The sequence below is a fragment of the Lepidochelys kempii genome, chromosome 13 (assembly GCF_965140285.1).
Source record: "Lepidochelys kempii isolate rLepKem1 chromosome 13, rLepKem1.hap1, whole genome shotgun sequence".
Lineage (NCBI taxonomy): Eukaryota > Metazoa > Chordata > Testudines > Cheloniidae > Lepidochelys > Lepidochelys kempii.
The window spans coordinates 40,806,138-40,878,226 of record NC_136392.1 but is presented as its reverse complement, the minus strand read 5'-3'; the positions used below and the strand labels follow the sequence as shown (position 1 = coordinate 40,878,226).

Below are 72,089 nucleotides of genomic sequence, written 5' to 3'. Positions count from 1 at the left end.
GGGACAGTTTGACTGTGTGCTTGATTGGTGGTATGAAAAGTGTGAATTGGGAGTGCTTTGTTCCAGGTGAGCCTTGAGTGGGCCTGACTGTTATAAAAAGCCAGTCAGCTGCGAACCAGCTGAGCGGCGAACAGCAGAGCGGCTAACAGAGGGAGTTTGCCTGGGGAGAGCCCACTGCGGCTTACATCTTGCTGGCTTCTCTGAGTGGTTACTACAACTCCTGAGGAAGCTCGTAGAAGGAAGGTAATATGGATGGGGGGTGTTCAACTGTTGTGACCTGCACTGGATGTGCCATGTTTGTCTTTCTTCCACAGGACAGAAGCGACTTTGTCTGTACAAAGTGCAAGCTGGCCTCCATATTGGAAGAGAAGGTTCAAGGTCTGGAGCAACAGGTATCAACCCTGCACTGAATAAGAGAAACTGAAGATTTCCTGGCCAGACGTCAGGATATGGTTCTACGGACACAAGGTTCTGAAGATTCAGAGCAGGCTGCACTGCGGGGACAGGAGGATGGTGAAGAAATTTGGCAGCATGTGACCTCCAGAAGAAGAAAGGGGAGCGTCCATGTACCAGCAGCGCAGATACAGGTAAGTAACCATTTTCATGCTCTCTCCACAGGTACTAATGTGGAGAGTGGACCAGATGATAGGTCTGAGGGAAGGGAGCAGAAGGAGACTCCGCCGATTGGAAGGCATGAGATGCACTGTCCTCGGGATGGGGGTTCCACAACCACTGCTCCCAAGAGGAGGAGGCGGGTGGTGGTGGTCGGGGACTCTCTCCTCAGGGGGACTGAGTCATCTATCTGCCACCCCGACCGGGAAAACTGAGAAGCCTGCTGCTTGCCAGGAGCTAAGATTCGCGATGTGACGGAGAGACTGCCAAGACTCATCAAGCCCTCGGATCGCTACCCCTTCCTGCTTCTCCACGTAGGCACCAATGATACTGTCAAGAATGACCTTGAGTGGATCACTGCGGACTACGTGGCTCTGGGAAGAAGGATAAAGGAGTTTGAGGTGCAAGTGGTGTTCTCGTCCATCCTCCCCGTGGAAGGAAAAGGCCTGGGTAGGGACTGTCGAATTGTGGAAGTCAACGAATGTCTATGCAGGTGGTGTCGGAGAGAAGGCTTTGGATTCTCTGACCATGGGATGGTGTTCCATGAAGGAGGAGTGCTGGGCAGAGACGGGCTCCACCTAACGAAGAGAGGGAAGAGCATCTTCGCAAGAAGGCTGGCTAACCTAGTGAGGAGGGCTTTAAACTAGGTTCACCGGGGGAAGGAGACCAAAGCCCTGAGGTAAGTGGGGAAGTGGGATACCGGGAGGAAGCACGAGCAGGAGCGCGCGAGAGGGCAGGGCTCCTGCCTCATACTGAGAAAGAGGGGCGATCAGCGGGTTATCTCAAGTGCCTATATACAAATGCACAAAGCCTGGGAAACAAGCAGGGAGAACTGAAGGTCCTGGCAAAGTCAGGGAATTATGATGTGATTGGAATAACGAAGACTTGGTGGGATAACTCGCATGACTGGAGTACTGTCATGGATGGATATAAACTGTTCAGGAAGGACAGACAGGGCAGAAAAGGTGGGGGAGTTGCATTGTATGTAAGGGAGCAGTATGACTACTCAGAGCTCCGGTACGAAACTGCAGAAAAACCTGAGAGTCTCTGGATTAAGTTTAGAAGTGTGAGCAACAAGGGTGATGTCGTGGTGGGAGTCTGCTATAGACCACCGGATCAGGGGGATGAGGTGGACGAGACTTTCTTCTGGCAACTAATGGAAGTTACTAGATCGCAGACCCTGGTTCTCATGGGAGACTTCAATCACCCTGTTATCTGCTGGGAGAGCAATGCAGTGGTGCACAGACAATCCAGGAAGTTTTTGGAAAGTGTAGGGGACAATTTCCTGGTGCAAGTGCTGGAGGAACCAACTAGGGGCAGAGCTCTTCTTGACCTGCTGCTCACAAACCGGGAAGAATTAGTAGGGGAAGCAAAAGTGGATGGGAATCTGGGATGCAGTGACCATGAGATGGTTGAGTTCAGGATCCTGACACAAAGAAGAAAGGAGAGCAGCAGAATACAGACCCTGGACTTCAGAAAAGCAGACTTTGACTCCCTCCGGGAACTGATGGGCAGGATCCCCTGGGGGAATAACATGAGGGGGAAAGGAGTCCAGGAGAGCTGGCTGTATTTTAAAGAATCCTTATTGTGGTTACAGGGACAAACCATCCCGATGTGTAGAAAGAATAGTAAATATGGCAGGCGACCAGCTTGGCTTAACAGTGAAATCCTTGCTGATCTTAAACACAAAAAAGAAGCTTACAAGAAGTGGAAGATTGGACAAATGACCAGGGAAGAGTGAAATCAGGAAGGCCAAATCACAGCTGGAGTTGCAGCTAGCAAGAGATGTTAAGAGTAACAAGAAGGGTTTCTTCAGGTATGTTGGCAACAAGAAGAAAGCCAAGGAAAGTGTGGGCCCCTTACTGAATGAGGGAGGCAACCTAGTGACAGAGGATGTGGAAAAAGCTAATGTACTCAATGCTTTTTTTGCCTCTGTCTTCACGAACAAGGTCAGCTCCCAGACTACTGCACTGGGCAGCACAGCACGGGGAGGATGTGACCAACCCTCTGTGGAGAAAGAAGTGGTTCGGGACTATTTAGAAAAGCTGGACGAGCACAAGTCCATGGGACCGGATGCGCTGCATCCGAGAGTGCTAAAGGAGTTGGCGGATGTGACTGCAGAGCCATTGGCCATTATCTTTGAAAACTCATGGCGATCGGGGGAGGTCCCGGACGACTGGAAAAAGGCTAATGTAGTGCCCATCTTTAAAAAAGGGAAAAAGGAGGATCCTGGGAACTACAGGCCACTCAGCTTCACCTCAGTCCCTGGAAAAATCACGGAGCAGGTCTTCAGGGAAACCACTCAGCCTCACCTCAGTCCCTGGAAAAATCATGGAGCAGGTCCTCAAGGAATCAATTCTGAAGCACTTAGAGGAGAGGAAAGTGATCAGGAACAGTCAGCATGGATTCACCAAGGGCAAGTCATGCCTGACTAATCTAATTGCCTTCTATGTCGAGAACTGGCTCTGTGGATGAGGGGAAAGTGGTGGACGTGTTATTCCTTGACTTTAGCAAAGCTTTTGACATGGTCTCCCACAGTACTCTTGCCAGCAAGTTAAAGAAGTATGGGCTGGATGAATGGACTATAAGCTGGATAGAAAGCTGGCTAGATTGTCAGGCTCAATGGGTAGTGATCAATGGCTCCATGTCTAGCTGGCAGCCGGTATCAAGTGGAGTTCCCCAAGGGTCAGTCCTCAGGCCAGTTTTGTTCAATATCTTCATAAATGATCTGGATAGTGTGGATTGCACCCTCAACAAGTTTGAAGATGACACTAAACTGGGAGGAGTGGTAGATGCGCTGGAGGGTAGGGATAGGATACAGAGGGACCTAGACAAATTAGATGATTGGGCCAAAAGAAATCTGATGAGGTTCAACAAGGACAAGTGCAGAGTCCTGCATTTAGGATGGAAGAATCCCATGCACCGCTACAGACTAGGGACCGAATGGTTCGGCAGCAGTTCTGCAGAAAAGGACCTAGGGGTGACAGTGGACGAGAAGCTGGATATGAGTCAACAGTGTGCCCTTGTTGCCAAGAAGGCCAATGGCATTTTGGGATGTATAAGTAGGAGCATTGCCAGCAGATAGAGGGACGTGATCGTTCCCCTCTATTCGACATTGGTGAGGCCTCATCTGGAGTACTGTGTACAGGTTTGGGCCCCACACTACAAGAAGGATGTGGAAAAAAAGCAAGTGTCCTGCTGCTTTTATCCCACTCTGCTTCTGAAGGCGATGAGTGTTTATGCAAAGTCTGTGGGGAGTTTCCTGTTTAAAAAGCCAACCACTTTTCCCCTCTAGAATAACCACATCGAAACGACAAAGCTGCCACCTGCTTTTCCAGCTCAGAATATCGGTGTTTGGTTTGGCAGCAGAGGATAATAAATATGAGGCATATTTTAATTTATCTTTGCTTGGTGGCAGCTCATCCAGGTAATTTGAGAACATGGGAAATTCACAGGATGCTAGGATAATGGTAATAAATCTGCTGTTCCAATATTCATTATATGCCTTCCCTACAGGTGTCCAATCCGAGGTTCAGCTGGTCCAATCTGGGGCAGAAATGAAGAAGCCCGGAGAGTCTGTGAAAATATCCTGTAAAACCTCAGGCTTCACTCTCACTGACTACTATATGCATTGGATCAGGCAGACTCCTGGAAAAGGACTGGTTTGGATTGGAAGAATTGACCCTGAAGATGGTGCTACTAGCTATGCCGAGTCCATGAAAAACAGAGTCACCATCTCGACAGAAAACTCCATCAGCACCATGTATCTGCAACTCCGCAGCCTGAGAGCGGAAGACACGGCTGTGTATTACTGTGCTAGACACACAGTGAGAAGAAACCTAGTTCTAGCCCTGCAAAAACTCTCAGTGTGAAGGCAGCATATGTTGGATCATATTAAAGAAGTTCTGTATTAAAATCACCAATGAGTTTGATTTAAATTCCAGGGTATTACTAATCCAGAGTTTAAATTCCAGGGTATTACTAATTAAGAGGTCTCTTGATTTTTGGTGCTGTTTCTCTCCCTCTATGTGTGAAACTTGCAAGCTGCTAATTGCGTTAGTACATTCTAAGACAGAGTCTGTTCTCAAAGCAATTCTTTGTAAGAACAACTATTCACACAGAGAGAGACTCAAAGCAATACTCTGTAACAACAGAAACAGCACCCAGAGACTCCCCGCCCTTTTGTTGTATTAACAATTGTGATTAAAATAGAGATAGAGGATGTACGTGGATGGATGCTTGGTGTGGATAATAACTGAATGATCAGGGAGGTGCCAGCCTAAGAATCCAGTGTCCATCGGCTGAAGAAGGCGTCAAGTGGAAATAACCAGAGGACCCCTGGAGGGCAGACTGGAATCCACCCAACAGCCTCAAGAATGGGAGAACCAAAGAACAAGATAACATCTGGCAGCACGGAGCCGTCAGAAATGTGCCATCTGCTGATTGATTCAGCAACAGCATGATGAAGCAATTCCCATAGACCAGCACAAGAAGAAATTCCTATAAAAATGGACTCTAGAAAGTGAGAACTTTGGGGTCTGATTCTGCAAACCAACTTCCAGGAGCATCAGATGATTATCTGACAAGGCCCTGCTCCCTCCTCGTGTCCAGGCCACCTGGCCAGTGGCTTGGCATGAGCAACTCTAAGGCTGGCAACTATGATAACAACCTTGCAGAACCTGTGTGTGTGTATGTTTGTATGAATGAATGTGTGAATAAATATGAGATTGAATGGAATGTTATCACTATAACTAACTGCTTACTATGATTCTTTCTATATTCACAATAAATGTGGTATTTTGCCTTTTCCCCTTTAATAAGGTCCTGCTGGGTTTTATTTTATTGGTATAACACATAGACTGCATGCAATAGACCTGTCTGGCAATGTCTACTCTATATCAACTTGGGGGCAATGTAGGCTTGTCACTTATACAAAATTCTGTTTTATTCTAATTAGTCAGATTCTGATAGATCCAGAACTTTCCTGCTTTCTGTTTCTTTAATTTTGGAGCATCCACCCCTTCCCTTGGAAGTTTAAACTCTAAAAGTTCTTCATAAGTAGAATTCCCTTAATCATATTTAACAAGAGCAAAAACTTGAAGGAATGTCAGAGACAGAGAAATATATTTTTAAAAGTTTTCTACCACCTTCCTTTCTGCCAGAAAATCATTTAAATTAAAGTCTGGCTGTCATCAAAGAAATGAAAATTGCTGCAATTCAAAGCATGGCTGTGGTTCAAACACTCATTGTAAATTATGTAATGGCTTATCTTCATCTCATAAACAGAATCCACGCCTGATATTTTCAGAGGGACCAAAAGGATTTTCATGTCCCCTTCATAGGAACTGGCATCCGAATCGCTAAAGGGCCAGATTTTTGAAAGGTATTTAGGCACCCAGTAGAATGTTCAAAAGTTCCTAGGATCCTAAAACTCATGGATATCAATGGGTGTTGGGCACCTAGACGTTTTTGAAAATTCCACTAGGTGTCTAAATCTACTTAATAGCCAGCCCTAAGGAGATCTTGAATATATGTTAGATTTGGGTGTATGAGAGTAAATGGGACTATTTTACTTGCTTATACATTCGGTCAGGAGCAGATTGGGAGGGAGGGTTATAGAATAGGCATCATTTTGGCTTTTTCCTCTTTTGAGTCAATGGTCAGAGTAGTTGAGTCAGAACAGATTGGGGTAAGTAGCAAGTTAAGGCCAGGTTTTAAAAGATATTTAGGTGTTCTGCACTCAGTGTCACAACGTCCAACTGATTTAGGAGCCTGTCGCATTTTCAAAAGGGATTTAGGGAGTTAGATTCCTATGTGCTTAAATCCCTTTTGAAAGTGAGATTTAGGCTCGTCAATCAGTTAGGCATTGCAACGCTGAAAACAGCAATTCCTAAATTCCTTAAAAAATCTAGGTCTAGGTGCCTAAATCCCATTGATGTCAATGGGAGTTAGGCCCCTAAATACCTTGGAGGATCACAGCCCTAGGCCCTTTGGAAAATCCCCCTAGCTGTTTACGTGCATTTTACTGGCACCTAAATGCCTTTGAAAATCTGCTGCTTACCGCTAGATTATTTAATCTGTAAAAACCCAATCCAAATTCCATTCTAGTCAATGGATTCTCTCCCTTGATCCGAATGGGAAATGGATCGAATCCTTCATGCCTCACCATGGGAAGAAGTGGAAGGATGTGGATAAAGAGGCCTATCTCTGAGACACAACACCTTCCAGGTGTATTGCTGAATCAGGACAGTCTTGTTCCATGTCATACCTGGAATAAGAACCCAACCCATTGCCCTGAAGATATGGCTGGAGGGTTAGAGACTCTGCCATGTGAGCAAGCAGATGAGAATCTGGGCCTAAGTGTTTTGCTACCTTTTATCCCCCTCTGCTTCTGAATGTGTTGAGTGTTTATGCAAAGTCTGTGGGACACTTCCTGTTTAAAAGCCAGCCGCTTTTCCCCTCTGGAATAATCACGTCAAAACAGTGGGGCTGTCACCTGCTTTTACAGTTCATAATATCGGCGTTTGGTTTGGCTGCAGGGGACAGTAAATATGAGGCATGTTTTCATTTATCTTTGCTAGATGGCACTTTGTCCAGGTAAATGGAAAACCTAGAGGATACATGTGATTCTAGGGTATTACAGATAAATCTGGAATGTCAATATTTATGATATACTTTTCCACAGGAGTCCAGTCGGAGGTTCAGCTGGTCCAATCTGGTGCAGAAATTAAGAAGCCTGGCGAGTCTGTGAAGCTAACCTGTAAAACCTCAGGGTTCACTTTCACTTCTGTCTAAATGCATAGGGTCAGACAGACTCCCAGGAAATGTCTTGTTTGGGTAGGAAGAATTGACCCTGCAGATAGTGAAACAAAATATTCCGAGTCCTTTAAAGGGAGGTTCACCATTACCACAGCTAATTCCATCAGCACTGCGTATCTGCAACTCAACAGCCTGAGAATAGAAGAAACCGCTGTGTATTACTGTGCTAGATACACACTGAGAAGAAGCTTATTTAAAGCTGTCATAAATATAAAGGGAAGGGTAAACCCCTTTAAAATCCCTCCTGGCCAGAGGAAAAATCCTCTCACCTGTAAAGGGTTAAGAAGCTAAAGGTAACCTCGCTGGCACCTGACCAAAATGACCAATGAGGAGACAAGATACTTTCAAAAGCTGGAAGGAGGGAGAAAAACAAAGGGTCTGTTTCTGTCTGTATGCTGCTTTTGCTGGGGACAGAACAGGAATGGAGTCTTAGAACTTTTAGTAAGTAATCTAGCTAGGTAGGTGTTAGATTATGATTTCTTTAAATGGCTGAGAAAAGAGCTGTGCTGAATGGAATGACTATTCCTGTCTGTGTGTCTTTTTTGTAACTTAAGGTTTTGCCTAGAGGGATTCTCTATGTTTGAATCTAATTACCCTGTAAGGTATCTACCATCCTGATTTTACAGAGGTGATTCCTTTACTTCTATTAAAAGTCTTCTTGTAAGAAAACTGAATGCTTTTTCATTGTTCTAAGATCCAAGGGTTTGGGTCTGTGGTCACCTATGGATTTTTACCAAACCTTCCCCAGGAAGTGGGGTGCAAGGTTTGGGAGGATTTTGGGGGGAAAGACGTGTCCAAACCACGTTTCCCAGTAAACCCAGATAAAGTTTGGTGGTGGCAGTGGAAATCCAAGGGTAAAATAATTTTGTACCTTGGGGAAGTTTTAACCTAAGCTGGTAAAAGTAAGCTTAGGAGGTTTTCATGCAGGTCCCCACATCTGTACCCTAGAGTTCAAAGTGGGGAAGGAACCTTGATAAAAGCCATGCAAAAACTCTCATTAGAGAGGAAACACAATATTGTAGACTGAACATATGCTACAGCCTTGCCAGGTCACACATCTACTGCTTATCCCCTGTAGGGCAGTGGAGGGTTATCTACTCTACGTCATTCTAGTTTAGTCTATTCTGTTCTTATCTGTTCAGGACGCAGTTCATTTGTTCATAATTATGTGGAATCCATCACTTTCCTTGGAAGATCATTCCACCTTTAAAACATCTCAGAAGTAAGACATTTTTCCTTGAGTACACTGAAAAAGACAGAATGAAAAGATAAATCAATATGAAACTGAGGAAATGTCACAGAAAGATTAACATACTTTTAAAGTTTTCCCACAAAATTCTTTTATGTGAGGAAAATATTTTACTTAAAGTCCGTCCAGCATCAAAGAAAAGAAAATTAGAGTCATTTAAAGATAGCTGTTGCTAGTTTATATTGCTTTAAAATTATAGACTGTCTTGCCTGTCATGATTTTCATAAACAGAATCCACAACTGATATATTGAAAATTCCTAAGGGATCTGCTCCCATTCAGAGGAGTTGGGGATCCAAATTCTTAAGGGAGTTTTGGAAATCTCAGCCCACTGTTGAAAGTCAAGTTACACCTGGATGCCTTTCTGAAAGATGTGTTTTAATCAAAGACAAGGAACTGGGCCGAATGCAGGAGCAACTGGAGGAAATTCTCTGGCCTGTGTTACACAGAAGGTCAGGCTAGATGATCCCAGTGGTCCAACCTGGCCCTGGAAACGATGAATCTAGGCAACAGAAAATATATCTCATGTTGGCTGATCTGGGTGCAGAGGTATGAGACAAGGCTAATCAGCTGCTTATTCCTTCTCCCAGGAGGAGGTGAAAAAGCAGGACTGGGGATTGGCAGAGTTTTGGCTCCACTCCCCTACTCAAAGGTCACTTTAGCTGATGTTAGGGACAGGGAGTTATTTAGTGCAGGTAATTTCCAGCCATAAAGGCCTGATCCAACCCCACTGAAGTAAATGAGAATCTGTCCATAACTGAGCTAAGAGGAATTGGATTACACCCTGGGACAATGAAGGGAGCAAAGGAAGAGGTGTGAATCAGAACCATATCTCTGAGACACAATGCCTCCCAGGGTTAGCCCTGGGCTAGTGCAGATCCTTTCAGGGTTGTGCCTAAAATAAAAGCAAAGGAGTACTTGTGGCACCTTAGAGACTAACAAATTTATTTGAGCATAAGCTTTCCACTCTATGCATCCGATGAAGTGAACTGTAGCTCACGAAAGCTGATGCTCAAATAAATTGGTTAGTCTCTAAGGTGCCACAAGTCCTCCTTTTCTTTTTGCGAATACAGACTAACACGGCTGCTAATCTGAAACCTAAAATAAAAGCCTAACTAATTGTCCTCAAAGGCACCACTGGGGGGGGGGGGCTGAGCGACTCCCCCACATGAGCATGATGATCAGAAACTGGGCCCAAGTGTCTTGCTGCTTTTTATCCCCCTCTGCTTCTGAAGGCGATGAGTGTTTATGCAAAGTCTGTGGGGAGTTTCCAGTTTAAAAAGCCAACCTCTTTTCCCCTCTACAATAACCACATCAAAACGACAAAGCTGCCACCTGCTTTTCCAGCTCAGAATATCGGTGTTTGGTTTGGCAGCAGAGGATAATAAATATGAGGCATATTTTAATTTATCTTTGCTTAATGGCAGCTCATCCAGGTAATTTGAGAACATGGGGGATTCAGAGGATGCTGGAATAATGGGGATAAATCCGTTGTTCCAATATTCATTATATGCCTTCCCTACAGGTGTCCAGTCGGAGGTTCAGCTGGTCCAATCTGGGGCAGAAATGAAGAAGCCCGGAGAGTCTGTGAAAATATCCTGTAAAACCTCAGGCTTCACTCTCACCGACTACTATATGTATTGGATCAGGCAGACTCCTGGGAAAGGACTGGTTTGGATTGGAAGAATTGACCCTGAAGATGGTGCTACTAGCTATGCCGAGTCCATGAAAAACAGAGTCACCATCTCGACAGAAAACTCCATCAGCACCATGTATCTGCAACTCCGCAGCCTGAGAGCGGAAGACACGGCTGTGTATTACTGTGCTAGACACACAGTGAGAGACACCTAGTTCTAGCCCTGCAAAAACTCTCGGCGTGAGGGAAGCACTACTTCAAATACATCTGACATATGAAAATCTAGTTGGGTCATGTCTATTCCATCCCCACTAGGGTGCAGCGTAGGCTCATCCCATAGACACAGGTACATTTTAGTTGGGTTTATATTAATTCACGGGCTTGTCCCATCGTTTGATTGTTTTTTAATAATGATTAAGAAATTTAGGATTACAAGCATTGCAAGGGAATACCAAGAAGGCAATTATACACGTATTCAATGACTAACAAACAGTAATAAGGACTATGTCTCTGTATTCTATCGATGGCTATGTATAGGAAGAGACAGCTTTAGAGAAGAGAGAAAAAGTGAAAAATCTGAAGTTATTCCAGGAATTAGAGAAGAGAAAGAGAGAATTTTGTTTAAAGTCACGTGGGAAGAATTCAGATACAATAGAGAGAAAGAGGGGTGCATGGGGATAGATAGATAGATAGATTTGATTAATTTACTAGAAATTGGGTGTCCAAATCCCCTTTCGCAGCTTTGAAAATCTCAGCCGAAGCGTACATCTCCCCTTACGGCAGCGTGCGGCAGACTCACACCGCAGGGCCGGCTAGCAGAGGTTTAAGCAGCCGTGTAGATGGTGAGGCCCAGCTTTGGCGGGCAGAGAAGAAGAAAGTGCCCCCACGTCTTCGCCCCCAGGGCATATACCCTACGCAGGCTCTCCGCACACCCGGGCAGTGCCGTCCACCTCTACACTGCGACTGGTAGTGTAGTGTCCCGCTGCCTCCCCACCGCCAGGGCCTGACACTGTGGTGTGGCAAATCTAGACACAGCCGGCCTTGTACTGCGGCAGGTCGCTACACACGCAGTGCCTGTCCCCCACGGGCCGCCCTCAGTGTAGACGTCACCTGAACGTCTGCGAAAGCTGCCTGCTAAAACAGCCACCCACTAGATGCCTGGTTTTAGAGCTGATGATAGTCCTTGTTTCAGACCTCAGTGACCTTCCTAGAGGGGTATTACCATGAAAGGGCAACTGCTCCCTCCAGGAAGCGTAGCTGGAGTGCTGTGCAGGTACCAGAAGATGCATAATGGGCTTGTGAGTCTAGCAAGCTGCGAGCAAACCTAGGACTTGTGTCTACCCCCACCCGCCAATTAAAAACAAATAAACAAAAATCATGACTGAGCAATCTAATGGGGGCCACCAGGAAGGTTTCAGTAGCTTCCTCACAATAACGCTGGTGATTTCACTGAAAAATACACCCAAGTTACTGACATAAATATAGTTCCAAGGATGAAATTCCCCTTGACATATAGGGCCAGCACAAGGTCTATGAAATACTTAATCCTTTGAGGTAGATGGAGCTGTTCCACTTTGTGTGAATAATCAAATATTCATTGGGACAGAGAGAAAAAGACTGACTCTAAAGTCTGGTAGGTTTGGCAGTCACCTGGAATTTGGGAACTCCAGCTTCAAGTCCCTGATCTGAATTAAGATCTTCCATATTGCAGGTAAGTACCCTAATCACCAGGCTAATAGCTATTCTGTAAGAACATTTGAACATAAGAATGGCCATACTGGGTCAGACCAAAGGTCCCTCTAACCGAGTATGACAGTGGCCAATCCCAGGTGCCTCAGAGGGAATGAACAGAACAGGTAATCATCAAGTGATCCATCCCCTGCCACTCACTTCCAGACTCTGGGAAACAGAGTCTAGGGACACCATCCCTGCCCATCTTGGCTAATAGCCATTGATGGACCTATCCTCCATGAATTTATCTAGTTCTTTTTTGAACTCTGTTATAGTCTTGACCTTCACAACATCCTCTGGCAAGGAGTTCCACAGGTTGACTGTGCGTTGTGTGAAGAAATACTTCCTTTTGTTTGTTTTACACCTGCTGCCTATTAATTTCATTTGGTGACCCCTAGTTCTTGTGTTATGAGAAGGAGTAAATAGCACTTCCTTATTTACTTTCTCCACACCACTCATGATTTTATAGACCTCAGTCATATCCCTCCTTAGTTGTTTCTTTTCCAAGCTGAAAAGTGTGGGCTTGCTTTCAGAAATTCCAGCCTGGACATGCGCTGAGTCTGTTTGACTGCACTCCTGAAGGTCATGGGGTTGAGTCTCGCTTGATCTCATAGTGAAAGGCCACGTCTGGTTTACCCATCTACAAAAGGGTACCTCATCCATTCGATTAGGGCATTCAAAGGCAGGTCGACATGATGCTGGCCCCATCACTCCCCTGTGTACTGTTAGCTATGAAACTGATGTGCCTTAAATGAGTGAGCCATTGGCTTGGGAGAACTTCTGATGTCAGAAACCTTCCTGGGAAAGTTTCATAGGAACAAATGTGTTTTCACAGAATATTTTGGTTTTGATGAATTGACATTCCCCAATAAAAAAAAAATGTTTAATTGAAAAATTCCTGACCAGCTCTCATGTTTATCCCATTCTAGTGGTTAGTCATCCTAAGACGATAACAGCTCTCAGGTAAGGCAGTAGCAAAAGCTCAGGCTTTTAGCATTGCGGGTTCAACTCTTGCTGATGACTGTGATACACAGGCCTTGTGCTGCCCCTCTGAGCTGTACGGTTCTTTGTCTCACTTAAATCCTCAGCACTGGCTGTGTAGGGGGATGCATTGGTTTGATTAATATTTGCTGGCCCTCTGCAGAGCAAGTCAATCTTATTCTGGTATTTATAACTTGGGTATCTCCTGGTCACCTCATGTAGGCTGGGATTTTCAAAGCAGCCTAAGAGATTTATGCACGCTAATCCCTCTGAATTAATGTGCTTGATTCCCTTAGGCTTCTTTGAAAATTCCATTCCTAGCAACTAGGGTTTTTCCCACCATAGAAAAGCAGCCAGGCTTCAGGAAACCCATTTGCTTGCTCACCGCATTCCAGAGGCTGCCTTCACCTTCGTGTTCCTTATCGTGTAAATGAAAGGGTTCAGCAAGGGGGTGAAGACAGTATTTAGCACTGACACCACTTTGCAGAGAGTGAGCGAGGAATGCACACTGGGCCTCAGGTACACAAACATAACAGCCCGGTAGAGTATCCAGACTACAGTCAGCTGGGAAGCGCAGGTAGAAAATACCTTCTGGCACCCTGTTGCGGAGGGGATGTGGAGGATGGTGGATATTATACAGATGTAGGATACCATGGTGAACATCAAGGAACCGAGAATAGCTGTGATCGCAGCCAGGAAACCCAGCAACTCAATGAGGCGGGTATCAGTGAAGGTTATTTTTAAGATCAGCCCAATGTCACAGCAGAAATAGTTAATAATGTTGGAGTCACATGTGGGCAGCTGGAAGACCAGAATAGTTTGGAATAATATAGCCATGAAGCCCCCGAACCAAGCCCCTATGGACAGCTGGAGGCAGATCCTGGTGGTCATGATTGTGGCGTATAGCAAGAGTTTGCATATGGCCAAATAGTGGTTGAAGGACATCACAGCCAGGATGAAGAACTCCGTGCTGCCCATGAAGAAATGGAAGAAAGCCTGAATGAGGCAGCAATACACGCAAATTTTTGTCTCAACTTCTACAAAGGTCTCCAGCATTTTGGGCACCGTGGTGGTGTACCAGATCTCCAGGAATGAGAGGTTGCTCAGAAAAAAGTACATTGGGGTGTACAGCTTGTGACTGGTCCTCACGATCATCACCATAAGCTCATCCAAACTGACCACTCTCAAAGTTTAAATCCAAGTTAAACCAGAACATCCGGGGGGGGGGGGGGGAGGGTAGGAAAAAACAAGGGGAAATAGGCTACCTTGCATAATGGTTTAACTTGGATTTAAACTTTGAGAGTGGTCAGTTTGGATGAGCTATTGCCAGCAGGAAAGTGAGTTTGTGTGTGTATGGAGGTGGGGGGGGGGGTGAGAAGGCCTGGATTTGTGCTGGGGGTGGCCCACCTTGATTATCATGCGCATTGTGGGGAGAGTGGTCACTTTGGATGAGCTATTGCCAGCGGGATAGTGAGTTTGTGTGTGTGGTTTTTGGGAGGGGGGTGGGGGGGTGAGAGAACCTGGATTTGTGCAGGAAATGGCCCAACTTGATTGTCATGCACATTGTGTGGAGAGTTGTCACTTTGGATGGGCTATCACCAGCAGGAGAGTGAATTTGTGTGGGGGGGTGGAGGGCGAGAAAACCTGGATTTGTGCTGGAAATGGCCCAACTTGATGATCACTTTAGATAAGCTATTACCAGCAGGACAGTGGGGTGGGAGGAGGTATTGTTTCATATTCTCTGTGTGTATATAAAGTCTGCTGCAGTTTCCACGGTATGCATCCGATGAAGTGAGCTGTAGCTCACGAAAGCTCATGCTCAAATAAATTGGTTAGTCTCTAAGGTGCCACAAGTACTCCTTTTCTTTTTAAGGAGGTGAAAGTGGCCTTCAGGAATGCAGTGGGGGGGGAGGTGGAAGAGAGTGGGAGGGTTCCCTGAAGCCTGACTGCTTTTGTCTGGTGAAAAATACCTAGTTGCTAGGGCTGGATTTTTCAAAGAAGCCTAAGGGAGTAAAACACCTTAATTCAAAGAGGTTAGTGTGCATAAATCTCTTAGGCTGCTTTGGAAACCTTGGCCTAGATAAGGTGACCAGGAGATGCCCAAATTATAAATACCAGAGTAAGATTCCCCAAGTGTCCTTTAGCTCAGGGGAGAAGCACTCACCTGGGATGTAACAGACCCATGTTAAAATCTGCTTTGGAAGAGAGATTTGAACTTAAGTCTTCCTCTTCCTGGGTAACCACAGGACAATGGCGTACTGCCTGATGGGGGTAGGGTGTTCTTAATATTTCCTGTTGAAGCTCTTCCAATTTATATAACAAATTAAACAGCCATTGGTGCAGGGACTTGAACTTAAGTCTACAACATCCTAAGTGCTCGCCTAACCACAAAAGGTGTGTCATAAATTCATGGAGGATAGGTCCATCAATGGCTATTAGCCAAGATGGGCAGGGATGGTGTCCCTAGACTCTGTTTAAAGGGAAGGGTAACCACCTTTCTGTATACAGTGCTATAAAATCCCTCCTGGCCAGAGGCAAAGTCCTTTTACCTGTAAAGGGTTAAGAAGCTCAGGTAACCTGGCTGGCACCTGACCCAAAATGACCAATGAGGGGACAAGATACTTTCAAATCTGGAGGGGGAGGGAAAGGCTTTTGTCTGTCTGTGTGATACCTTTGCCGGGAACAGATCAAGGATGCAAGCCCTCCAACTCTTGAAAAGTTAGTAAGTAATCTAGCTAGAAAATGTGTTAGGTTTTCTTTGTTTTGGCTTGTGAAATTTGCTGTGCTGGAGGAAATGTGTATTCCTGTTTTTTGTGTCTTTTTGTAACTTAAGGTTTTGCCTGGAGGGATTCTCTATGCTTTTAATCTGATTACCCTGTAAGATTATCTTGCATTCTGCAATTCTTACAGAGTTGTTCTCTTATCTTTTTTTGTTCTTCTGTTTTTTAAGAATCTGATTGGGTTTTTTGGGTCTTAAAAATCCAAGGCTGGTCTCTGCTCATCTTGTTTATTCTCAAGCCTCCCCAGGAAAGGGGGTGTAAAGTCTTGGGGAGAGGGGTAATTTTGGGGAAATAAGAACTCCAAGTGGTCCTTTCCCTGATTGTTTGTTAAATCACTTGGTGGTGGCAGCGTTTAACTAATCCAAGGGCAAAGACTTTGTGCCTTGGGGAAGTTTTAACCTAAACTGTATCTAGTAATTCCTCCATTCAGCCCACAATTTGTGATTAAGTAGAGGATATCTTGAAGAAAGAACTTTAAACTCAATGTAAAGGCTTCATGTAACAGAATATACACCATATCCCTACGTACATTATCCCAATGGTTAATAATTCTCACCCTTAAAAATGTGCACCTTACTTCCTGTTTGAATTTGTCTATCTTCAGTTTCTGCTAGGCTAAGAAGTCATCAATGGTAAGAAATCTCTTCCCCATGTAGGCAATTGAACCCATGATCAAGTCATCTCGGAACCTTTTCTTCAATAAGCTAAATAGATTGAATTTCACTGCTATATTCTATAGTTCACCTTGCTAAATTCTTCTTTTATACCCCTTTGCTACCATCCTGACATGAGAAATGCAGTAGCTGAATACTGATTGAAACAAACCTTACAGTGATTGACTCAAGGAGGTCATTCTACCTAGCTTAAAAAAAGAGACGTTTAAGGGATGATTTGATTACAGTCTGAACACCTATTTTGGGAGAAAATGGGCTCATCCACCTAGCAGAGACAGGTATAACAAGACCCACTGGATGAAGGTAGAAGCTAGAGGAATTTGAGACTGGAAACACAGTGTAAATTTTTAAGACTGAAGATAATTAACAGTTGGAAGAACTTACTGAGGGTTGTGGTGGAGTCTGCTCTAGGAATTTTTTCTGGGAAGTTCCATGGCCTGTATCATACAGAAGGACAGACCAGATAATCTCAATGGTACTTTCTGGCCTTCTAAGCTATGAATTTATGAACCATGGAACAAAGCATAGGAATAGCCATACCATGCTCTTATATCTTTACCTTTCCAGACTGGCCGAGCAATGGATGCTCTCATTCAGAAATGAAACAGAAAATACGACTCTCTTTCTCTGAGTTTCTCTCTGTCTCTGTTGCTCTCTCAGCATCTCTCCTTTTCTGTGCATCTGAAGAAAAGTCTTTGCTTTCACCCACTCTATAAATAAGCTTTTGAAAGTGCTATGATTTCATCTGAAGACTCACAACACCAATGGGAAATTAGCAGAGGCAAGAAATCTCCTAGGACAACGTGAGATGCATGCTCAAACTGAACACAGAAATGGTCATCTTTAAGGCTAAGTTTTTCAAAAAGCTTAAGGGAGTGAGGTGCAGAGCTCATATGATCTTTCCATGGGATTTAGGTGCTCAAATCTCTTAGGAATCTTTGAAATCCTACCATAAACAGATAAGGCAGAACTGGATGATTCGTTCAGCTTTTTTGAGTTTCACATATTTTGATATTTTTTCAGTTATAGTTTCCATCAAAGTTTGGATTGATGCTGTGAAAGGAAATGGAAACTATCACTCTTAACCACTCATAAAGTTCTTTACCCCTTTTGAAAACCTTTCTATTGATCATGTTCTAAGATAAAGATTGTAGGTAGAATGGCAAGGTGGTGTTTGTTTGAGAGTGTAACTGTGTCTTTCAGTCAGCTAGCACTTTAAAATGAAAAATAGTTTCATGTGGAACCAAAAATGAGTGAAAAAAGGTTTGGTGAAGGCAAAATATAAAAATAGGCGGGCTTACTTTTGGTTCAAGGACAAAATTGAAATGTACTGTTTTTAACTGTGACTGTTAAAATGTTTTGTATTTTTTTTTAATAAGAGTGAAGGATATTTTGAAACGAATTGTTGCTTTGCACTCAAACCCTGAAAGATTTCATGTGGAAAATGCTGCAATGAAACCTTTTGATTTTTTCCAAAAAACATTGGCTAATACACTTAAATGAAACCAACATGAATTTTCAAAACCTACAAGTTTGTTCTCCATGTTCATAGAAGCAGGACAAGAAGCAATGGGCTTAATCTGCAGTGAGGGAGATTTAGATTAGATTTTAGGAAAAAATTCTGACGGCAAGTGTAGTTCCGCATGAAAATAGGTTTCTGAAGGAAGGTTGTGGAATCCCCATCATTAGAGGCTTCATAACTGGTTGGACAAATATCCAAGTGGGATGGTCTGTTCCTTTGTGCCCCAGCACAGGCAGCTGGGTTATATGACCTCCCGATGTTCCTTCAAGCCCCACATGTCTTGGTTTTTATTAACATGAGGGTGAAACGCTAGGTTGTGATGTGCTGCAAAAAGCAGGTTTCGGGGCCTAGAATGGGGTACTTTCCTCTCTGAATCAGCACTGGCCCCAGTACCCATGAACATCGCCAAGACACACTGTGCTTCAGGGAGCAGCATGCCTGACTCAATAGACGATGCTATTTTCTTTGGGTCTACGCGGCTCTCGATGCCCCTGAGTGGTGCTGGGAAGTGCTGGAGAGCAGGGGCCTCTTCGTCTCGCAAGAGAAAATGACTTCAGGAAGGTTCACCCTTCAAAGTATTTTCTGATACCCGGGGGGGAGTGGTCAGAGAATATTTCACTTTAAACAGCAAAAGCAAAGTCTACACCCAATTTGCTTTTATTTCATCTCCTGCTTTTGAGGGGTTAATTATTTCTGTAAAGGGGAAAGTTTTTTTCTCTCTCAATACTTATGGCTAGAGGTGAAATAGAAAAGCACTGTAAAAATTAGTGTCTGAAATGCTTAGACAATCTGGTTCCATGGCAATGGGGGAGGGGAGAGAGAGACTCTGGTTGGAAATCGAGAATTACATTTCATGGTTTGAAAATGTGTTTTCCTTCCGCATCAGAATGAAACAGTGACTCTGTTCAAGGGTAGTATTCATCAATTCTAGAGAGAGATTTGCTCTTCCCCAAGAGCCCAACAGTTAGGATCATGTCCTCGTACACGGGAGATGCGGGTTCCAAATAGTTCCACTATTTGGCCTGATTTGAAGCTGGGAGTTGAACTGGAGTCTTCCACGGCCCATGCATGTCCCTGACCAGCAGGATCTGCAGTTGAAGAATCTGTCGATTTCTTCCATACCCAAGAAACCTCCATTTCCTGACTAAAATTCTACATCCACTGAGAGAAATGATGCAAGACTGAAATCTGACCTGAGATAGGAGACTTGTGAGTGTTTTCCTCTACAGATCGGGGTATTGGATTGGTGAGCAAGGCTTGGACTCAGGAAGCCTGACTGCAAACCCTAGCTCAGCTGCCGGCTTTTTTTCAGACCTTGGGCCATTCGTTACATCTATCCTTTGCCTCAGTTCTCTAGCTGTGTGAACACATATGGACAATGCTTTTCTAGGATCTTGTGAAGGGCTCAGAAACTACAGTGATGCAGACAAAATTAGAGCCTGACATAGATATGGTACCCGAGTCCTGAAGGAAGCTCGCTCTGCTACTATCAATGATTTGTTTGTGCTATGATGTGCATTGATCTCAATTGTCAGACAGCTTAGCACTTTGAAGAAAGACTTAATTATTCTAATTATTTTCATGAAAAACAGAATGCACTGATCGTTTATTTAGAGAGCATACAGATGGAGAAAGAATCATTACACATAATTGGGCTAAACATTAGCAGATTGACTCATGCCCATTCATTATCTTTTGCCTGCTTTGATTGTGTCTATCCAGAAGCATGTCATAGTTTGGGGAAAACTTTGCTGAGCTCTGACTAAAGGCTTCTCTCAGGGCGAGCCTCACAGTCTTGTTTCTGAGCCTGTAGATGCAGGGGTTGAGGAAAGGGTACAGTACAGTGTTCAGCAGAGCCACCCCTTTGTTAAGATCCAAAGAGGAATTGCCTGAATAAAGGGTGTACAAAACAATGCAACTTCCATAGACAACTACTAAAGCTGTAAGATGAGAGGCACGGGTTGCAAAACCTTTCTGTCTGCCTGTGGCCATTGGGAGTCGCGGAATAGAGAAGAAGATGATTACATAAGACAACATGGTTAAACATAATGAACTCAGGACTCCACTTGAGATCAAAGAAAGGACATGACCAGTAGGAGACAGAACTCTGTTGCACCCAAGGTGAAATAGAAGAAGGTCTGGGCCATGCAGCCGTGGAATTAAATGGTTTTGCTGACTGACAGAAGGTTCAGTATCAGCTTAGGGCTTGTGACTGAGGTGAACCAGATTTCCAAGAAGGACAAATTGGCGATGAAAACGTACATGGGAGAGTGGAGTCAGCAGTCCACCCACACTATGAAAATGATGACCACATTCCCCATTACTGTGATCAGGTAGGTGAGGAGAAGAACCAGGAAGAGCAAATTTTCAGTTTCTCACCAAGGCCTGAAAATCCCAGTAGGATGAACACAGACACAGCCGTTTCATTCCTTTCCTCCACGTCCAGCGTCAGCCTTGTCTGTGGAAAAAGTAACAGTGAAAATAATAGCATGCCATTTTCACAGATTCTTGGATATTAAAACTTGATGGAAGCTTGTAATCTTCTGACTCTGTCCCTAGCATATGACATAGGATTTTGACTAATAACTCTTCCATTAATCTCCTAACTTGTTTCTACAACCAGCTGCTCCCTGGGAACACCCTTTTTCAACACCAGCGTCCCAGATTTGGTACCACAGCCCTTTTACACCTTACTGTTCCTCTCCTGACCCTTGCAGGTAAATAAAGGATGTGGTTTTTTTCATAATTCCATTTCAAGTTCCCTGCAGGTCATTTCAAATCCCACTGACAAACTGTGTCTCTGAGTTCTGTGTTTGAAAAACCGGTAAACTTGTATTTAACCTGATCAAACAGAAATCTAGACATAGAATTCGGTCACCTTCTATTTTCACACCACTAGTGAAGCCAGATTTTACCAGCGTGTGGCAGCGATTCCCTTCTTGATCAGGGTCCAGCTCCCTGAATAATTTCTTTGATCCAGCTGCCCCTGTCCTCTGGAGACAACTGATAACCCTTTAAATAAACAAAAAAATTCCAAGCCAGGCATCCAGGAGCCCAAGCCTCTGAGTCTGAGCATGCAGCAGTTTAGATTCTTTTGGAGATTTTTTTTTTTTTTTTTACAACATACTCATCACAGTGGTCTCTTCTGGCCCTGGGTTATGGTGGAGTCTCCATCACTGACCATTTTTAAATCAAGATTGAATGTGTTTATCTAAAAGATCTGCTCTAGGGAATTTTACCAGGAATTTCTATGGCCTGTGTTCTAAAGGAGACCAAGCCTAGATGATCACAATGTTCTCTTCTAGCCCTTTAATCTACGAATTTACGAACCATAGGACAAGCATAGGAATAGCCATACCATAGTTTCATATCTTTACCTTTCCAGATGGCCGAGCAATGGATACTGTCATTTAGAAAAGCAAAAGAAAACACCTCTCTCTCTCTTTCTCTGAAAATCTCTCTCTCTGTCTCTGTTGCTCTCTTAGAATCTCTCCTTCTCTGTGCAGCTGGAGAAAGTCTTTGCCTTCATCCACTCTATACATAAGGTTTTGAAAGTGCGATGTTTTCATCTGAGGTCTTGCAACAACAGTAGGAAATTACCAGAGGCAAGCAATCTCCTAGGACAACCTGACATGCGTGATCAAATTGAACACAAAAATGGTCATCTTTAAGATTTTTTAGAAGACTAAAGCAGTTAGATGCAGAGCTCCCATGATCTTTCCATGGGATTTAGGTGCTCACATCCCTTAGGGATCTTTGAAAATCATGCTATGAACTGTCAAGGCAGAACTGGGTGATGAATTCAGCTTTTTGGAATTTCCCAGCTTTTCACCTTTTTCATGATTATTTCCATCAAAGTTTGGAATCATGCTGTGAAAGGTTTCAGAGTAACAGCCGTGTTAGTCTGTATTCGCAAAAAGAAAAGGAGTACTTGTGGCACCTTAGAGACTAACCAATTTATTTGAGCATGAGCTTTCGTGAGCTACAGCTCACTTCATCGGATGCATACCGTGGAAACTGCAGCAGACTTTATATACACACAGAGACCATGAAACAATACCTCCTCCCACCCCACTGTCCTGCTGGTAATAGCTTATCTAAAGTGATCATCAAGATGGGCCATTTCCAGCACAAATCCAGGTTTTCTCACCCTCCGCCCCCCCCCCACACAAACTCACTCTCCTGCTGGTAATAGCCCATCCAAAGTGACAACTCTCTTCACAATGTGTATGATAAACAAGGTGGGCCATTTCCTGCACAAATCCAGGTTCTCTCACCCCCTCACCCTCCTCCAAAAACCACACACACAAACTCACTCTCCTGCTGGTAATAGCTCATCCAAAGTGACCACTCTCCCTACAATGTGCATGGTAATCCAGGTGAGCCATTTCCAGCACAAATCCAGGCTTTCTCCCCCCACCCTTTTTTTTTTCCCCGGACACACACACACACACACAAACTCACTCTCCTGCTGGCAATAGCTCATCCAAACTGACCACTCTCCAAGTTTAAATCCAAGTTAAACCAGAACATCTGGGGGTGGGGGGGTAGGAAAAAACAAGGGGAAATAGGCTACCTTGCATAATGACTTAGCCACTCCCAGTCTCTATTTAAGCCTAAATTAATAGTATCCAATTTGCAAATGAATTCCAATTCAGCAGTTTCTCGCTGGAGTCTGGATTTGAAGTTTTTTTGTTTTAAGATAGCGACCTTCATGTCTGTGATTGCGTGACCAGAGAGATTGAAGTGTTCTCCGACTGGTTTATGAATGTTATAATTCTTGACATCTGATTTGTGTCCATTTATTCTTTTACGTAGAGACTGTCCAGTTTGACCAATGTACATGGCAGAGGGGCATTGCTGGCACATGATGGCATATATCACATTGGTGGATGTGCAGGTGAACGAGCCTCTGATAGTGTGGCTGATGTTATTAGGCCCTGTGATGGTGTCCCCTGAATAGATATGTGGGCACAGTTGGCAACGGGCTTTGTTGCAAAGATTTGTTTCCAAATGCAAACAGATGGACATCGTACCAAAAGGACTGAAGGTAAAAAATCCATTACAATCTACATACCACACAGACTATGCTGACAGCTTGTGCCACACGCTCTCAAAGAAACTGCGGAATCACCTGATCAACATCCTCTACAGCAATCAGGGAAAGATTAAGAATGAGCTCTCAAAAATGGATACTCTCATAAAAAACCAACCTTCCACACAAACTTCCTCGTGGCTGGATTTTACTAAAACTAGACAAGCCATTTACAACGCACACTTTGCTTCTCTACAAAAGAAAAAGGACACTAAACTTTCTAAACTACTACATGCTACAAGGGGCCACAGCAATGGTTCCCTCAACCCACCCAGCAATATTGTTAACCTATCCAACTATACTCTCAGCCCAGCAGAAGCAGCTGTCCTATCTCGGGGCCTCTCCTTCTGCCCCTCCACCCCCACGAACATGATACAGTTCTATGGTGACCTAGAATACTATTTTCGACGTCTCCGACTCAAGGAATATTTCCAAAATACCTCTGAACAACATACTAATCCACAAAGGTCTCCCTACCAACACTACAAAAAGAAGGATTCTAGGTGGACTCCTCCTGAAGGTCGAGACAGCAGACTGGACTTCTACATAGAGTGCTTCCGCCAACGTGCACGGGCTGAAATTGTGGAAAAGCAGCATCACTTGCCCCACAACCTCAGCCGTGCAGAATGCAATGCCATCCACAACCTCAGAAACAACTCTGACATCATAATCCAAAAGGCTGACAAAGAAGGTGCTGTTGTCATCATGAATAGGTCGGAATATGAACAAGAGGCTGCTCGGCAGCTCTCCAACACGAGTTTCTACAAGCCATTACCCTATGATCCCACTGAGAGTTACCAAAAGCAACTACAGCATTTGCTCAAGAAACTTCCTGAAAAAGCACAAGATCAAATCCGCACAGACACACCCCTGGAACGCCGACCTGGGATATTCTATCTACTACCTAAGATCCATAAACCTGGAAATCCTGGGCGCCCCATCATCTCAGGCATTGGCACCCTGACAGCAGGATTGTCTGGCTATGTAGACTCCCTCCTCAGGCCCTACGCTACCAGCACTCCCAGCTAACTTCGAGACACCACCGACTTCCTGAGGAAACTTCAATCCATCGGTGACCTTCCTGATAACACCATCCTGGCCACTATGGATGTAGAAGCCCTCTACACCAACATTCCACACAAAGATGGACTACAGGCCGTCAGGAACACTATCCCCGATAATGTCACGGCTAACCTGGTGGCTGAACTTTGTGACTTTGTCCTTACCCATAACTATTTTACATTTGGGGACAATGTATACCTTCAGATCAGCGGCACTGCTATGGGTACCCGCATGGCCCCACAGTATGCCAACATTTTTATGGCTGATTTAGAACAACGCTTCCTCAGCTCTCGTCCCCTAAAGCCCCTACTCTACTTGAGCTATATTGATGACATCTTCATCATCTGGACCCATGGAAAAGAAACCCTTGAGGAATTCCACCATGATTTCAACAACTTCCATCCCACCATCAACCTCAGCCTGGTCCAGTCCACACAAGAGATCCACTTCCTGGACACTACAGTGCTAATAAACAATGGTCACATAAACACCACCCTATACCGGAAACCTACTGACCGCTATTCCTACCTGCATGCCTCCAGCTTTCACCCTGACTGCACCACACGATCCATCGTCTACAGCCAAGCTCTGCGATACAACCGCATTTGCTCCAACCCCTCAGACAGAGACAAACACCTACAAGATCTCTGTCAAGCTTTCTTACAACTACAATACCCACCTGCGGAAGTGAAGAAACAGATTGATAGAGCCAGAGGAGTTCCCAGAAGTCACCTACTACAGGACAGGCCTAACAAAGAAAAGAACAGAATGCCACTAGCCATCACCTTCAGCCCCCAACTAAAACCCCTCCAACGCATTATTAAGGATCTACAACCTATCCTGAAGGATGACCCAACACTCTCACAAATCTTGGGAGACAGGCCAGTCCTTGCCTACAGACAACCCCGCAACCTGAAGCAAATACTCACCAACAACCACATACCACACAACAGAACCACTAACCCAGGAACTTATCCTTGCAACAAAGCCCATTGCCAACTGTGCCCACATATCCCGTTGCCAACTGTGCCCACATGATTCCACATATCAGGAAATGGCCCACCTTGTTTATCATACACATTGTGAAGAGAGTTGTCACTTTGGATGGGCTATTACCAGCAGGAGAGTGAGTTTGTGTGTGTGTGGGGGGGGGGGGGGGGCAGAGGGTGAGAAAACCTGGATTTGTGCTGGAAATGGCCCAACTTGATGATCACTTTAGATAAGCTATTACCAGCAGAACAGTGGGGTGGGAGGAGGTATTGTTTCATGATCTCTGTGTGTATAATGTCTGCTGCAGTTTCCACGGGATGCATCTGATGAAGTGAGCTGTAGCTCACGAAAGCTTATGCTCAAATAAATTTGTTAGTCTCTAAGGTGCCATAAGTACTCCTTTTCTTTATGCTGTGAAAGGAAACTGAAAAATATTACTCTTCATCTTGCGTGAAGTTCTTTGCCCTTTTTGAAAATCTTGCTATTGATCATGTTCTAAAATAAACAGAGTGTAGGTGGAATGGCAATGTAGTGTTTATTTGGGAGTGTAATTGTGTGAATAATGACTTTTTCAGACAGCTGGCAATTGAAAAAAAAATCAAATCAAATGTTTCAATTTGAAACTAATGAATAAACAGTTCGGTGAATACTAAAGATAAAAACCCCACACGTTTATTTTGGGTGAAATGATAAAATTGAAATGTTTAACTTTTAATATTGACCCTATTAAAATGTTTTCTATTTTTTTTTAAACAAAAGAAAAGGGAATTTTGAAAGGGAAAAGGTTGCCTTGCACTGAAAAACAAACATTTCATGTGGAAAATGCTGCAATAAAACCTTTTGTGTTTCTTTTTTTCAAAAAAAACTACACGACTATTACACTTCACTGAAACCAGCATGAATTTGTAAAACCTGAACATGTTGCTAAATCACCGTTTTAGACCAAAAAGAGTTTCAGCCACAAAAGTCATCCACTTCTATTTATGAGCATCTGTATTTGTGTTGCATAATTTCCAGCATGATTTTCTTGGTATTGAGATGGGCCAGAATGACATACACTTTAGCAAATCAAACGGCAAGTTAGAATATTGTTCTAATTGAGGTCTGCTACCAGTATTAGAATCATAGAATATCAGGGTTGGAAGGGACCTCAGGAGGTCATCTAGTCCAACCCCCTGCTCAAAGCAGGACCAATCCCCAATTTTTGCCCCAGATCCCTAAATGGCCCCCTCAAGGATTGAACTCACAACCCTGGGTTTAGCAGGCCCATGTTCAAACCACTGAGCTATCCCTCCCCCCCTATTAGTTTAGAGGCCAAGAACAGAGAATAGATTTTCATCCAAACATGCACAAAAAGACTAAGGAAGTTAGGTGCAGTCTCCCAGAGTACTGGAAAAGGGCAACTATCATATTTCTTTAAAAAAGAGAATGAAGCAAACCCATAGAATTGTAGACCAGTCAGCCTAAGTTCGACGCATACACCGAGATGACACTAGTGTAAAAAAAAGTAACCAGCATGGATTTATCAAGAACATATCTTGTCAAACCAACTTAATTTCCTTCTCTGACAGGTTTAGTGGTCCTGTAGATAGAGGAGAAGCAGTAGACAGGAAATCTCTAGATTGTAGTAAGGCTTTTGACATAGCCCCATATGACATTATCATAAGCAACCTAAGGAAATGGGGTTGAGATGAAATTATTGTAAGATACATGCAGAAGTGGTTGAATGACCTTATACAAAAAGGAGTAGTTATCCATGATTCACTGACAGACTGGGAGGGAGTATCTAGGGAGTCCTGAAGGGGTCAGCCCTGGGGCTGGTACAGTTAATTAATTTCACTGACTTGTATAATGGAGTAGAAAGTGTGTCTGTAAAATTTGCACATGGCACCAAGCTTTGATGTTTTGCAAGTACTTTGGAGGACAGGATTAGAATTCAAAATGACCTAGACAAATGAGAAAATTGGTCTGAATTCAACAAGATGAAATTCAATGAAGACTAGTGCAAAGTACTTCCTTTAGGAAGGAAAAATCAAATGCACAATTACGAAATGGGTAATAACTGGCTAGGGGATAGAAGTGTTAAAAAGTATCGGGCTAATAGTGAATCACAAACCGGATATGAGTCAATAATGTGATGCAGTTGCTAAAAAGGATATCATCATTCTAGGGTGTAATAACGGGAATGTTGTATCTAAGAAATGGGAGGTATTGTCCCACTCTAATTGCACTGGTGAGGCCTCAGCTGGAGTACTGTGTCCAGTTCTGGCCACCACATGTTAGGAGAGAGGTGGATAAAATGGAAACAGTCCAGAGGAGAGCAACAAAAGTGATAAAAGGTTGAGAAATCCTAACCTATGAGGGGAGACATTTTAAAATGGGTATGCTTTGTCTTGAGAAAAGGAGAGTGGGGTGCACCTTATAACAGTCTTCCAATCTGTTAAGGGCTGTTATGAAAAGGACCATGATGAATTCTTCTTTATGTCTCCTAAAGGTAGGACAAGAAGTAATGGGCTTAATTTTCAGAAAGGGTGATACAGGTGAGGTATTAGGAAAAACATTTCAATTACAATGGTAGTTAAATTCTAGAATTGGCTTCCAAGGGTGGGTCTGGAATCCCTGTCACTGGAGGTTTTAAAGAACAGTTGGACCAACGCCTGTGACGGATGGCCTAGGTTTATGTGGCTCTGCCTCAGCGCTGGGAGCTGGACTAGACAACCTCTCAAGGTCCCTTCCAGGCCTACACTTCTAGGATTCTACAAGTGTCAGGGGATAGTTTTAGGTTGTGCTGTGCTGCAAAGAACAGGGAGCAGGACTCAGGAGAGGTTGCTTCCCTCTCCGATTCAGCACAGATCCCAATCCCAAGAACATCACTATGGGGCAATTTGCTTCAGGGAGCTGTGTGCTTCACTCAGTAGAGGATATTATTTTATGTCAGTGAATTCTGACCCCCATGCCTAGTGTGACTCTAGGAGGCAATGGGGGCTGAAGAGGGACATTTCCACCCGAACAAGAAAGAAGGATTTCCACAAGATTCATCAGACAAAATGTGTCCTGTAGGAGTGAGGGGAGAACATTTAATTTTAAGCAGCAAAACCAAGCCAATGCCTAAGGTGTTTTTATTTCAGTGCTTCCTTTTTGGGGATTAATTATTTGTGTTCTATCTTTAAGTGTGAAAATATTTTTTTCTCACAGAATTTATTACTACTGGTGAATCAGAAAAGCAATGTAAAATTTTGAGTCTGAAATGTTTAGTTAACCTGGTACAATGGCAATGAAAAGGTGGGAGGGGAGATGGTGGGAAATGTGTTCTCATTCTGCATCAGAATAAAACCTAGACATTTGGACATGAATTATGAAAGAGTTTCTCTGTTCAGGGTAGTGTTATTAGTCAATTCTAGAGACAAACCAGCTCTGACCCTAGAGGCCTATGGTTTGGATAATGTCTTGGAACATGGGAGATACAGATTCCAAACACTATATGGCCTGATTTGAAACTGGGAGTTGACCCGGTGTCTTTCATATCCCAGGAATGTCTGCGAACCAGCAGGAACTGCCTCTGAAGAATCTCTCTCTGGCAATTCATTCTGTATCTGAGAAACCTCTATACTGTGACTAACCTTCTGCAGCTACTGATGGAAATGATGAAGGTCTGAAATCTGACATTCGAGATATGAGGCTACTGAATATTTCTCCATACATCCTGTGGTCTTAGTCCATTGGATCTTTGAGCAATCTTGGACTCGGGAAACCTGACTTTAAATCCTAGCACAGCCACAGATTTCTTGTCTGACCTTGGGCAATTCATTTATTCTAACCATTGGCTAAGTTCCCTATCAATAAAAGTTAAAGATAATGTTTTCCTACCATGCCAGGGTGCTGTGAAGTCCTCAGAAACCATAGTCATGAAGAGAAAAAAGTGCCTAACAGATATTTGGTACCCAAGTCCTACTGAAAGTGGTGTGGCCTGAAGGAAACTTGCTCTGCTACTATCCATGCGGTGTTTGTTCTGTGGATAATTGCACATTGATCTCAAGTGGGTGACAGTTCAGCACTTTAAAGGAAGGTTTAATTATTCTAATTATTTTCTTGAATAATAGAATTAACTGAACATTTATTTATAGAAAATACATGTGAAGGAAGGAGTATTACACAAAATTGGACTTCAGATTAGTGGATTGATTCACACCCTTGCATTATCTTTCTGTTGCTTTTCTTGTATCTATTTGGAAGCATGTCACAGATCGGGGAGCAACTTTTCAGTACCCAACCTAAACGTTTCTCTCAGGGCGAGTTTCACAGTCTTGTTTCTGAGGCTGTAGATAAAGGGGTTGAGGAAAGGGTACAGTACAGTGTTCAGCACAGCCACCCCTTTGTTGACATCCAAGGAAAAACTTCCTGAAGGCCTGGCATACAACACAATACAGCTTCCATAGGCAATTGCCAAAGATGTGAGATGGGAGCCACAGGTAGCAAAAGCTTTCTGTCTGCCTGTGGCCGTTGGGATTCGGAGAATAGAAAATAAGATGCTCACATATGACAACATTGTTAGGCCTAATGAGCTCAGCACTAAAATTGAGATCAAAATAGAATCCACCCTTCTAGCCCCACTGGTGTCAGAGCAGGACAGTAGGAAAAGGGGTGTGTTATCACAGAAGAAATGGTTGATCACATTCGGCCCACAGAAACTCAACTTCAAAAACAGGAGCATCCGTAAACTCATGAGCATAAAACCTCCCACCCATGTACCAAGAACTAACTGGATGCAGAATCTCTGCTCCATGATGGTGGCATATTGCAAAGGGCGGCAGATGGCAACATAGCGATCAAAGGACATGACCACGAGGAAGGCTAACTCTGTACCACCCAAAGCAAAATAGAAGAAGGACTGGGCCATGCAGCCATGGAATGAAATGCTTCGGCTGATTGAGAGAAAGTTCAGCATCAGCTTAGGGCTTGTGACCGAGGTGAACCACGTTTCCAAGAAGGACAAATTGGCGATGAAAAAGTACATGGGAGAGTGGAGTCGGGGATTCCCCCACACTATGAAAATGATGACCACATTCCCCGTTATTGTGATCAGGTAGATCAGGAGAAGAACCAGGAAGAGGAAAATCTTCAGTTTCTCACCAAGACTGGAAAATCCCACTAGGATGAACTCAGACACGGCTGTTTCATTTCTTTCCGCCATGTCCAATGTCTGCCTTGGCTGTGGAAAGAGTTACAGTGAAAATAAGTTTCAGAGTGGTCGCCGTGCTAGTCTGTATGAGCAAAACCAATGAGGAGTCCTTGTGGCACCTTAGAGACTAACAAATCTATTTGGGCATAAACTTTCATGGGCTATAATCCACTTCATCAGATGCATCTGACAAAGCGGGTTATAGCCCACAAAAGCTTATGCCCAAATAGATAGTGAAAATGAGAGCATGCCATTTTCACAGATTCATACATTTTAAATTCAGATGAGACCCTTTTGATTTTCTAGTCAGATTTCTTGACTAACAGACATCATAGCATTTTACCTTGAAACTCCTCCGATAATCCTCTCACTTGTCATGAGCTGCCCCTCTCTGATTCAACAGCAGTGTCTCCGGTTTGATACTACTGGCCTTATACTCCTTTGATATTGCTCTCCAGACACTCGCCGGTAAATATTCCATGATCCTGGCTGTTTTCCTTCCTCTATTTCAAGGACCTTACAGGTCTCTTCCAAGCCTATCGATACTACTCCTCTGATTTCTGGGTTTGAAAAACCATTATACTTTTATTTAACCAGGCTAAACATAAACATAAATATAGCATTCAGTGACCCTTCCACTTCCTGCATCTCTAGGGAGACCCTGATCTTATCAAAGCATGGCCATGCATCATTCCTGGTCAGGGTCCAGCTCCCACATCCTCTCTGTGGTTCTGCTCCCTCTCCTCTCTGGAGAAAACCGATGACCATTCTCATCGAAAAAAAAAATCCGAATAAGCCATTTAGGTGGAGCCTCCCTCCAGGGTCTAAACTTCTGTCTCTGAGCACCCAGCAGCATATGTTCTTTTTGGTGTTCGTCCCACAACACCCACCATAATAGATTCACAGATTCCAAGGTGAGAAGGGACCACTGTGATCATCTAGTCTGACCTCCTGTCTAACTCCGGCCACAAAACTTCCTCAAAAGAATTCCTTTTGAACGAGAGCCTGCCTTTTAGGAAAATATCCAATCTTGATTTCAAAATGACCAGGGATGGGAGAATCCACCACATCACCCTTGCTAAGTTATTCCAATGGGCAATTCTCCTTACTGTTAAAAACAGACACTACGTCCAGTCTGACTTTGTCTATCTTCAACTCCCAGCCATTAGATCTTGTTATACTTTTGTCTATACTCTGGGAACTTTTTCCTGAGATGTCCTCTGGCCTGTGTTACACAGAAAATCATATTAGATTATCACAATGGTCCCTCCTATTCTACAGATAAATGAACTATGGAACACCAAAGCGTATGAATAGCCGTTTTATATATTTACCTTTTCAGACCAGTGGAGGAACGGCTGCTGTCATTTAGAAAAATAAAAAAAACCAGCTCTGTTCTCTGAATCTCTCTCTCCGTAGCCATTGCTCTCTCGCCATCTCTCCTCCTCTGTCCATCTGGGGGAAAGTCTCGCTTTCACCCACTCATTAAATAAGGTTTTGAAAGTGCAATCATTTAATCTGAGCCATGGCAACACCAATAGGAAATTACCAGAGGCAAGAACTCTCACAGGACATCCTGAGTTACCTGATCAAATTGAACCCTAAAATAGTCATCTTCTTTAAGGCTAAGATTTTCAAAAAGTCTACAGTAGTTAGGTGCAGAGCTCCCATTATCTTTCCCTGGGATTCTGGTGCTCAAACACTTAGGAATCTTTAAAAATCCTACCCCAAAATTTTAAGGCAGAATAGGAAGATGAATTCATCTTTTTTTGAACGTTCAAAATTTTGTTTTTTTATTATTTTTAATCAGAATTTGTAATCATGCTCTGAAAAGAAACAAGAACATCTCCCTCAAACATTCACAAAATTATTGACCCTTTTCCAAACATGGCTAATGATTATGTTCTTAACCCGACAGATTGGCAAATTAATGTGGGTTTTCTTAGTAGGGCTGTGTGAATAAAAGCTATTTCAGTAAGCTCGCCATTTAAAAAATGGAACATTGTTTCGGGTTGAAATAATGTTTTTAAAGAATTTGCCGTGAATGAAAAAGTTAAACAGAAACAGTAAATTTGTGTTGGGTCAAATGAACACGTTGATATGTAATTGTTTCAGGTTGGGCCATTTTAAAAGGTTTTCCAAACAAACAAAAGCAAAGGAAATTTTCAAACAAAAAAAGTTGTCTTGCACTAAAGAGCCCCCACGGCATTTGTATTGTCAAAGTGCCGCAGTAAAATGGTTTGATTTTTTTATAAAACGGTCGACACAACTCAGCGAAACCGACATAAACTTGCAAAATGTTTCAGTATTGTCGATCAGCATTTTCGACCAAAAAGAGTTTCAACAGAAAAATTTCCCTTCCCTCCTATTTATGAACATTTGTATGTTTTACACCAGGTTTTGGTGGGACGCCCTTGATGTTAAGATGTGCCACAATAACGTTCCACTTAACAGATGAAATAGGAAAGTTAGACTCTTTTTCTAATACAAGATTGCTAACAGTATCATTTTAGGGGCCAAGGTTAAGGAAGGACAGAGACTAGACTTCCATCCAAAGATAGGCATCACTAGTCAAGACTAGTGATTTTATTGTAGCATTTTTGCTACATTGTAGCATTATTGTAGATTTTATTGTAGTGGTTTTATTGCATTTGATGTGGTGTAGGAGCTTCGGTATGAGATGGGCTTACCTGAACATTCATCACTCACACAGAGCAATAATCTGGAAAAATGACGGGGTTCTACAATTTTGTTCTGAGTAATGAAATCCCAGGTACATCTATTAGGCCCTGTCCACACTGTGGCTTAGATTTTTCCAAGCTACTTAAGATCTTTGCAAAAAGAAAAGGAGGACTTGTGGCACCTTAAAGACTAACCAATTTATTTGAGCATAAGCTTCCGTGAGCTACAGCTCACTTCATCAGATGCATCCGATGAAGTGAGCTGTAGCTCACGAAAGCTTATGCTCAAATAAATTGGTTAGTCTTTAAGGTGTCACAAGTCCTCCTTTTCTTTTTGCGAATACAGACTAACACGGCTGTTACTCTGAAACAAATTGGAGAGAGGCCAGAGGAGAGCAACAAAAATGAAAACAAGGTTTAGAAAACTTGACCTATGAGAAAAGGTTAAAAAGTGGGGCATATTTAGTCTTGAGAACAGAAGAGCAAGGGGGACCTTTTAACAGTCTGCAAATGTGTTAAGGGCTGGTATAAAGAGAATAATGATCTGTTCTCCGTGTCCACGGAAGGTAGGGCAAGAAGTAATGGGCTCAGTCTGCAGTAAGGGAGATTTAGAATGATTTCCCTAATTTCTAACCGAACTATAAGGACAGTTAAGCACTAGAATAGTTTCCAAGGGGGGATGTGGAACCCCCACCACTAGAGATTTTAAGAACTGGTTGGACAAACATTGGTGAGGGATGGGTGATGTTTATTTGGGCCTCCCTCAGTACAGGGGGCTGGATTAGGTGAGCTAGGTCCCTTCCAGCTGTTGCCTGACTCTTTTAAAGATTAATCATATTTGTATTATTTGGCAGTTGATCAGAAGGTCATAAGGTTCTTGTCCCAAGAATCAGGCTACATAGAATTAAACCCAACAAGTTCAATATCTTGTTGGGAGCCTTGGGGCGTATGGTAAAGATAATAGCTCTTTATTAGAATAATGAACAAAGCCAGAAAAGCTCCGAGCCACATAAAAAGATAGAAGTAGCACCATATTGGGGATATCTGTGGTATCATTCTCGGCACGAGCTCTTAAATCTGCCTACTTACACCCTTTGTTGAGGACCTGGTGTCACATAGGCACCAACATTCCCCGGCACCGGTGGGTGCTCGCGCCCCCACAACCCTGGCCCTGCCCCTGGCCCCGCCCCGACTCCACCCTTTCCCTGCCCCTGCCCTGCCCCCATTCCAACCCCTCCCCCAAAGTCCCCACCCCAACTCTGCCTCTTTCCTGCCCCTATTGCACCCCTTCCACAAATCCCGGCCCCGCCTCTTCCCCGACTGCACTGCGTTCCCCCTCCTCCCAGCGCTTGCCGTGCAAAATAGCTGTTTCACGGCGCAAGTGCTGGGAGCTAGGGGGAAAAGCGGGCACGCAGCATGCTCAGGGGAGGAGGCGAAGGCAGATGTGAGCTGGAGCGGGGGGGCGGGAAGCTGCCGGTGGGTGCTTCAGCCCCAGAGCACCCACGGGGTCGGCGCCTATGCTTGGTGATGAGAGATGAAGGACCAGCCCTGTCTCTGGTGTGCCAAATGAGTCCGATGGCCCAGGTTCCTCAATGCCGAAGACTGATGGTAGATAACAATAGAGCTGAAGGGTCAAATGGTGGCTACGCCCAGAAAACGAACTCTCCCCACGGTGGTCTGCCCTATTGTAAGGCCTGGGCACGATTGTGAATATTCACGCTAATGCTCAAGCATCTATGCCCAAATCTAACTTCCTCAGCCACATAACACTGAGGTGGACTTATTCTACAGGTTAACATATTCATACATATTAATGCCATTTTAGCCCATTATGATACCTGTCACTTCTTGTTTAAGCCAGTTTACAGTTATTACTTGCATGTTCCTGCTGTTGCCATGTACCGTTAAGTTCCAACTCCTGCCATTGAGCAAGCTAGCCCAAATCCCCCCAAATCGGAGGGTATCTGTCCGACCACTGATCTATGCCAAAGGTTACCGGCCTATCACATGTCACTACACTGATGCTAACTTTCTGAAGCTAATGTCTTACAGGACACAGGCCTGTCGGTTCCTTGCATTACAGTTGAAGGTAATAAAGGCTAAGCTAGCCCTATGGGCTACACAGCCCGACACTTCTGGGGGACTAGGAAAGTTAGGGCAAAATGCGAGGTTTCACTGTGCTGCCAGAAACGGGGGGCGGATTTCCTCTCTGAGTCAGCACTGATCCCACGGACATCACTACGGGACGACGTGTGTCAGGCCGCTGTGCGCTTGGCTCAGAACAGGCTGCTGTTTCCTTTGAGTCAAGGTTGAGGCCAATGCCCCGCGTGGTGCTAGGAAGTGCTGAGCTGCCGGCAGGGGCCTTTTCGCCACAGCAGAGAAAATGTTTTCAGGATGATTAATCAGTTAAAATGTTTTCTGATACGCTGTGGGAATGGGAGGTTGGGGGGAATATTTAGTTTTAAACAGTAAAAGCAAAGTCTATTTCAGCACATTCTTTCTTGGGATTAATTATTTGCGTTCCATCTTTCCAAGTGATTTTTTTTCAACACTTGTAACTAGAGGTGAAACAGAAAAGCACTGTAAAAATTGGTGCATCTGAATGCTTCGTTGATCTCAGATTCATAGATATTAAGGTCAGAAGGGACCATTATGATCATCTGGTCTGACCTCCTGCACAACACAGGCCACAGAATCTCACCCACCCACTCCTGCGATAAACCTCTCACCTATGTCTGAGCTATTGAAGTCCTCAAATCGTAGTTTAAAGACTTCAAGGAGCAGAGAATCCTCCAGCAAGTGACCCGTGCCTCATTCTACAGAGGAAGGCGAAAAACCTCCAGGGACTCTTCCAATCTGCCCTGGAGGAAAATTCCTTCCTGACCCCAAATATGGCGATCAGCTGAACCCTAAGCATGTGGGCAAGATTCACCAGCCAGATACCCAGGAAAGAATTCTCTGTAGTAACTCAGATCCCACCCCATCTAACATCCCATCAAAGGCCATTGGGCCTATTTACCATGAATATTTAAAGATCAATTAATTGCCAAAATCATGTTATCCCATCATACCATCTCCTCCATAAATTTATCGAGTTTAATTTTAAAGCCAGATAGGTCTTTTGCCCCACTGCTTCCCTTGGAAGGCTATTCCAAAACTTCACTCCTCTGATGGTTAGAAACCTTCGTCTAATTTCAAGGCTAAACTTCCCAATGACCAGTTTATATCCATTTGTTCTTGTGTCCACATTGGTACTGAGCTTAAATAATTCCTCTCCCTCTCCGGTATTTATCTTTTACCATGGCAATGAAAGGAAAGGGGGGGGAAGGAGAGAGATTCTAGTCGGAACTTTTGAATTCCATTTTATGATTTCAAAGTGTGTTTTTCTTCTGCATCAGAATGAAACTGAGAGCTTTTGACATTGTGTGTGAAACGGTTCCTCTCCTCCAGTGCAGTATTATTGGTCACCCTAGAGAGCTCAGCTCTGTCCCTACTGCCCAATGGATTGGGTCATGTCTGGTACCCGGGAGATGCGGGTTCCAATCACTCGATGGCCTGATTTGAAGCTGGGAGTTGAACTGGTCTTTCACATCCCATGCATGTAGCCTAACCACCAGGCTCAATAGTTGAAGAACCTCTCTCTAGTAATTCATTCGGTATTTTAGAAACCTCCATACCATGACTAACACTCCACATGTAATGATAGAAATAACGAGAGTCTGAAACTGGAGCTAGGCTGTACCTGGGTTCTGAGTATTTACCTGTGCGGGACGGGCTATTGGCCCGTTGAATTGGTAAGACCCTGTACTCAGCAGCCAGACTCCAAATCCAAGCACAGCCACAGACCTTTTGTCATATATTGGGCAATTCATTTCTTATACCCTCATAGCCTCAGTTTTCTATTTGTTGAAACCAGGACAATGCTTTCCTCTTCCACCAGGGTGCTGTGAATGCCCAGAGACCAGAGCCAGAAAGAATAACTAAGTGCTTAGCATGTGTCTGGTTAAAATTTGTGAAAGAAGCTTGACCTGCTACTATGAGTGATGTGTCTGATCTGTGGATAATTACCCATTTCTCTCAAGCATGTGACGGATCAGCACTTTCAAGAGAGACTGAATAATTCTAGGTTTCAGAGTAACAGCTGTGTTAGTCTGTATTCGCAAAAAGAAAAGGAGGACTTGTGGCACCTTAGAGACTAACCAATTTATTTGAGCATGAGCTTTCGTGAGCTACAGCTCACTTCATCAGATGCATATCGTGGAAACTGCAGCAGACTTTATATACACACAGAGAATATGAAACAATACCTCCTCCCACCCCACTGTCCTGCTGGTAATAGCTTATCTAAAGTGATCATCAAGTTGGGCCATTTCCAGCACAAATCCAGGTTTTCTCACCCTCCACCCCTCCCTCCCCCAACAAATTCACTCTCCTGCTGGTAATAGCCCATCCAAAGTGACAACTCTCTACACAATGTGCATGATAATCAAGTTGGGCCATTTCCTGCACAAATCCAGGTTCTCTCACCCCCTCACCCCCCTCCCAAAAACCACACACACAAACTCACTCTCCTGCTGGTAATAGCTCATCCAAACTGACCACTCTCAAAGTTTAAATCCAGGTTGCGGGGCTGTCTGTAGGCAAGGACTGGCCTGTCTCCCAAGATTTGTGAGAGTGTTGGGTCATCCTTTAGGATAGGTTGTAGATCCTTAATAATGCGTTGGAGGGGTTTTGGTTGGGGGCTGAAGGTGACGGCTAGTGGCGTTCTGTTATTTTCTTTGTTAGGCCTGTCCTGTAGTAGGTAACTTCTGGGAACTCTTCTGGCTCTATCAATCTGTTTCTTTACTTCCGCAGGTGGGTATTGTAGTTGTAAGAAAGCTTGACAGAGATCTTGTAGGTGTTTGTCTCTGTCTGAGGGGTTGGAGCAAATGCGGTTGTATCGCAGAGCTTGACTGTAGACGATGGATCGTGTGGTGTGGTCAGGGTGAAGGCTGGAGGCATGCAGGTAGGAATAGCGGTCAGTAGGTTTCCGGTATAGGGTGGTGTTTATGTGACCATTGTTTATTAGCACTGTAGTGTCCAGGAAGTGGATCTCTTGTGTGGACTGGACCAGGCTGAGGTTGATGGTGGGATGGAAATTGTTGAAATCATGGTGGAATTCCTCAAGGGCTTCTTTTCCATGGGTCCAGATGATGAAGATGTCATCAATATAGCGCAAGTAGAGTAGGGGCGTTAGGGGACGAGAGCTGAGGAAGCGTTGTTCTAAATCAGCCGTAAAAATGTTGGCATACTGTGGGGCCATGCGGGTACCCATAGCAGTGCCGCTGATCTGAAGGTATACATTGTTTCTGAGGCTGTAGATAAAGGGGTTGTTTATCTCCTCCCACCCCACAGCAGGACAGTGGGGTGGGAGGAGGTATTGTTTCATGATCTCTGTGTGTATATAAAGTCTGCTGCAGTTTCCACAGTATACATCCAATGAAGTGAGCTGTAGCTCACGAAAGCTCATGCTCAAATAAATTGGTTAGTCTCTAAGGTTCCACAAGTACTCCTTTTCTTTTTGCGAATACAGACTAACACGGCTGTTACTCTGAAACCTATATTTATCAGTGATAACGATGATAAGCCTGTTTAATACAACTGCTACATTTGAGCTCAGAAACTTTTACGCTTTTAATGACCTCTAATTTAATCAGGAAACTTTATTTTCTTTGCATCAGAATTATAATAAAAATTTACCCCCAATTGCCTCCCAGGGCACACAACTCATCAGTTGCCAAACAAAGATCTAATCTGCCCTCAACATCCCATAAACCATTTGATTGTATCTAATAATTTCACCATTTAGCCCACAACTTGTGGTTGAAGTAGAAGATATCTTCTAGAAAGACATCCAAACTCAGTGTAAAGACTTCACGTGATGGAATATCCACCACATCTCTAGGTAAATTGCCCCAATACTTAATAGCTCTCACCCTTAAAAATGTGCACCTTACTTCTTGTTTGAATCTGTCTAACTTCAGCTTCCAACCATGGGATATTTTTTTCTGCTAGATTAAGGAATCTTCTACTATCAGAAATCTTTTCCCCATGTAGGCATTTGTACACCACAGAGTCATCTCTGAACCTTTTCTTCAATAATCTAAACATAGACTGAATGTCATTACTACATTCTGTTGCTCCACCACTCTGTATTCCTTGCTAAATTCTTTTTATACCCCTTTTGTAGAGCAGTGACATAAATGTAGTAGCTAAAGTCCCACTTATATATACCTTCTAGTGATAGACTCAAGGAAACTCAATCTATTCAGCTTAGCAAAGGGAAGTTTAAGAGCCTGGTGACTTGGTTAGAGTCCAAAGTACGGACATGAGGAGCAAATGGACTCTTCTATGTAGCAGAGAAACACATATCATTAGCCATTGGAAGGAAGTTGAAGCAAGACAAATTCAAACTGGAAATAAGGTGTAAATTTTAACGGTGAGTATAATCAACGATGTAACAATTTACCAAGGGTTGTGGTGGATTCCTGATAGCTGACCATTTTTAAATGAAGATTGGATTTTTTTTTCCCTAAAAGTTCTGTTCCAGGAGTTTTTCCTGTGAAGTTCTTGGCCTGTTTTACACAGGATTTCAGACAATATGATCAAAATGGTCCCTTCTGGCCTTCTAATCTACGAATTTATGAACTGTGGAACATCAGAAAATAGGAATAGCATACCTTCGTTACATTTCTTTACCTTTTCAGACTGGTTGAGGAACGGATGCTGTCATTTAGAAATGAAATAACCATCTCTCTCTCTCTTTCGCTGAATTGCTTTCTCCATCTCTGTTGCTCTTCCCAGCATGTTGCCTCTGTCCATCTGGGAAATAAACTTTACCTTCAGCCACTCTTCAAATAAGGTTTTGAAAGTGCCGTGACTTCACCTGAGCTCTGGCAGAGCCAGTGGGAAATTACCAGAGGCAAGAAATCTCATAGGACACCTTGAGGTATGTGATCAAATTGAACACAAAAATTGCCATCTTTTTAATGGCTCCAATTTTCAGAAGAGCCTAAGGAAGTTATGCACAGAGCTCCCAGGGGATTCAGGTGCTCAAATCCCTTAGGAATCTTTGAAAATCCTAAGGAAATCAGGGTGTGTTTGTGGGTGTAGCTGAGTGAATAATGTGACTTGCAATTAAAACAAATAAAAGTGTTTTGAGGTTGAACCAATTTTTTTTTTCTTTTTTTGGTGAATGCAAAAGTAAAACCCCCCAAATCCTCGCGTGCCCCGTGACAGAGCTGAAACGCCTCGTTTCCGTTCTGACCATTGAAAATGTTTCTGTTTTTTTAAAATAAAAGTAAGAAAATTTTGAGACATTGTTTTGCTCAGAAAAACTGAAACATTTCAGGTGGAAAATGCTGCAGTGAAAATGTGGCTGACCCAATTCAGTGAAACCAGCATGAAACTTCCAAACCCTGTCAGTGTTGCTAAATCAGTATTTTCGGTCAAAAAGAGGTGAGCATCTGTACCTGTGTTATACCATGTTTCTGTGTGAATTTCTTGATATTGAGATGGGCCAGAATGACATTCTCTTTACCAAATCAAATGGAAAGGTTAGATTATTGTTCCAGTAGAGGCTTGAGAGCCGTATTATCTTGGAGGCCACTACTAAAGAAGACGAGAGAATAGACTTCTATCCAAAGATAAGCAACACCAAGTCAGGACAACTGTATTATTGCAGTAATATTTAAAGTTTATATGGCATCAGAGACTTATGGCAGGACATGCTTGCCTGAACTGTCATTACATACCAATAGTTATAATCTAGGAAGATTACAGGGTTCTACAATTTTTCTCTGAGTGATGAAATCTCAGGTATATCTATTAGGCCCTGTTGCTGAGACTTTCCAAGCCACTATGGAGATCTGGACTCCTGATTCTGCAGTCTGCCAGAGGACTGGAGAAGGGTAAACATAGTAAAAACTTTATAATGGGAAACAAGGTGGACTCAGGGAATCTAACTTAAATACCTGGAAAGATACTGGAACAAATTATTAAACAATCAATTTGTAAGCACCTAGAGGACAGTAGGATTATAAAGAATAGCCCGCATGAATTTGTCAAGAACAAATCATGCCAAACCAACCTAATTGCCTTCTTTGAGAGGGTTACGGGCTTAATGAATGTGGGGAGGCTGTAGAGGTGATTTATCTAGATTGCAATGCCTTTGACACAATCCCACATGGCAGTCTCATATGCAAGCTAGGGAAATGTGGTCTAGATGAAATTACTATCAGCTGGGTACAAAACTGGTTTAAAGACCATACGCAGAGAGTAGATATGAATGGTTCATATCTAGTGGGGGTCCCACAGGCATCAGTCCTTGGTCCACTACTACTCAATATTTTAATTAATGCCTTGGATAATGGAGTGTGTGAAAAAGTTCCTCCTCTACCTTGATGGGTCTTGCACTTATTGATGGATTTGCTCACCTTTGAGCTTCACAGCAGCCCTCAGTTTGGCTGTTTTCATGAACCCACAGTCCAGGTCAACTCCTCCTGTTCTCCGACACTTCAATCTCTCTGGTCACGCGATTACAGACATGAAAGTTGCTATATTACAACAAAAAAACTTCAAATCCAGACTCCAGCGAGAAACTGTTGAATTAGAATTCATTTGCAAATTGGATACAATTAACTTAGGCTTGAATAGAGACTGGGAGTGGCTAAGTCATTATGCAAGGTAACCTATTTCCCCTTGTTTTTTCCTACCCCCCTCCCCCTCAGATGTTCTTGTTAAACCCTGGATTTGTGCTGGAAATGGCCCACCTTGATTATCATACACATTGTAAGGAGAGTGGTCACTTTAGATAAGCTATTACCAGCAGGAGAGTGGGTTTGTGTGTGTGTGTGGGAGGAGGGGGGGGGTGAGAAAACCTGGATTTGTGCTGGAAATGGCCCAACTTGATTATCATACACATTGTAAGGAGAGTGATCACTTTAGATAAGCTATTACCAGCAGGAGAGTGGGGTGGGAGGAGGTATTTTTTCATGCTTTGTGTGTATATAAAAAGATCTTCTACACTTTCCACAGTATGCATCCGATGAAATGAGCTGTAGCTCAGGAAAGCTTATGCTCAAATAAATTGGTTAGTCTCTAAGGTGCCACAAGTACTCCTTTTCTTTTTGCGAATACAGACTAACATGGCTGTTACTCTGAAATTTGTAAATCCAGGTGCCCTGATTAGCCTGCCTTAATTGATTGTAGCAGCTTCTTGATTGGCTGCAGGTGTTCTAATCAGCCTGTCTGTCTGAATTGTCTCTAGAAGGTTCCTGATTGTTCTGGAACCTTCCCTGTTACCTTACCCAGGGAAAAGGGACCTACTTAACCTGGGGCTAATATATCTGCCTTCTATTACTCTCCTGTAGCCATCTGGCCCGACCCTGTCACAAGTGTTTATACAATTTATGGATGACACCAAGCTGCGAGGGGTTGCAAACACTTTGGAGGACAGTACTAGAATTTAAAATAGTCTTGACAAATTAGGGGATTGGTCTGAAATCAACAAGAGGAAATTCAAGAGAGACAATTACAAGTCAGTACACTTAGGAAGGAGGAAAAAACAATTGCACAACTACAAAATGGACAACATAGCACTAAGTGTTAGAACTATTGAGAAGGATCTGGGCCTTAATTAAAAACTTTCCAACCAGAAGTAAGATGGAGAGATAAGAAACTAGGCTGAGATGTTCAAAGAAGCCTGAGTAAGGCACCACACTACCATTGAATCCAAAATAAAAGCTCATTTGAAAATTCCAGACCAAATTAACTACTTCATGGGTACATTTGGGCAAGGCACTTAATCTATTCTGTGCCTCATTTTACCATCTATAGAAGCTGGGGGGTGAGACTGTGAAGATAAAACCCATCAATGATTATGAGGCACTTAGTGGTTGTAAACTCAGTGTAACTTGCTTCTGTCAATGTTGTGTCTGTTCTGTGGAGCCATACACCTGGGTATCCAGTGTTTCCTAGTCCAGCTCTTTTCAAAAGAATTTGAAATTAATTCCCCAAACAATAGACTTGACCAAACTTTATTTTTTTAAAAAAAAAGCAGATGCAGAAGAGGCTATTGCACAGAATTTGGCTACATGTTGCAACACTGATTTATGCTTTTCTAATTATTAGTATTACATGTCTTGCCTCCATCAAGAAGCACAACACAACTTGGGGAACAACTTTGTCCTGTTATGACTGAAAGCAACTCTTAGGGCAAGTTTAACACTCTTGTTTCTGAGGCTACAGATGAAGGAGTTGAGGAATGGGTACACTACAGTGTTCACCAGAGCCACCCCTTTGTTGATTTCCAGAGATAAGTATCCTGTGGGCCTGACATACAAAACAAAGCAGCTTCCATAGGCCATCACTACAACATTTAGAGGGGAAGCGCAGGTGGCAAAGGCTTTCTGCCTCCCAGTGGCAGATGGGATTCTCAGGATAGAGTAGAAGATGGAAGCGTATGAGATCATGGTTAAACATAATGAAGTCAACACTATGGATGGCTGCAAAATGGAATCTACCCTCTTAATTAGTTGGGTATTGGTGCAGGAGAGTTGGAAAAGGGGGGTGCTGTCACAAAAGAAATGGTTGATCAAATTTGGGCCACAGAATCTCAGCTGGTACACCAGGACCATCCGTAAACTTATAACCAGGAAACCTCCCACCCAAAAAACAAAAACTAGTTGAATGCAGAGTCTCTGTTTCATGATGGCAGCATATCACAACGGGTGGCAGATGGCAACATAGCGGTCAAAGGACATGACCATGAGAAGGATGAACTCCACAGCTCCCAGGGCGAAATAGAAGTAGGATTGGGCCATGCAGGCAAGGAATGAGATGGTTTTGCTGTCTGAGAGAAAGTTCAACAGCATCTTGGGGTTTGTGACCGAGGTGAACCAGATCTCCAAGAAGGACAGATTGCTGATGAAAAAGTACATGGGTGTGTGGAGTCGGTGATCCACCCACACTATGAAAATGATTAATGAGTTCCCGGTTAGTGTGACCAAGTAGGTCAGTAAAAGAACAAAGAAGAGAAACATCTGGCGTTTGTCACGAACTCCGGAAAACCCCAAGAGCATGAATTCAGCCACTGTGGTTTCATTTGCTTCCTCCATTTCCGATTTCAGTTTCCCCTGTAGAAAGAGCAACAATAAAAAAATAAGAGCATGAATCTTTATCTATCACATTTATGGATTCAACCACAATGTTCTGGAGGGTTGTGAGACAGAAAAGCTGAACACTTGAGATCACACACTAAGGAAGGAGACAGAGAATTAGTGAGATTGATAGAGAACATGAGTTCCCAGGATAACTAAGGTGATGTGTCCACTGTATTTTATATAACAAATTAAACCTGAGGAAAGAGCTGGTTTCCAAATAATTGTCTTTGCTCAGTATTCACAAACAAGCAACACCTGGCTATACACACACAGCTCCTCTCAGTGCTTTCTGGTGCCTTCTAAATCTCAGACCATAGCGAGCACAACTAGAGAGAGCTCACCAACTATTTAAAGAGATCTTACCCTGTTTCTACAAAGTACACAGGAATTACATGGGGCCTTTGTCACTCTCGTATTGGAGAACCTCGCAAATACTGGTGGATTCTTACAGCAGCTGTGTGAGGTATTATCTGAATTTTACAGATGGGAACAGCTTAGAAGAAGTGACTTTCCCAAGATCACACAGGGAGTTTGTGTGTGAGGGAGGCGCAGTAAAAAATAGTGTCTGAAACACGTATGTAATCTGGTACCAGGATAGGGGAAGAAAGTGAGATGCCAGCTAGAAAACAATTTCAATTTAGGGCTTCAATGTTTGTTTTCATTCTGCATTTCTGGGCAGTTGTAGAGATCACTCTTTTCCAACCTAGAGCCCAGTGTGTAGGGTACAGTGTTAGAACACATGAGGACAAGATTAAAATCCCTGCTCTGCCTTACTTGGAGCCAGCATTTTAATCGGGTGCCTCCCATTTTAGGCTAGTGCCTAACCAGCAGGTTATACCACATTCAACCACAATGTTCTGGAGGCCTATGAGACAGAAAAGATGTACACTCAAGGTATGGCAAGCTCACAAGCTAATGAAGGAAATAGAGAATTTCTGAGATTGGCAGAGAACATGGTTTCCCAGGCTAACTAGTTCGATCTGTCTATTGCTGATTATATAACAAATGAAACCTGAAGAAAGAGCTGGTCCCCAAATAAATGTCTTTGTTTGATATTCACAAACAAGGAAAGCCAGGCTACATATGTACAGTTCCTCCCACTGCTTTCTTAGAACACAGCGAGCACAACTAGAGAGCTGACCAACTATTTACAGAACTGTTACCCTGTTTTCTAGACACTATACAGTCAGTAGGTGGACTGTGGGCCCAATCTAGACCACAAGACACTTTTGAATGCACCCCAAAAGCTTTTTATTTACTTATTATCATTATTGTTATTTTTTTTCCCTATGGGATGCAAACCTTAACTATACCTTGACCAAGGAACTTTGACCTTGACAAAAAAAAATGACCACGTTTGCTGCATAAGAATCACATGGGCCTTATTACTCTTGTATCGGAGATTCTTTCAAATACTGGTGGATTCTTACAGCACCCGTGTGAGGTATTATCTGAATTTTACAGATGGGAACAGCTTAGGCCAAGTGACTTTCCCAAGATCACCCGGGGAGTTTTAGGTATATATGGAATGCAAGGCCTATAGGCCCCCCCACACACACACAGCAAAAAAAGACAAGCAATTAGCCTCATTCTTATCTGGGGTACGTTGCTGTAGCCCCACTGAGTTCAACTGAGCTATTGCAATTTAATCCAGCTGTGGTTCTGAGTCAACATATTGATCCTGACTGCTGTGCTAAAGAAAATATAAATAACCGACTGTCCCTTTTGATGCTCCCTATTCTTTATATAACCCCACCATCCTACACACACACACACTTTTAAACCTTTTACAACACCCAAATTTGGCATTACTTGAAATGTCTAAACTGACACTCAGGGTCTGATTGTTAAAGCTATTTGGGCACCAAAAGATGAAATCAGTGCGAGTTTGGCATGTCTTGCTTTCGAAAATCCCACTAGGTGGCTAATGTCCTTTAAAATCTGCCTCTGAGATATGCTACCTAAGAGGTATGCTGTATTTCAAGGAATTAGTCTGACTTACATATCAGAGGGAAAAAATATTCCCATCCACTGCAGTAGCCAGAACATGAAATTCTCTGAACTGTGGTATGCAAGGAATCAAAGAAAAACAAACATAAAAAAGAATACATTGTGGGGTGAGGTGGAGAGTAATCCCTTCCTGACCTCCCACAAGTGACCAGCTGAAATCCTGAATCATGACCATGAACTCAATACATAAATGGGAAGGGACCCACAGGGCTACTGAGCCCTGCTCCCCCACCATCACAACCAACTCCATCATACAAACCCACTCATAAATTTGTCCTGCTCTCTCCATTACACTTAAAGTCTTAAAACTAATTAAGAGAGAGCTGGCTTAATGGATGAGTGGGACTGTACGACAGGGCTGCTTGTGATATTAAATAGGATCCTAATCAGAATTTCCTTTATTAGTGTTTCAGACATTGTAAGTAATTTTGGTATTTACTTCTCTTGAAATACAGAGGGATGAATTTGCACATGCTTTTGAATCATCTTTTGATAGATCTGAGTATTAATTGCTACAGGTCGTTTCCTCAGCTGATGTGAATTTAGCTCCACTCAGATCCATAAATTCATTGTTTTAAATAAAACAGAGTAAAGTTATAAACTGAGCTAACAAAATACAACAGTTACAAATTCACTCACACTGCCAAGGTTCTGTCAGGTAGATGTTATAACCTGGCATTAGTAACTCTTCCCTCTTTGATACAGGAACGCACGAGAGTTATCCACTGTCAATCCAGGTCTGGAATTCTGAGACAATCGGTACAGTCGAAATATCAGATGAACTGATATCTCCCTGGCAGGTCTGTCTCTCTCTAACATTACACCTCACTCCTATTCTACTCCCGGCTCCTGACCGCTAACTTCCTACTTTCAAGACAGTTCTACAATCCCTTCTCCATCGGATGAGTGATCTTCAGATTTGCTTGAAGTGTTGAAATGTCCAGTGACTCTTTCTGCCTTTAAATCAAAGAGAGAGAGAGATCGCAAGGCCAGGGTTTTTGCAACCAGGGACTATGTCAATGCTGACTGTTTACTTGTAGTCTCGGTCTCAGAATTGCTCTCCCTAATCTGGAATTTAAGTGGCTGTCTCTGTCCTCAGTTCTAAGTGACTCTCAGTAGCGTGGCATCCCCTTTTCAGTGCCTCTTTGCCCTGGGACGCCTCAGTAGAAGCACTGAGTAATTCCCTGGGGCTCCGCTTGCTGGGGATTTACAGCACAGAACTCCTGCAGGTGTTAATCAGTATACACTAGTGGAAGGTCTGTCCATAGGGTTTCTCTCTCCCCCCACCAGCACTACAGTATCTGACCACCTTGCCAAGGCTAATGTACTTATCCTCACAATGCCCCCTACCCATTTTACAAACAGGGAGCTGGGGCACAAGGGAGCTGAGTGCCAGATTGTTAAAGATATTTAGGCACCTAAAGATGTACGAAGGCTCCAAGTGGGATTATGAAAGGCATCTAAGCATCTGGCCTGTAATATACATAGATTTGGAAACCTTTAAGTTTTATGGATAAATGTAAATGAATGTGAATTTCACTATATAAATGAAAAAAAAATTTCCATCACTAATAATCCACATTTACAGTTAAGCACAGTAAGAAAAATGCTGTTTGAGAACAGATTTTGATGTCAAGATATTTGCTTTGTACATTTTGACACAAGATGTGGACAATTTGTGCTTTAACGCTTAACAAGCTTCAAGTTTTTGAATCTTAAAGTCTACAATCCTTAAAAAAAATATTCTCTGACCCCCCCACTATCATTTCCCCCAACTGTGAAAATTTTAAAAGTCAAAGTTTTAAAAAGTGACAATAAGAACATTGATATGAACCATCGAAATTATAAAAAGATTAAAAAATTCCAATTCTGCCAAGTCTAGAAATGCAGGAGTTCAGACTAGGTGATAGGGTGGTCCCTAGCTGAGAACCTATCCAAGGTACTTATCTGACCCCCCACTACCACAGAATCTCAGCCCCTCTCAATGTGTAATGTATTTATGGTCATAACATCACTATGAAGTAAGGAAGGACTCTTCCCTTTGTACAGATGGGGAACTGAGGCAAAAGGAGACTTAGGGCCAGATTTTCAATGGTATTTAGGCACCTAAAGATGTAGGAAGGCACGAAGAGGAATTATGAAAGGCAACTAGTTTGAGGTCTGGTCTACACTCAGGGGGGGATCCATCTATATTATGTGAATAACATAGCTGATGTCGATGTACTTAGATCTACTCACCACAGTGTCTGCACTGCGGTAAGTCGATGGCTGACGCTCTCCCATCGATTCCGCCTGTGCCTCTCGCCCTGGTGGAGTATCGGAGTCAACGGGAGAGTGCACGGTGGTCAATTTATCCTGTCTAGACTAGACACGAGAAATCGACCCCCGCTGGATCGATCGCTGCCCCTCGATCCAGCAGGTAATGTAGACACGCCCTGAGAATCTCACTGGGGTTTAGGCAGTGAGCAGTGTAGCTACAACAGAATGTAGGCAGTTTTGCACATGCCCATGGACAGAAACTTAAACACCATGGAGACTTCATCAGCAGGAATTTAGGCACCCAGGGAATTCAGGTGAGTCCAGGTTTAGGTGACAGTGGAGTAGAGGTTTTGAGCAGCTCTTTGGGGCCTAAATATTGGACTTAGGTGTCTAAATCTCATGTTATCTAGCCCCTAAATTCCTTTGTAGCTTTTCCTGCAAGGGCCTGGGTCATGCTTGAAAACAAGGCAATTTAATTCAGACCTACCTGGACTTTATATACCATTTTATCTCTTTTTAAAATGAATAGTTTCAAGGACTGACCTTCTTTGAGCAACCCATAAGCCTCACTACAGCATCTCTCAAGACCTCCTTAACTCTATCATTCCTGAGGCTGTAGATGAAAGGGTTCAACAGGGGTATCACCACCTCAGTGAGCAGAGAAGCTCCTTTTTCAGAAGCCAAGGATTGGTTGTGCTGCGGTCGGACATGCAGAAAAATGGAACTCCCGTAGGCAAGGGTTACTACGGTGAGGTGAGAGACGCAAGTGGAAAAGGCTTTTTTGGGCCCTTGGACGGAGGGGATCCTAAGGATAGTGGCTATGATGTGGGTGTAGGACTCTATGGTCAATGTTAAGGAGCTCCATGATACAATGGAGGAGAGAATGAAGTCTAGCATTTTGAGGTAGCTGGTGTCGACACAGGAAGCTTTTCGCAGAGGGTTGATAAGACCAAATAAATGGTCTAGTTCTTGGCTGCAGAAAGGTAGCCTGGTGTACACTATGGTTGGACCAAGCATGGATAGAGAAGCTACCATCCAACAGCTAAGGAGAAGCCTGGAGCACACCCTGCCATTCATAATGACTGTGTAGCATAAGGGCTTGAAGATGGCTACATATCTTTTGAAGGACATCACCTTCAGTAAGCACATAAGAACGGCTATACTGGGTCAGACCAAAGGTCCATTGAGCCCGGTATCCTGTCCGCCAATGTGGCCAATGCCAGGTGCCCCAGAGGGAGTGAACCTAAGAGGTATCAAATGATTTCTCTCCTGCCATCCATCTCCACCCTCTGACAAACACAGGCTAGGGACACCATTCCTTACCCATCCTGGCTAATAGTCATTAATGGACTTAACCTCCATGAATTTATCCCTTTTAAACCCTGCTATAGGCCTAGCCTTCACAACCTCCTCAGGCAAGGAGTTCCCCAGGTTGACTGTGCGCTGAGTGAAGAAGAACTTCCTTTTATTTGTTTTAAACCTGCTCCCCATTAATTTCATTTGGTGGCCCCTAGTTCTTATATTATGGGAACAAGTAAATAACTTTTCCTTATTCACTTTCTCACACCACTCATGATTTTATAGACCTCTATCATATCCCCCCTTAGTCTCCTCTTTTCCAAGCTGAAAAGTCCTAGCCTCTTCAGCTTGGAAAAGAGGAGACTAAGGGGGGGATATGATAGAGGTATATCTATAGTATACTATATCTATAGTAGGACAAACTCCACTGTGCACAGGAAGATGAAGAAGAAGGTTTGGGCCAGACAAGCAGTGATGGAGATGGTCTTCCTATCTGAAAGGAGGCTGACCAGCATTGTAGGGGAAATGACCGAGGTGAACAAGATGTCCAGGAAGGATAAGTTGCTGAGGAAGAAATACATGGCAGTGTGCAGGCAATGATGGAACCATATGACGGAAATGATGAGCATATTCCCCACGAGGGTGAGCAGGTAAAGCAGCAGCAGGACCACAAAGAGGAACATCTGCAGTTCTGAGGTGACCGGAAAAGCCAGCAGAATGAACGCTGACCCCACAGTTTGATTGAGAGGATTCATGTACAGTGTAGGTCCTGTGGGAGGATGGATATGAAAGGTGAGGGACCTAGAGAAAAACATTTCATGTAGTTGAAATAACATGTCTAGGGGGAAATTCATTTTATAAATAAAATTAAAATTAATGGGAACTGATTGTCTGGATCTGAAATGTGGCTTTGTAAGTCTCAGCTTTAAATCTCAAAAATGATTGAAGATCTAGGGAAAGAACCTTCACAAACGTATAGAATCATAGAAATATAGGCGGGGCAGGGACCTCAGTAGGTCAGCTAGTCCAGTCCCCTGCACTGCTGTGGGACTAAGTGCTACGCAGATCATCAATGACAGGTGCTTGTGTAACCTGTTCATAGAAACCTGCAAAGACAGAGATTCCACCGCCTTGTTAGGTCATTTGTTCTAATGCTTAACTACCCTTAACATTGGGAAGTGTTTCCTCCTGTCCAACCGAAATCTCATTTGCTGCAATTTCAGCTCATGACGTCTTTAATCCGTGAATGTCAACCACACACAAACACATTTTTAGTTACTCACATGCACACAAATAAATGAATGATTTACCAGATCCGCCTCTCAGCTAGGAATTGAGCTCTTGACTTTTTAATCACTGCCAGCTTTCTTAACTCTTAATTCTTTTGAAAATGGAATTTCCTCAAACTCCCACATCCTATGAAAAAGTTTTTTAAACAAAAAATTCAGTTCAGAAGTTTCATCCCACGTACGAACACTCAACAACAAGGCCAGGAAAGATGTGTGGGTGCTCAGAAGTAACTGAGCAGCGTATACATGAAAATCACCTGACTAACATTTGCAGGTTCAGGTTTCTCTTAAGTTTCTTTCTTAAATTCTCTTAAGTAGCAGGTTCTCTCTCTCTCTCTCAAATATGTATACATAGATGTATATATTACATGTATGTTTTCTTACTGAGGTGGTGAAGCGTATTATCTAACATTTTGAGAAAATGGACTTTACAAATAAACTGCTTCTTGAAATAGAACAGCAGAAAATACATAATCAAATGGAAAGTCTGATTCACCAGTGAGTTGCTCCATTTTCAGATTCATATGAATTTGATTTCAATGTAGACCTCCACAAATTTTGAATTTTATTACTTCGTTGGCTGAGACAAAAAAGTCTTAGTTAAATAAAGTTTTGGGTGAACCAAAATTGTTTTTGTTATTCGGGGAGCAAGGAGAGTTTCTCCCACAAAAAAAGTAATCTTTTCAAGTTGAACAATTTCCTTGACCCCAAATGATTTTTCTTTGTCATCTTCTTTTGATTTCATTTTGTGACACTTTTTGGGTGCTTTTTACACTTTTTAATTTGCTGAAAACAAAGCTTGCTTAATTTCAAAAGGAAACATCATTTCAAATTAAAATGTCAAAACATCTTATTTTGGAAATATCAGAATGAACCATTTTGATTTTTTAATTTTTTTTGTCCCAAATGACTTCTGATATTTGACCCAAATTCACAAAAACTTGTCTGACATTTTTTGTGTGTGAATTAACTGTTATCCAAAAGATAAAAATAAATGCCAACCTCTATTTTAATGTGCTCACACTCGTGGAAAGCTGGACCGATACATTAGTAAATCAGGCCAGCAAAGCACAATATGAAATTGTTCATGTTTGGATAGCTCATGACACATCTGATGTCAGGTCTGTAGATATTAGTGGGCAGACTCCCATTGGAATCACTAGATAGATCCCCTTTGTTTTCAAAAGCAGGCGACACCATCATAAGATCTGAAAACCAATCGTAGCGGTTCAGATATACTCACACAGTGAATCCATGTAGAGATTACACCAGTTTTTCCTCTTTAAGAAGGTCTGAGAAATTCCATTTTCCAGCTGATTTCATTCAAAATATCAGTGCGCTGAACTGGAGCCAACATTTGAATTCTCAATTTGAAGTTGACCGGAGGCGGACAAGGTACCTACCTTCAAACAAAGAACAATATGAAGTTTAGTTAGATCCTTACTTTATATATTAAGTTGATTGATAACTGATGATGAGTAACAGTAGTACTTATTAGCTTCTGCAGAAAATACAAAACACTTTCTTCATGAGCATAGAAAGGCAGACAAGCTGGGTTGGAGACAGAGAGATAGAGCTGAGGATGTGAGATGTACAAACAGAAGAAGATAGATATACAGAGCTCTAGTCTGAACTTCCCTGTTCTATGTCGATACAGCCAGCATTTGTGGAATAGTAACATCTACCTTTTTAAATATTCTTTCTATGGACTCGAGTCAAGCACACAACTTAAATTTAGGAATTCTGATTCGCTACTTCCAGACCTCTTCCCCCACCCTTCCTTCTGTACCTTTCATGTTTCTTCTTGCATTATAAACATAACAATTTCTTCACTGCTTATTTCAAGGCTTTGCTTTCCCTTGGGACACAATTAATTAGCGTAAGAATATCACCTGGGATGAACTTGCAGCAACTATTTAGGCTGCAGAGTCTGGTCTCGGCTCTCTCAAGGAAAAACAGAGTAAACTGTCTTTGAAACAGGTAAAGTTTGCCCCAGCTGAAGATGCCTTTCTGCTCCATTGACACAAGCACTTGCTTCCCCACACAGAGCTCTTTTAATATCTCTCAGTCATGAACCATCACCACAGCCCCTTCCTATTCCAGCCCTGGACACCTTTCTCCAGCCTCCCCTCCGCTGTTACCCTTCAACCCCTCAGGCTCCATCTAGTCAAATCCCAGGCTCACAAACCAAACAGTTCTGTTGAATCCACAGGGATTCTCCACCATCCCCAATTCCTGATGCTCCTCAGTCCTGATCAGCAGCCCCCTTCTATTCAAATCCTGACGTCACACAAACCCAGCTCTGCTGATGCCCCTCATTACAGACCCACGACCACCCTTCCAGAGAGCTGAACAAGAGGTCCTTGTGGCCTGAAAGCTTGTCTCTCTCATCAACAGAAGTTGGTGGAATAAAAGATACGACCTCATCCACCTTTTCTCTCCCACAGCCTCACTCTCATTGCAGCCCTGGGCTCCCACATCACACACATCTCTACCGAAGTCTCTGTCTCCTGACCCACAGCCCTTTTGCTATCCCAGCCCAGTGCTTCCCCTTCCCCATAGAACTGCAGATGCCCCTCAATCAGCACCCACAGGCTGTCTGCTGTTCAGAGCACAGCAGAACCCATAAAAATAGAGGGGCCTCATTTCTTTCTTCACTTACAATAAAGATTTTGTGTTTGGGATGGAAGAGCCTTTCTGGGGTTTTGACTCTCTCTATGCCTCTCAAAATCAGAAGCAAAAGTTTTCCCATATGTAGCTATTTGTTCTGTCTGAAATAGGAAAAAATGCCCAACATCTCAGCATATCAAAGCCTTGTCATGGGACTTTTATCATCTCCACGCAGTTACCACAGGTACAGCTGGTGAGCGTGTAGGACCCAATGGAATGGAGACCAAGATACTTGGTTTCTCTTCTCAGCTCTGCCTGACTTGCTGTGTGACCTTGATAAGTCATTTACATGTCTCTGTCCCTCCGTTTCCTACTCTGCATGACTCCTATCACTATAGGGATGTGGGGGTCTGGGACTGACTGGACAAAGAGTCTGGGACTGGGAGCCAGTGGGGAATGGGGATAGTGTTCGGTGAGGAGGGAAAACACCTCTGATGAGAATCTGGGGTTCAGGGAGTAAACTGGGACTGGCTGGGCTAAGAGACTGGGGCAAGAAGCCAGGAAGTGGGAAGCCTGGACCATGGAGCCTGGTGGTGGTAGGTGACATCAGAGGAAGAGCCCAGGAGGGAGAAGATCTAGAAGTAATAGTAAGAGGAGTGCAGAGGTTGGGATTTGTAAGGGAGTCGAAGAGCAAACTGCACTACCTTAAAGCACCTGTTATTGAGTGACCAGAGAGATTGAAGTGTTCTCCTCCTGGTTTTTGAATGGTTTTGAATGTTATGATTCCTGATGTCAGATTTTTCTTTTGCGTAGAGACTGTCCGGTTTGGCCAATGTACATGGCAGAGGGGCACCGCTGGCATTGCTGGTCACTCAATAACAGACCTGAAAGTAGCAATTCTTCAACAAAAAAACGTCAGAAACAGACTCCAACGTGAAGCTGCAGAACTGGAATTAATTTGCAAACTGGATACCATCAGATTAGGCCTGGATAAAGACTGGAAGTGGTTGGGTCATTACAAAACCTAAACTTAATTTCCCCCATACTCATTTCCCCCTACTCTTACTCACACCTTCTTGTCAACTGTCTGTAATGGGCCACTCTCTTACCATTTCAAAAGTTATTTTTCCTCCCTTGGTATCCTGCTGTTAATTGACTTATCTCGTTAGACTGACCTCACACTTGGTAAAGCAGCCTCCATCCTTTCATGTATTTATACCTGTTCCTGTATTTTTCACTTCATGCATCTGATGAAGTGGATTCTAGCTCACAAAAGCTTATCCCCAAATAAATGTGTTAGTCTCTAAGGTGCGACAAGGACTCCTCGTTGTTTTTGCGGATACACACTAACACGGCTACCGCTCTGAAACCTGACACTATAGAGAGTTACTGTTCTAAGGGGCTTTTGCAGTCTGGGATATTTATCTGTCCCGCATCACTGTAGTGTCTGAGCACCGCACAGCCGTTAATGCATTTAGCTTCTCAACACCCCTGGGAAGTAGGGCAATTCTACTATCCCCATTTTATAAATGGGGAAACTGCGGCACAGAGCCCCAGGGTCACAGAGTTGGGGGTTGAACAGGGAATACATTCCCCATCTCCCAAGCCCTAGGGTAGATCCCAAACCAAGACAGGATTCATCTGAATTCAAAGCTCAATCACAGTATCCACGTACATAGCTTGTTATTAAGCTATTTTCCCCCCTCTGCAGCAGAGAGATATGAAAGGAGCATGTGTGAACCTTTACATATCCATTGACATTACTAAAAAGAAAAGGAGGACTTGTGGCACCTTAGAGACTAACCAATTTATTTGAGCATGAGCTTTCGTGAGCTACAGCTCACTTCATCAGATGTTTACCGTGGAAACTGCAGCAGACTTTATATACACACAGAGAATATGAAACAATACCTCCTCCCACCCCACTGTCCTGCTGGTAATAGCTTATCTAAAGTGATCAACAGGTGGGCCATTTCCAGCACAAATCCAGGTTTTCTCACCCTCCACCCCCCCACACAAATTCACTCTCCTGCTGGTGCTAGCCCATCCAAAGTGACAACTCTTTACATAATCAAGTCGGGCTATTTCCTGCATAGATCCAGGTTTTCTCACATCCCCCCCACCCCCATACACACACAAACTCACTCTCCTGCTGGTAATAGCTCATCTAAACTGACCACTCTCCAAGTTTAAATCCAAGTTAAACCAAAACATCGGGGGGGGGGTAGGAAAAAACAAGAGGAAACAGGCTACCTTGCATAATGACTTAGCCACTCCCAGTCTCTATTTAAGCCTAAATTAATAGTATCCAATTTGCAAATGAATTCCAATTCAGCAGTTTCTCGCTGGAGTCTGGATTTGAAGTTTTTTTGTTTTAAGATAGCGACCTTCATGTCTGTGATTGCGTGACCAGAGAGATTGAAGTGTTCTCTGACTGGTTTATGAATGTTATAATTCTTGACATCTGATTTGTGTCCATTTATTCTTTTACGTAGAGACTGTCCAGTTTGACCAATGTACATGGCAGAGGGGCATTGCTGGCACATGATGGCATATATCACATTGGTGGATGTGCAGGTGAACGAGCCTCTGATAGTGTGGCTGATGTTATTAGGCCCTGTGATGGTGTCCCCTGAATAGATATGTGGGCACAATTGGCAACGGGCTTTGTTGCAAGGATAAGTTCCTGGGTTAGTGGTTCTGTTGTGTGGTATGTGGTTGTTGGTGAGTATTTGCTTCAGGTTGCAGGGCTGTCTGTAGGCAAGGACTGGCCTGTCTCCCAGGACTTGTGAGAGTGTTGGGTCATCCTTTAGGATAGGTTGTAGATCCTTAATAATGCGTTGGAGGGGTTTTAGTTGGGGGCTGAAGGTGACCGCTAGTGGCGTTCTGTTATTTTCTTTGTTAGGCCTGTCCTGTAGTAGGTAACTTCTGGGAACTCTTCTGGCTCTATCAATCTGTTTCTTTACTTCTGCAGGTGGGTATTGTAGTTGTAAGAAAGCTTGATAGAGATCTTGTAGGTGTTTGTCTCTGTCTGAGGGGTTGGAGCAAATGCGGTTGTATCGCAGAGCTTGGCTGTAGACGATGGATCGTGTGGTGTGGTCAGAGTGAAAGCTGGAGGCATGCAGGTAGGAATAGCGGTCAGTAGGCTTCCGGTATAGGGTGGTGTTTATGTGACCATTGTTTATTAGCACTGTAGTGTCCAGGAAGTGGATCTCTTGTGTGGACTGGACCAGGCTGAGGTTGGTGGTGGGATGGAAGTTGTTGAAATCATGGTGGAATTCCTCAAGGGCTTCTTTTCCATGGGTCCAGATGATGAAGATGTCATCAATATAGCGCAAGTAGAGTAGGGGCTTTAGGGGACGAGAGCTGAGGAAGCATTGTTCTAAATCAGCCATAAAAATGTTGGCATCCTGTGGGGCCATGCGGGTACCCATAGCAGTGCCGCTGATCTGAAGGTATACATTGTCCCCAAATGTGAAATATTTATGGGTAAGGACAAAGTCACAAAGTTCAGCCACCAGGTTAGCCGTGACATTATCGGGGATAGTGTTCTTGACGGCTTGTAGTCCATCTTTGTGTGGAATGTAAGCCCTCTACACCAACATTCCACACAAAGATGGACTACAAGCCATCAAGAACACTATCCCCGATAATGTCACGGCTAACCTGGTGGCTGAACTTTGTGACTTTGTCCTTACCCATAACTATTTCACATTTGGGGACAATGTATACCTTCAGATCAGCGGCACTGCTATGGGTACCCGCATGGCCCCACAGTATGCCAACATTTTTATGGCTGATTTAGAACAACGCTTCCTCAGCTCTCGTCCCCTAAAGCCCCTACTCTACTTGCGCTATATTGATGACATCTTCATCATCTGGACCCATGGAAAAGAAGCCCTTGAGGAATTCCACCATGATTTCAACAATTTCCATCCCACCACCAACCTCAGCCTGGTCCAGTCCACACAAGAGATCCACTTCCTGGACACTACAGTGCTAATAAACAATGGCCACATAAACACCACCCTATACCGGAAGCCTACTGACCGCTATTCCTACCTGCATGCCTCCAGCTTTCACCCTGACCACACCACACGATCCATCGTCTACAGCCAAGCTCTGCGATACAACCGCATTTGCTCCAACCCCTCAGACAGAGACAAACACCTACAAGATCTCTGTCAAGCTTTCTTACAACTACAATACCCACCTGCAGAAGTAAAGAAACAGATTGATAGAGCCAGAAGAGTTCCCAGAAGTTACCTACTACAGGACAGGCCTAACAAAGAAAATAACAGAACGCCACTAGCGGTCACCTTCAGTCCCCAACTAAAACCCCTCCAACGCATTATTAAGGATCTACAACCTATCCTAAAGGATGACCCAACACTCTCACAAGTCCTGGGAGACAGGCCAGTCCTTGCCTACAGACAGCCCTGCAACCTGAAGCAAATACTCACCAACAACCACATACCACACAACAGAACCACTAACCCAGGAACTTATCCTTGCAACAAAGCCCGTTGCCAATTGTGCCCACATATCTATTCAGGGGACACCATCACAGGGCCTAATAACATCAGCCACACTATCAGAGGCTCGTTCACCTGCACATCCACCAATGTGATATATGCCATCATGTGCCAGCAATGCCCCTCTGCCATGTACATTGGTCAAACTGGACAGTCTCTACGTAAAAGAATAAATGGACACAAATCAGATGTCAAGAATTATAACATTCATAAACCAGTCGGAGAACACTTCAATCTCTCTGGTCACGCAATCACAGACATGAAGGTCGCTATCTTAAAACAAAAAAACTTCAAATCCAGACTCCAGCGAGAAACTGCTGAATTGGAATTCATTTGCAAATTGGATACTATTAATTTAGGCTTAAATAGAGACTGGGAGTGGCTAAGTCATTATGCAAGGTAGCCTGTTTCCTCTTGTTTTTTCCTACCCCCCCCCCCCCGATGTTCTGGTTTAACTTGGATTTAAACTTGGAGAGTGGTCAGTTTGGATGAGCTATTACCAGCAGGAGAGTGAGTTTGTGTGTGTATGGGGGTGGGGGGGATGTGAGAAAACCTGGATCTATGCAGGAAATAGCCCGACTTGATTATGTAAAGAGTTGTCACTTTGGATGGGCTAGCACTAGCAGGAGAGTGAATTTGTGTGGGGGGGTGGAGGGTGAGAAAACCTGGATTTGTGCTGGAAATGGCCCACCTGTTGATCACTTTAGATAAGCTATTACCAGCAGGACAGTGGGGTGGGAGGAGGTATTGTTTCATATTCTCTGTGTGTATATAAAGTCTGCTGCAGTTTCCACGGTATACATCTGATGAAGTGAGCTGTAGCTCACGAAAGCTCATGCTCAGATAAATTGGTTAGTCTCTAAGGTGCCACAAGTACTCCTTTTCTTTTTGCGAATACAGACTAACACGGCTGTTCCTCTGAAATTGACATTACTGTTGGCTGTAAATGAACACCAGAGGGAGGCAAAGGACTAGAAAAGAGGATAGGGCTGCTCTATTTCACACCGATACAATTCACACCTGCTTTTGTTCTGCGGCAGAATTCACACCGAGGAAACCCCCTCACATTGACCACTTCCTCTCCTAGCCCTGCAGTCTTCCCACAGCAGACAGACCACTCCTGAAGTCCACAGTTTTTTGACCACCCCACAAGCCTAGAGTTTGATAGTGAATCCCATTCGCCCCCTTACTTTCCGTGTTCACTGGATTCTTTTTACTCCTACACTGACAGTCCTTATTGGCTTGTATTTATAGTTCGGAGGGTGCTTGAAACTTAATTGAAGTGGTCTATGCAAATCCAGTAACAAGCCAGCCTATTAAAAGGCAAGCAAACAGGAATACTCACTGAGAAAACTGGTACCCAAATCATTCTCCACAAAGGAGTATCTGAGCTGTTAAAGGAGTATATCCCAAATCTGCAATATAATTCCAATTATTCTCTGGTTTTCCCTTTCAGAAATCTTTTCAGGTCAGCATTTTTCTTCCTTTTTTTTAAGTTTAGTTTATGCAAAACCAGGACATTCTGGCAAGGACTTTCAGACGCTGGTGCCAAGAATTAAGATTTTGACTTAATTTGGAAGCAAAATTGCCATTAAAATTAATTAGAGGTGCTTGATCAATTATCACCATATGGAGCTTTGAAAAATCACACCCTAGGGCTGATATTTTTCCAAAGGAGCCTAGGGGACTTATGCACCCAAATCCCACTGAAAAAGTCAGTGAGAGTTAGGTGCCTAAATGCCTTACAGCACTTTGAACATCCAGATGCCAAATCTTCATTTAGACGTATAATTGACTCCACCAGCTTCTGTGGATTTACACAAGAATCGTTTTGTGCTCAAGCAATTCTGAAGACATTTGTTTATTTAGATGCCCAATGTGAATTTAGGGGCAGATTTTAAAATCTATTTAGGCACCTAAATGTGCAGATAGACACCTTTGAAAAATCACACTAGGCCCCGAACCCCTGGCCCTCACTTATTTCAATGGGAGTTAGACACCTTGGTGGAAACCCCACTAGGTCTCTAACTGCATCTTTAGTCCCATAAAGACCTTTAAATATCGGGCTCTTAAGGAGGCTAGAGTAAAAAGTTTGAAAAGTGCTGAAGTGAGTTAGATGCACAAGTCTCAATGAAAGCCAATGGGATTTAGGCTTCTGAGTCTTTTAAGTGCTGTTGGAAATTAACTTTAGGGCCAAAGTTGGGATTTCCAGAGACCCCCAAGGGAGTTAGATGCCAAAATCCTATTGATTTTCGATGGGATATGGGCACCCAACTCTGGAAGTTTGACATGCCCAGCCCCCAGAAATGAATAACTTGGCTACTTTTTAAAAATAATATTAACTACCATAATTCTGTCTTTACAGGGGTCAAGGCAGACGTACAACTAGCAGAGTCTGGAGGGGGTGTGAAGAAGCCCGGAGATTCTCTCCGCCTCACCTGTCAAGCCTCTGGGTTCATCTTCAGCAGCTACTGGATGAATTGGGTCCACCAGGCTCCTGCGAAGGGACTGGAGTGGGTGTCCACAGTTACCAATGATGGCAGCCAAGCCTACCACTCCCCAGCTATTCTTAGGAGGTTCACCATCTCCAGGGACAATTCCAACAGCCTGGTGTTCTTTCAGACGGGCAGCCTGAAACCTGAAGACACTGCCGTGTATTACTGTTCCAGACACACAGTGAGGAAAAACAGGTTATTGTCCTTGCAAGAGCACATCAAGCATGTGTTTGACAAAGGGAAGGGAGGTGGAGCAGAAATACTGAAGAAGCTGAGAGGTTTTTGATAGGATTGTGGCAGGAAAAAGAAGTCACTGAGCAGAGAACAAATCCTATTTTCACTGGAAAGGGAAAAATAAGTTCAACTTATTTTTAAATGTCACAGAGGTAGATGCCTTTTTCTAAAAAAAATCTCTGACCAGGTGAAGTGCCCATATGATGGCAGCAGAGGGCTGAGAAGGAAAAATGTGATGGCTATTCCACATCTGGCAGCAGTGGGACAGGAATTATCGAGGAAGAAAAGATAGAAATATTTGTGGGAAACATTTGGAGAGCCCCTGGGGGATTGGGAGCTATAGGAAGGCTGTGAAAGATGCCAGGAGGGCTTTGTCAATTCTCACGGTGGTGCCTTGCCTCTTAGAATCATAGAATATCAGGGTTGGAAGGGACCCCAGAAGGTCATCTAGTCCAACCCCCTGCTCAAAGCAGGACCAATTCCCAGTTAAATCATCCCAGCCAGGGCTTTGTCAAGCCTGACCTTAAAAACCTCTAAGGAAGGAGATTCTACCACCTCCCTAGGTAACGCATTCCAGTGTTTCACCACTCTCTTAGTGAAAAAGTTTTTCCTAATATCCAATCTAAACCTCCCCCACTGCAACTTGAGACCATTACTCCTCGTTCTGTCATCTGCTACCATTGAGAACAGTCTAGAGCCATCCTCTTTGGAACCCCCTTTCAGGTAGTTGAAAGCAGCTATCGAATCCCCCCTCATTCTTCTCTTCTGCAGGCTAAACAATCCCAGCTCCCTCAGCCTCTCCTCATAACTCATGTGTTCCAGTCCCCTAATCTTCGCTTTCTGGAAGGGAGGAGAAGTCAGCAGCCCTTGACTTAGTCCAGAAATAAAGCCCTGGAAACTTGAGCTTTAATTTCCAGAGGAGCCTAAGGGTGGGAGATGCCTAACTTTGCATACTGAGTGTCTAAATCCCTTCCAGCACTTTGAAAATGCCACCCTCTGAAGCCAGCCTGGACAGTTGAAAACTGAATTCTGAGATTTCTAGATTTCAAAGCCAGAAGGGACCATTAAAATAATCTAGTCTGACTTTCTGCATAGCATAAGAACATAAGAACAGCCATCCTGGGACAGACCAAAGGTCCACCTAGCCCCGTATCCTGTCATTCAACAGAGGCCAATGCCAGGTGCCCTAGAGGGAATGAAGAGAACAGGGAATCATCAAATGGTCCATCCCCTGTCGCCCATTCCCAGCTTCTGGCAAACAGAGGACAGGGACACCATTCCTGTTCATCCAGGCTAATAGCCATTGATGGACCTGTCCTCCATAAACTTACATCTAGTTCTTTTTTGAACCCTGTTCTAGTCTTGGCCTTCACAGCATCCTCTGGCAGAGCTCCACAGGTTGACTGTGCGGCTGTGTGAAGAAATATTGCCTTTTGTTAGTTTTAAACCTGCTGCTTATTAATTTAATTGGGTGACCCCTAGTTCTTGTGTTATGAGAAGGAGTAAATAACACTTCCTTATTTACTTTCTCCACAGCAGTCATGATTTTAGAGACCTTTATCAAATCCCCCCTTAGTCATCTCTTTTCCAAGCTGAAAAGTCAGCACAGGCCAGAGAACCTCACCCAGTGATTCCCATGGCAAACCCGTAACTTGTGGTTGAGTTAGAGCATAGGATGAACCGAGAGACAGCAAAATTTCATGGGGATGGGGCTGACTGAGTTATTTTGTAGTCATCCTAATGCAAATGTGAGTTCCTTTTTCTCTATTAAAGACTGTCTGGAACAATTTCTTTCTGAAGAAGGCTACCCATTTCTATTGCCTTCTCCCTCTGCCAAATATTTTGCTGTTGTTCATATACACCACCATGTGTACCTTCATTTGTCTCTCCATACTGCTGAGCTGCTCTGCGGGTAGGTAGAGTTGTCTGGAACCTAGAGAAAAGTCTCTTCCTGGCAAATGATCTGAATGATATAAATGATTTATGAACTACAACACCCAAGTGGTGACAGCACCTTGAGCTCCACTAGGGTCTTCAAAGGTACGTCTACACAGCATTTTGGATTGACAAATAGTCTGTGGGGGAATGGGCTTCAAAGACTCAGCTCCGGCCCAAGCTGCACCTACAAAGTGCTGTTTATATAGCTATTTTTACAGCACGAGTGTGAACCTGGCTAGTCCTAGTCTGTAGAACTGGGTTGGGAAGCTCATTCCAAGATGCTGTGTAGATCGACCCTTACTGGATTTTCTTTAAGGAAACTTTTTTTCTGGCTTTTTTCTAGCCACATATTCACATGAACAAGTTATCCATCCATCCATCCATCCATCCATCCATCCATCCATCCATCCATCCATCCATCCATCCATCCATCCATCCATCCTTCTGCAGTCTCTCTCTGAAATCTTCTAAAATATCTATCTTGCTAATATCATTGCTTCTGCAGTATCTGACTACCTACAAAACATATCTTTATATCTTTAGTTTTCCAGAGCCAAGTATCCCTGATTCAACCAATTGCAGAAGTTAAAAGGCCGGGAGAGTCCCTGAAGCTGTCTTGCAAGTTTTCTGGCTTCAATTTCACCAAATATTGGATGCAATGAGTCCGGCAAGCCCGTGAGATTGGACTGACCTGGATCGGAGAGGTCAGCACAAATGGGGTATCAACGAACGTGCCGCAGTCTCTTCGGCCGCGGTTCAGTATCACGAGGGATAACACCCACAACATGGTTCACTTGGAAATGAGGAACTTGTAGGCGGATGACAGTGCAACGTATCACTGTGCTGCTCACTGTATCGCAGGCTAGTACAATAACCCAGAGGCGAATGTCACTCAATCCACAGCAGCATCCTCAGCATTAGAAGCAGGAGCTTCTATTATTCAGCTGTAAGCCCGGCCCAAGGAACACTGAGTCAATGGGAGTCTCTCTATTGACTTCATTGGTCCTCGACTCAGATCCATTATGTTCATTGATTTTTCAGGCCAGAAGGAACCATTAGTTCATCCAGTCTGATCTCCATAACCCGGGCCAAAGAATTTCATCCAGTTGCCTCTGGATTGAGCCCAGTAATTTGTGTTTGACTAAAGTATCTTCCAGAAAGGCATCCTCTCTTGATCTGAAGACCTTGAGAGATGGAGAGTCTGCCATTTGCTTGTTGCAAAAGTTAAACATCCTTCCTGTCAAAAATTTGGATTTCTACTTGGAATGTCTGGCTTTAAATTCCAGTCATTGGTTCTTATGTCTTTATCCAGAACATTAAAAGATCTCTTTAGTTCCTGATATTTTCTCCCCATGAATGTACTTAGCCTGAAGCATCAGCAGTCTCTTACCGTTCATAAAATTGATCCAGTGAACAGGGTTCGGGAATATGAGTTGGCTTGGCAGAGTTCAATTTTTATTTTGCTCTGATTTCAGATATTAATACTTATTTTTAAGATTTATTTTTATTTTTATCTAAATGTTCACAGTTGGGGGATTGGACACATAAAATACTGGTAGATACTGAGATTCAAAAAGTTAAAGTGTTAAACACAAATGGTCAACATCATGTCAAAATATACGGTGTAAATATTCTGAAATCAAACTAAGTTCACAAGCAGCATTTTCTTTGCCTATCTGTAAATTTCAGCTATTATCAATGGAAATTTTTTTGGTCTGTGTGTGTACAGTGAAATCAACATTTACTGATAAAAGTCTAATACTTCCAAACGTGACTAGGAGACAGGAGAATTGGCGTCTATTCTTGTTTCTGCCGTGAATGGGCTGTGTGATCTTGGGAAACTCACCGGAACACATGACAGGAAGGGACCTCCTGGGTCATTTAGTCCAGTTCCTTCTCTCCCAAACAACCCCGGCACATAACCCAGCTCATAAATTCACCAAGCTCCATCTTAAAACTACTTAGTTATTTTGGTCCCACTATTTCTAGTGGGAGGCTGGTCTAGACCCTCACCCCTTCAAAGGTTAGAATCTTTATTTCCTGCCGAAATGCGTTCGTGGTCAGTTTGTCTCCATTTGTTCTTTGTGCCAACGTTATCCTTTAGCCTTAATAGTTCTTCTCCCTCCTTGGTGTTGACCCCCACGATGTAGTTGTAAGCCACTGAACTTCTGTTTTCCCTCCCATCCCTTGTTGTATTTGTAAGCCACTGAACTTCTGTTTTCCCTCCCATCCCTTGTCTATTTACATCATAAACTCTTTGGGATAGGGAATATATATGTATTGATGCCTAGATACAGGGGGTCCTACTTTCTATTCGGCCCCTATGTGCTACCACAATTCAAATTAATTTTGTGGGACAAAGCCACACATTCTGTCTATGTGAATTATGCTAACATTTCCTCAGTGAAATCTACTATACCTTTTACTATGGACGTTAGTTATTCACCAGGAATATGCAGTACCTACATGGGGTCAGCCTCGGATGTTTCAGAGGACGGCATAAGAACCACTCAGCAGGCATATGTGGTATAATCTGTCACTAAGTAGATCTCATCCTGGTGTCTAATAATTAGAGATTGGCTTAAACTCTGAAGCAAGAGGCTTAATAGCCCTTCCAGATTTTCAGTTGCCATCAAGTGTGATAATTCTGGACACTTTTCTGCTTTAAGAGTTCAAGGTTGCAGTTTATGCACTGGTCTGAGAGCCGGGGGGATACGGGTTCATTTACCAAGCTCGAGTCTGACAGATACTGTGTGTGGTCTTAGACGAACCTCTGTGCCTCAGCTGCACCCATCTGCCAAAGCAGGAGAGTCGGTTATATTTGCAGCACTGCCCCAAAGATCTCTTAGTGCAGGACAAAAGTAAAACAATACAGTCCCTGCCCAGAAAATGTTGCTACGTCACGTCTAATCTAGTGCTTTCCAGAGTGCCTCAGACAAACTCCACCCAGTCACGCTTTGTGACTTTTAAGGTTACAGCATTACCCATATGCAAATGAGGTAGGGCCATTTCCTCTTTAAAGCCTCAGTGGGAACTGTCACCAGCAAAAGGAATTTGCTTCCTTATCTCCTCAGACGCTCTTTTATCCAAGCAACCATGACCCCGTTGCTAAGCTTCCTCTTCTTAGCAGCAGTGTTATCAGGTAAGAATGAGCAAAGGCATCTTGTCGTTTAGAGTCAGACTTTCAAAGCTGCCTAAAGGATTGGAACACTCCATTCCCATTAAAATTAGTGGGAATTGGCATTCAAATCCCCTCGGAGACATAAAAATAGTACTAGCAAAAGTAATAGTAGTGGAATTAGTATTAACTTTGACCTTACAGTTGGTATTAGAACAGTAAGATTTCAAAGACCCCGATGAGACTGGGTCTCTTGTGCTAGGCCCTGTACAAAGCGAGACATAATCACTGTTCCTGAAGTGCCTAGCTTTAGATTTTCAAAGCTACCTAGGGGGGTTGGCCCCACAGTTCCCATTTATCTGAATGGGAATTGGACAGCCGTATGTGCTGGTTGGCATTGAAAACCTCACCTTGAATAGACAAGGCAGACTAAGGGTGGGTGTCTGGCAGGGTGGGGGGAAATGTAGGGCAGCTAAAGGACTCAATAATTCTTTGCTCTTTAACAGCAGGTGTCCGGTCCGAAATCCAGTTTTTCCAGTCTGGGGCAGAAATCAAAAAGCCTGGAGAGTCTATGAAGCTGACCTGTAAAGCGTCCGGCTACACATTTAATGAGTACCGAATGAACTGGATCCGACAGGCTCCCGGGAAAGGACTGGAGTGGGTAGCATCCATCAGGACAGATACTTTTGAGACCTTCTATCCCCAAAATCTGAAAGGGCGAGTCACCATCAGCGTGGATGTTCCCCTCAGCACAGCGTATTTGCAAATGAACGGCCTAAAATCTGAAGACAGTGCTGTGTATTACTGTGCAAGGGGCACAGTGAGAAGAGACACATCCCTGGCCACTCATCAACCCTGCCTGAAATGGCTCACTGTTGCTGACAGTGGTATCAGAAATGCAGTGCCCCCCAAGTGCCCTAATGTCACAGCAAATCTGAAGCCCTGATCCTGGAAACACTTACACACATGTTTCCCTTTACTCACATGAGTAGTCTCATGGGCTGGGCTTCTCAGTGGGAATTAAGGGAGTTAGGCACCCAAATCCTACTGAACTTCAAAGGTAGTTGGGTGCCTACTTCCCTTGGGTTCCTTTGCAGTTCCTAGCTCCTGAGTTCAATGGAACTATTCACCTGCACAAAGGAAAGTGTTGATGACTAAGGGCTATATTCACAAAACCCCCATTCAACGGCTGCCCAATCCTGTAGGCACCTAAGCTTACCCAATGCCTGAACTCTCACTGTGAAGTTCACTCGGCCCCAGTGTCCGGCTGGGATTTTGAAAGGAGGCTAAGAGTACTGAGCACATAAATACCATTTATTTCAGTGTCTAACATCCTTAAGCTCCTTGAAAAGAGAAAAGAAGTACTTGTGGCACCTTAGAGACTAACCTGTCATTAAGCTCCTTGGTGACCCCAGCGTTGTGATCTCCCCGTCCACCTACACAAAAACAAACGCACAGACACAGAGCCAAGGAGGTGTTGGGAAGTCGTTTCCCCTCGTGTGCAGAGTATTCTAGAATGGGCTGCAAGAGGATGTCATGCGGTTTCCTCTGAGGCAGCTGGTTCTGGAGCAAATAGACTGAACGAGAGGGACTGTTGGGTTCTCCCATTTCTTGGGACGTTTCTCCTGAATTCTGTAACCCCTTTTATCCCCCATCTAGTCCATCCTCAGTGCGCCTCAGAACTAATTCATCTGTTCTTTACCATACAGAGCATTTGTAAGTCTTATACTTTCCAGCCAGAAGTGCAAAGATCTAAAATAAAGTTCAAATAAGGCAAGGAGCTCTAACATGACATGTTGGATTTAAATCAAGGTAGAGTAAAGGTTCTCTTTTCCCTCCACCAAGCACAATGAACCTAAGGGAGTTAGGTGCCCAAATCCCATTGTAAGGCAATGGGAGTTGAGGGCCTAAAGCCCTTTACTCCCTTAGATCTCAAGAGTTGCTTTCTGTGACAAAGGCGACCAGGCACCATGCAGAAGAACAGATGAGATGAGACAGAAGAGCAATGGGATCATGTAACAGAAATAATCGGGCTGACAAGCCACACTGATGCACCAAGCCAGCCCTAGATCTTCCGCCTGCAGGACTTTTAAGTCCACTGCACTGTCCACATGCAAATAAAGTAGGGGAATCACCTGTTTAAAACCTCAGAGGAAAAACTCACCTGCAAAGGCAATTTGCTCTCTCTGGGTCCACAGAAGCTGGTGTTTGAGAACAGCAACCATGGCCCCTCTGCTCTGCTTTCTCTTCCTGCTAGCAACTTTAACAGGTGAGCATGTCCAAAAAGATCTATGAATTTCTCATAAGCAGTATTAAGGTAGCTTGTAGTGACCCAGACTGACATCAAAACCCCATTCATTGGGCTCTGTGCAGACAGACAGAAACTGTTCTTGCCCTAAAAAGATTAAAATCTAAACAGACCAGATAGATAAAGGGTGGGAGAAAGAAAGGGTTACTATCAATATTTTACAGAGGGGTTGTTTGAATTACAAGGGGAAAGGTGGAGAAGTCAAAGACATTAGTAAGCATTCTTCCTGTTTATCCACAGGTGTTGGGTCCCAAATCCAGTTGGTTCAGCCTGGGGCAGAAATTAAAAAGCCTGGAGAGTCTGTGAAGCTCACCTGCAAAGCATCCGGTTACACATTTACTGACTACTTCATGAGCTAAGTCCGACAGGCTCCGGGGAAAGGCCTGGAGTGAGTAGCAACGATTAGGACTGATAATTTCAACACTTTCTACCCGGAGACTCAAAGGGCGAACCACCATCAGCACGCACAGCTCCATCAGCACAACGTATCTCCTGATGAACAGCTTGAAATCTGAAGACACCACCGCGTACTACTGTGCAAAACACACAGTGAGAAAAAACACATTCACGGCCATTCATAAACCCCCGCTCCTGAGAGAGGAAGTCATCGCTGACTATGGCATCAAATATGCAGAGCCCCTAAAATGTCCTATTGTGACACAGCAATACTCAGGCCCCAGTCCTGGAAGCACTTACACCCATGCTGACCTTTACCCACGTGTGTAACCATATTGGCTGGGATTCTCAATGGGGCTTGAAAAGCCTAGTGTAAGAGTCATGTCCTCAGAGAAGTATACACAAGGCACAGTTCCTGAAATATCCTATTCCCAGGGACAATTTTAAAGAAAGACTCACGTAGTTCCCTGAAAGGCTACCCCCTGGTAAACAGGGGAATCTCTGGTTGGAATCGGAGGTTGTATTACCTCTGTAATTGGCACTGGTGTGACGGCTGCTGGACTCCTTTGTCTACTTCCAGTGGCTACAGGTCAAAACGGATGTTGATAAATTGGAAACGGTTCAGAGAACTACCACCACAATGATTAAAGGATTAGACAAACCTGCCTTATAGTGAGAAACTCCAAGAGCTCAATCTGCTTTATCTAAAACAAAGAGAAGATTAAGGGGTGACTTGCTTGCATTCCAAGTACCTAGATGTGGAAGAGAAATTTGATAACAGGCTCTTCAGTATAGCAGACAAAGATATACAGGATCCAATGCTGGAAGCTGAAGCTAGACAATGTCCAGCTGGAAATAAGGTGATTTTTTTAAAAAGACATTGAGGTGAATTAACCATTGGAACAACTTGACAAGAGTCATGGTGGATTCTCCGTCACTAGCAATTATCGCCTCTATGATTCTATGGCTTTGAGAAAATAAACAAATGGAAAATCCGTCAAGGGAGATTTAGGTTAGATACCAGGGGGAAAAAACGTTCTAAGGATAAGCATATCTCACTATCAGCATTGGAACCAGTTACCTAGGGAGGCTGTGAAATCCCCACCACTGGAGGTTTTTAAGAACAGATGAGGAAAGGTTCCACCAGGGGTGGTCTAGGTATATCTAATCCTGCCTCTGTGCAGGGGCGTTGGCTAGATGATCTCTTGAAGTCCCTCTTCCAGCCCTACCTTTCTAGGATTCTCTGAATTTCTTGTACTCTGTGACTGAAGCAGAAGGCAGTCAGAGTATTTCACTTTCTTTAGGTTTCAGAGTAACAGCCATATTAGTCTGTATTCGCAAAAAGAAAAGGAGGACTTGTGGCACCTTAGAGACTAACCAATTTATTTGAGCATAAGCTTTCGTGAGCTACAGCTCACTTCATCGGATGCATACTGTGGAAAGAGTGAGCTGTAGCTCACGAAAGCTAATGCTCAAATAAATTGGTTAGTCTCTAAGGTGCCACAAGTACTCCTTTTCTTTTCACTTTCTTTAGTGACTTTCTCCAGCGCAGGATCCCATTAGGGTATCTGTAATGAAGTGAATCACTGAGGGATCCCATATCTCTAGCACAAGGATACACACCGGGTTCTTCAGGTTTCAGGCTGCTGATGTGCAAATGCACCAGGTTACCTGAGGCGTCTCTGGAGATGGTGAATTGCCCTTTCCCTGAGTCCAGGTCATATGGGGTACCTGCACTGTCTACACTGGAGACCCAATCCAGTCCCTTCCCAGGAACATGACGGATCCAATCCAGCCACTTGCTACTGATGAAGAAGCTGGAGGCTTTGCAGGAGAGGTGGAGAGAGTCTCCGGGCTTTTTCACACCCCCTCCAGACTCCACCAGCTGGACCTCTCACAGAGCTCCTGCGGGAGGAAAGTATCATGAATCACATCTGGAATATTCAAAGGGTAAAGTCAAGGGGAATTAGATACCCCATTACCTAAGTCCCCTTCAAAAACGTCAATCAACATTCCAGTAGGCCCTGCTCCAAACGCCACTCAGACCAAGGGAAGTCCTCCCCTTGCCTTTACTGACCTTTGCACCAGGCCCATAGAGCACAATATTCCCCAATATCTCCAGAAAATGTCAGAAACCATCATTCCTTTACAGGCCACTAGACTGAAGAGACAATTCAGCCAAAATATGCTTCTGATGCTGGATAAAGTGCTCATGGTGTCTCAGCATTAGCTGCCCAGACCCCTCCTTGTGTCCTAGCCATGCAGGTGCAGACCTATTAAATGACTTAGGCACGGCATTAAGGATATGCATTTGCATATCTTTTTTCTCTTTTTTTAATAAGCCATGTTTGAGCTCTAGCCCTCAAGCTATCTTAGGTTTTTATACTGTCCCCATTACTGTAGTGTTTGAGAATCGCAACCATTGAAGTATTTAGGGTAACAAGAAAACATTTTACAAATACATTAGAAGCAAGAGGAAGATGAAGGACAGGGAAGGACCACTGCTCAACGAGGAGGGAAACACAGTCACAAGAAAATGCAGGAATTGCCCAAATATTAAATGCCATTTTGGTTTAGGTTTTCACCAAAAAGGTTATCAGTTATCAGAGGACTAACAGTGAACATCAGTGTAAATGGGGTAGGATCTGAGGCTAAAATAGGGATACAACAAGATAAGAATTACTTAGACGAGTTACAGAGGAACAGCCGTGTTAGTCTGTATTCGCAAAAAGAAAAGGAGTACTTGTGGCACCTTAGAGACTAACCAATTTATTTGAGCATGAGCTTTTCTTTAGACGAGTTAGAAGTCCTCAAGTCAGCAGGGCCAGATGAAATACACCAGAGAATACTTAAGGGACTGGCCAAAGAGATCTTAGCGATTAAAGAATATTTTTGAGAACTCTCGCAGGACAGGAGAGATCCCAGCGTACTGCAAGAGGGCAAGTGGTACCTATCAATAAAAAGCAGATAAGGGCAACCCAGGAATTATAAACCACTCAACTTAACTTCTGCACCCGGAAAGAATGGAGCAAATAATCAATTTGCAAGTACCTGGAAGATGAGGTGACAACTAACAGTCAACATGGATTTGTAAAGAACAAATCATGTCAAATCTGTTACCCGGGGTTCTTTCAACCCAAAACTCTTGGTAACTTTTACTCTGTGTGAGGTGCTGTCAGTAAATAAAAACTTTTCCCCCGTATTTATACCTTAGTAATAGAATGACATGTCCCTTAAAGCAAACTTGTTAAGTAAGCAGTTTCAATGGTCAAGCGAGAGATTCCTTCTGATTATCAATTAACCAGGTGTGGGTTTTTCCAGAGTTTGCAGCCTTGAGGCCCCAATAGACATTCCTGGGACACATTCTGTTCTTCTAAGTTGCATGTA

At 43.6% G+C, this 72,089-nt stretch overlaps 4 protein-coding genes across 4 annotated transcripts; all 4 read right to left on the bottom strand.

The window, feature by feature from the left end:
• Positions 1–13,408: 13,408 nt before the first annotated feature.
• Positions 13,409–14,182, bottom strand: LOC140896803 (olfactory receptor 6X1-like). Its single transcript, XM_073308822.1, has one exon. It carries the CDS (start codon positions 14,180–14,182, stop codon positions 13,409–13,411), a length of 774 nt encoding a protein of 257 aa, XP_073164923.1.
• Positions 14,183–29,387: 15,205 nt separating this feature from the next.
• LOC140896802 (olfactory receptor 226) lies at positions 29,388–33,678 on the bottom strand. Its single transcript, XM_073308821.1, has 2 exons — positions 33,669–33,678; positions 29,388–30,319 (listed from the first exon to the last, which is right to left on the bottom strand). The coding sequence occupies exon 2, from the start codon at positions 30,162–30,164 to the stop codon at positions 29,388–29,390; it is 777 nt and encodes a 258-aa protein (XP_073164922.1). The 5' UTR covers positions 30,165–30,319; positions 33,669–33,678.
• A 9,522-nt stretch (positions 33,679–43,200) lies between these two features.
• On the bottom strand, positions 43,201–44,166 carry LOC140897086 (olfactory receptor 6M1-like). The gene is given in 1 exon segment (XM_073309382.1): positions 43,201–44,166. A coding segment is annotated over 1 exon segment (966 nt).
• Positions 44,167–49,011: 4,845 nt separating this feature from the next.
• On the bottom strand, positions 49,012–50,534 carry LOC140896801 (olfactory receptor 6M1-like). Its single transcript, XM_073308820.1, has 2 exons — positions 50,197–50,534; positions 49,012–49,624 (listed from the first exon to the last, which is right to left on the bottom strand). The coding sequence occupies exons 1-2, from the start codon at positions 50,532–50,534 to the stop codon at positions 49,012–49,014; spliced, it is 951 nt and encodes a 316-aa protein (XP_073164921.1).
• Between the last annotated feature and the right edge of the window lie 21,555 nt (positions 50,535–72,089).

Coding starts and splice junctions, on each gene's coding strand:
- LOC140896801 (XM_073308820.1), bottom strand. CDS start 50,534: ATGAATCCTCTCAATCAAACTGTGGGGTCAGCGTTCATTCTGCTGGCT. Junction 49,625..50,196: donor CTGTGCACAGTGGAGTTTGT/CCTACTATAGAT, acceptor CGTTCTTATGTG/CTTACTGAAGGTGATGTCCT.
- LOC140896802 (XM_073308821.1), bottom strand. CDS start 30,164: ATGTACTTTTTCATCGCCAATTTGTCCTTCTTGGAAACGTGGTTCACC.
- LOC140896803 (XM_073308822.1), bottom strand. CDS start 14,182: ATGATCGTGAGGACCAGTCACAAGCTGTACACCCCAATGTACTTTTTT.